The 71,322-nt window shown below is 40.7% G+C and overlaps 5 protein-coding genes across 9 annotated transcripts; 1 reads left to right on the top strand and 4 right to left on the bottom strand.

The window, feature by feature from the left end:
* Positions 1-14,925: 14,925 nt before the first annotated feature.
* On the top strand, positions 14,926-15,918 carry LOC111239166 (P2Y purinoceptor 3-like). Its single transcript, XM_022768983.1, has one exon. The coding sequence runs from the start codon at positions 14,926-14,928 to the stop codon at positions 15,916-15,918; it is 993 nt and encodes a 330-aa protein (XP_022624704.1).
* Positions 15,919-16,633: 715 nt separating this feature from the next.
* Positions 16,634-27,139, bottom strand: mfsd1 (major facilitator superfamily domain containing 1). 2 transcript variants are annotated; one of them, XM_022768963.1, is made up of 17 exons: positions 26,289-27,139; positions 26,045-26,097; positions 25,593-25,705; positions 25,418-25,460; positions 25,170-25,237; positions 24,816-24,924; positions 24,557-24,656; positions 23,903-24,001; positions 23,412-23,523; positions 21,895-21,951; positions 21,246-21,402; positions 20,380-20,477; positions 20,141-20,253; positions 19,970-20,017; positions 19,681-19,747; positions 16,987-17,092; positions 16,634-16,743 (listed from the first exon to the last, which is right to left on the bottom strand). In XM_022768963.1, the coding sequence occupies exons 1-17, from the start codon at positions 26,455-26,457 to the stop codon at positions 16,684-16,686; spliced, it is 1,572 nt and encodes a 523-aa protein (XP_022624684.1). In that variant the 5' UTR covers positions 26,458-27,139; the 3' UTR covers positions 16,634-16,683. The 2 variants fall into 2 exon arrangements, with proteins under 2 accessions (XP_022624684.1, XP_022624683.1); XM_022768962.1 differs by lacking the exons at positions 16,634-16,743; positions 16,987-17,092 and adding an exon at positions 17,374-18,784 and having other exon boundaries at positions 26,289-27,135.
* A 2,896-nt stretch (positions 27,140-30,035) lies between these two features.
* p2ry13 (purinergic receptor P2Y13) lies at positions 30,036-33,694 on the bottom strand. Of its 4 annotated transcripts, XM_022768960.1 has the most exons (5): positions 33,505-33,694; positions 33,197-33,221; positions 32,222-32,415; positions 31,750-32,139; positions 30,036-31,091 (listed from the first exon to the last, which is right to left on the bottom strand). In XM_022768960.1, exons 3-5 carry the CDS (start codon positions 32,402-32,404, stop codon positions 30,672-30,674), a joined length of 993 nt encoding a protein of 330 aa, XP_022624681.1. In that variant the 5' UTR covers positions 32,405-32,415; positions 33,197-33,221; positions 33,505-33,694; the 3' UTR covers positions 30,036-30,671. The 4 variants fall into 4 exon arrangements, with proteins under 4 accessions (XP_022624681.1, XP_022624682.1, XP_022624680.1 ...); XM_022768961.1 differs by lacking the exon at positions 33,197-33,221; XM_022768959.1 differs by lacking the exon at positions 33,505-33,694 and having other exon boundaries at positions 33,197-33,412.
* Positions 33,695-41,972: 8,278 nt separating this feature from the next.
* Positions 41,973-46,914, bottom strand: LOC111239159 (P2Y purinoceptor 12-like). Its single transcript, XM_022768973.1, has 3 exons — positions 46,797-46,914; positions 43,581-43,841; positions 41,973-43,406 (listed from the first exon to the last, which is right to left on the bottom strand). Exons 2-3 carry the CDS (start codon positions 43,836-43,838, stop codon positions 42,564-42,566), a joined length of 1,101 nt encoding a protein of 366 aa, XP_022624694.1. The 5' UTR covers positions 43,839-43,841; positions 46,797-46,914; the 3' UTR covers positions 41,973-42,563.
* Positions 46,915-57,540: 10,626 nt separating this feature from the next.
* igsf10 (immunoglobulin superfamily member 10) lies at positions 57,541-70,758 on the bottom strand. The gene is made up of 9 exons (XM_022768982.1): positions 70,556-70,758; positions 68,755-68,884; positions 67,889-68,279; positions 66,480-67,247; positions 64,498-66,315; positions 62,728-64,362; positions 61,512-62,415; positions 59,906-60,272; positions 57,541-59,824 (listed from the first exon to the last, which is right to left on the bottom strand). Exons 1-9 carry the CDS (start codon positions 70,756-70,758, stop codon positions 58,274-58,276), a joined length of 7,767 nt encoding a protein of 2,588 aa, XP_022624703.1. The 3' UTR covers positions 57,541-58,273.
* Between the last annotated feature and the right edge of the window lie 564 nt (positions 70,759-71,322).

Below are 71,322 nucleotides of genomic sequence, written 5' to 3'. Positions count from 1 at the left end.
GTATATAGTAAATGCATCTTTATATATGAGTGTTAACTTTTGTATGTGTGAGTCTATGTGTGTATATTCCTCTGGGGTTCATATTTTACACCAGCAATCACATTTTCTTTTCTAACGGATACAAATGTGAGAGTTACTGTCTCTCAGGAAGCCAGCTGAGCCTGGGCCTATTTTGAAAGTAAATAAGCTAATAGGCAAATGTCATGGCTATTAAATGAGTTAAGCCCAATCGATGTCAACTCTGGGGCAGAGGTATATGAATTCATTTCAAATGAGACACCAACTGACACCAATAAAACAAGTAATCTGTTAGCATCTGTCTGCAGAAACGAGGGACTGGTGAGTGTTTGTAAAAGCGGATGTGGGTATGTGCCTGTGTGCATCAAGAGGCAGTGGGAGGGAAAGCAAGGGATGACATAGAGTAAGGGTGGGAAAAAGGATTTAAGGGGGGGTAGAGGTGGAGGCATGGATGAAGCCGTCACTTCGCTTTGTGAGATTCTTGGCGGTGAGAGATGAGAGAATGATCTCCCACGCAGGCAGCAGAAATGCTTACGCTAACACTTTCCCCCTGCCTGGGCCCCAGAAAAGGAGGGGAGAAATGTGCAAACATGTCACAGAGATAGGAACAGATCAATGTCCACAAACACTGTTCGCAAAAAAAACACAGCCACAAACACACAAACTTGTATTAGCACAGCCCAAGCATAGATGATGTAATGTGTTTTCATCTAAATTTCACATCCAACTTTCTTTTTCCCTTTTTTTTTTTTTCCTCTTCTACTGACAGTCCTTCTCTTTACTATCCATCACTGAAATCATTTCATTTGTGATCAGGCAGCCCAGCAGCAGTATTAGTTTTGTTGTAATGACAGGCTCAGCACTGAAGCATTTCATCGTCATTCTCATCTCCTTTAGCTATGATCGCTGGTTTGTTGCGTCGCTGAATAACACTCATCAAACCATCACCACCATCCCAGAGGACCACACTCAGCTGTGCATCACGGGGATCCACTAAAGAGACAAAGTCAGCACATATGGCCACTCACATGCAGATTCACATTTATACACTTAAGCAAACATTCACGTCACACTATAAAACAGCAGTTTCAAAGCTATGTACAGAGCAAACTGTGCAAACAATGATCTACATTTATGCTAATAAAAAGCACCGTCAAAACCACCTTGTGTCTGTAACAGCTTGCAGGTCTTCATCTGTTAGACCTCACTGGTTTAGGTTCTCTACTGTGTCCAAGAGCTTATCTGTATTCAAAACTGCAGCCAGTCAATTATTGGGTATCTTCCTCAAATTCACCTGGATCAGTGGATATGCAGAAGGTTAAATTTACCCTGAAGGTAACTTAGATATATGGTTTGTACTACTATGAATGCTGCCTTAAGCTTCTTGCCTTAAACATGTTAAGCATTTTGGTGAATGTCAGTATATTAAGTTGTATGACGGGACGTAGATGGAGAGTTAGATTACAAGGCTGATACCATTCTCATATCAGCATGCTAAATACTCCTACAGCCAGGAGACGGTAAGAAATGTTTATACACTTTGGTTTTTGTACAGTTTAAACACAACATATAATTCACGAGCTTTAGAGGTGCTGGGAGTCAGATTTCGTTACCTCTGGACAGAGCCAGGCTAGCGGTTTCCTACTGTTCCAGTGTTTATGCAAAGCTAGGCTAACAGCCTCCTGGGTATCAGCCTCATGAACACACAGATGTGACATCAATGTCATATCAATCTTCTCATCTAACTCTCGGCAAGAAATCAAATAAGCATATATCCCAAAAGTTTAAACTATTACTTTGAGTAAGAAATTTCTCATATCACAAAACCACCTGAGGGTGGTTTTCTAACATTATTGATTATGACTTTTTCAGGTGCTGAAACACTGCAACTTATAAATGTTCACACACTGTCCGTGTTGCTACTCTACATTTTGAAACAGCCCTTCACCCAACCTCTTTCATAGTCATATACAGAGCAACCCCAGCAGATCAGCCAACACACCGCAGCAGTGTCAGAACAGTCAGACCTATTGATTTACTATCAACGGGCCAGGAATGACCAGTGCAGGACATGTAGGGCCTGGCCCCTTGTTGTATAAATAATACATTTAGGGCTAAGGTTACAGCAGGCTTGAGCCAACCCTTTCTGGGGATGCAACTGCAATATATGGAAGAGACACACAAGCAGACACGAGACACAGCCTGACACTGATACGAACAGAGTTGAATTCTAAGAGGTGTTGTGAGAGGGAGTGTGCGATTTGAGGATGTTTTTCTATGTAAGAGCAGATGAGGCTGAAAAAACCTTAGTGTGTGCTGCAGCATCTTACCTATGCATGTGTGTGTGTGTACTGTTCAATATCAGAGTTCCATGAAATATGCATGAAGTATGTTTGAACGCCCCCACCCACCAGTGCCAATTGCAAGGTCCTTCAATGAGCTCACATGAACGCACGCACGCACGCACACACACACACACACACACACACACACACACACACACACACACACACACACACACACACACACACACACACACACACACACAGACATAATGTGGCACTCTGGCCTTACCCTGATGAATGTCTGTCCTTCAGAGAGCACAACGGCCACAGAAGAGTGATACAGTGTGAATGAGGACAGACGACAAGAGCAAGACTGAGAAGGAAGAAAGGGAAAGAAAGAGAGAAAGAGGACGAGAGCCTGAGAGATGGAGAGGGAGAGAGAAAAGGCGATATACTATATGTTACAAAAAAACAAAAAACAAAAAGGTTTTGAGGGCAGAGGTGGAGGCAAAAGGAGTGATGCAAGGGAGTGGAGAGGGTAAAGGAGCTAGAGTGAGAAAAAGGCAGCGCCTGTCCAGCGTTCTTCTCAAACAAGACTAGGTATATGGCTGGATGGGTTACAGGGGTTAATATATAATGTATGAGGAAAATATAATATGTGAATATATAAAATTTCACTTTGCATCAATTAAAAATGTCAGACTGCATTCAGGCTATTGTGGAAATACCTGTTGCCATTATCATTTTACCAAAAATTGACAACTTTTAGTTTAAATAAATGTTTGTTTAGCCGACTTCAGTGCAATATATTACCACATCATCACGCGTAATATCCCACTGAGAAATAATGCTAATGTGTGATCAGGTGCAGGTCTTAAAATTGTGGAAAATAATTTGCTCGTGTGGGTGGCAGGTGGAATATTTATGCATACATGCAGATTCGGATGACATCAGAGCCGAGCTGCGCATCACTTATGTGCACATCTTGCAGAACAAACAGCAGCCAATTATGTTAGAGTCTAACATGTAATCCGTGGTGTTTACTGCACACAAGAGACTTTTATTCGCTGACTTTATCTTTTAAGTCAGTGCCGGAAAACAACCCCAACCACGGAGACAAGTGCTGCAATAAGGACAAACTCAGAGAGATATGAAATGGCAAAGAAGGAGATGATGGGACAAACAAATTGTTAACAACATTACACTGGTGGCTACGGCACTGCAGGTACTGTATGTGTGTTGATACATGGAGGAATACGTATTTGGAGCTTTTATGTAAAAGTTGCAATACTGCAGTATAAAAATACTTCATGTAAAAGTCATGCATTCAAAATGTAGAAAAGTACTTAAGTATCATTAGGAACATTTACTGAAAGTATCAAAAGTCAAAGTACTTGATGCAATAAAATTCATTAATGTGTAAGTAGCATATGATTGTTGTAGCTGGTTGAGATGGAAATCATTTTAACTATGATATATGCTGTTGAGAAGTTTCATCTATAAGAGTGTGTCATATGTTTTGCTTGTAAAATCTTATTCCGCAAAGTAAGCTGTCAGTGAAATGTAGTGTAGATAAAAGTTTTTCCCTTTGGAAATGAATGTAGGAGTAGGAATATGAAGTAGCACGAAATGAAAATACAGTAAATTAGTACAGTAAATTTACATTCCGCCACAGGGGTTGCATGGGAGGGAGATATAAATACATTTTTGAATTCTTCTCATTGTCTCAATATTGCAAATTTATGTTTTAAATAAAAGCGATGTTGAAAAAAGAAAATAAGAGGGAAGAGATGGGGGGGAGGGCTCTTTGTCATCTTGGTTTTTAAGTCACACTAACTTTCTAATTAGGAAGACATTTGCTGCTGTGCTAATGAACAACAAACTCTTTCAAGCAGAACAAACAACCTAAAAACAAAGCACACACACATATACACTCACAGAGTCTCACCAGGACACCAGCCCATCTGTTTGCTAAGGGAATGTTGCTTTCCTGTAGCACTTCTTAAAAAGAGAAGGGGAAAAAAATGCATCCCACACACACACACACACACACACACACACACGCACGCACGTACACACACACACACTAGTCAGTATGCAGACATGACATCATATCTTTCTGTGCTGGGTTTCTGCAAAAAGCGTGGGCAGGCTTGTGCAGATAGCTGGTGTGTCTCAGTGTGATTACTACACTGTGAGAGCCAAAACAGACTCTATCCATCCATGAGAAAGCAGCAGAGCAGACTGTCCATGTGTGCATGTTTGTGCCTTGTCTGTCACTTAAGAACTTGAGGCAGTCTAAAGGCATTTTTTTCACATCTCTGCATTCATCTCCTTGTCACTGCCTCCTCCTCTCCCCCCCAACTTTTTGATTCTTTCTCCCTCCTTCTCCTCTCACTGTTTATCTGCTGCTCATACAGTTTTTTTTTTCTCTGGCTTTTGTTTGGCTGCCATGCCCTGTGAGCACTGTTTAATTCCCCCCTGCACTCCCTCGGGAGAGGGAATCGGTGAGGAGAGGGGTGGGGGGTGAGACGGGGGAGGACAAGGGCAGAGGCACTTCATTAATCAATCAACCAGCTTTGAAAATTTACCTAATTAATGGCTAATTACAGATCTGGGCACTGTGCCAGCTGGCATCCCATCCACCTCCACCAATAGACCCCCGTGGTCCCCCAGATGACACTAGAGGTAAACACCCCTCCCTCATCCCCTCCTTTGCTCTCTTCTTTATTACTCTATCCATCCATGCATCCACTCACATACTCCTTTTTGGTTCTCAGCAGAAACAACAGATCACAGCTGATCACTCACACAAGGCAACAGATAACGCAAAGATGTCTAGATCTTTCGCCACCTGCCTCATTCTCATATCGCACCATATGGTTGTCTGTTTGATTTTCTTTATGCAGTCTTACCGTTGAAATGTTGGTGGTCATCACAGGGTCCTTGTGGCTCTCTGAAGGCACCGACTCACCCTGATGATGGCTGGTATGGTTCTTGTCTTGCCCCTGCCAGCTCCCTCTGCGGGACATGCTTGCACGCCAGGCACGCTGGATCCTGGGAACATAAGGGGATGAGATGGGCATATCAGTGACAACAGCATCTCATAACAAAAGTTACCAACAAGGCCGAATTCAGCATGTTTGAAGCTTAATTGCACTAATTTGCACTGGACACTGTTTTTACACGTGTATTCCTAGTGTTGCGGTTTGCATGGTATTCAAGGAGCTAATCCAACTGTTTGGTTTGGGGCATGCAAAATAACTTTTGGCAGGCTCCATATCATGACACCCCTCTGGCCTAGCTCCATTAGCTCTCCTAGCACTAAGTCTGTCGATAGCTCTGTTATCATCACCGCTAGCTCTGTCAACACTGTCACCACATGCTGCTCTACCTGTGAGCCTGTCAGTCGGCAGCGGCTTGCTCTTCTTGCCCCCGGCCCTTCTCTCGTTCGACCAACATCCAGATGCTTTCCTGCCAGTGGACGGTTAATTTTACTGCAGCTAACATTAGCGCTGACACTGGCATGTTAAAGTTATTTTTGAATAAATTGCTTAAAACATTTTGCCACATTAGCCTTTCAGTTTTATCCCTTTTTCTCTGATCTTTTCTGCTCCACCTTTTCTTTTTTGGGACTTTTATCTATTTAATTTGCATTTTTTATTTTTTATTTTAGCTTTCTTCTTTCCATTTTCTTTTGATTAGTTCCCTCCTGACCCCTGACATTACATGGATGGACACATCAACTTGAAGGGTTAGGGGAGGTGACATATTATTGGGGAATGACTGTCCTGCAGTTGCCTTGCAGTATACAGTAGGTGGCCTATTTGGGACCATGAAACCGCCTTTCAGATGGGCTGTTCCAACATCAAGCGGCTTAATTTCTTAGATACCTTAGTTAAAATAATTCAAAACGATGGCCATTACATAAACACTATACAACTGTTGAATTATCAACATGAGTATTCTATTCTGATAAAACAATGAAAATATCAATAGATGGGAGTTTACTTTCCTTTCCTACATGGCCATTCTCAAAAAAATTTTCCCAGTATTTTTAGTCAACTTTGACATTTTTTCTCTTTAAATCTTGCTCACACATTTTCTCGACCTCTCCCCACCTATCACACCCCTGTTCTAAACCTCCACGGATCGCTTTCTCTGTCTCTCTCATTCCACCCTCTTTCATCCCTGTAGTCACCCCAAAGCCAAGGTCCAGGGTGGAGTGTAGGATCAATTACCCGATGGAGAAACACATTCACCTCCAGCGGAGCAGAGAGACAGCTGAACCAAATGGAACAAATTGAATTAAGCCATAACTCCTAGCTCCAAAACCAATACCCCCCCCCCCCCCCCCCCCCCCCCCCCCCCCCCCCCCCCCCCTTCCTTCTGCCATCCCTATTTTCTCCACTTCTGTGCTCGCTTTGCTCCTTCTATCTCTCCAATCCCTCTCTCTCTAAGCTTCCTGTTCCTCCGTATTTTCTGTGGGTTCATCCTGGATTTTTTCTTTCCATCACACCTTTATACACCCCAATCATGTTACGTCCACACAGAAACATTGGCTTTCTCTTCTCTATCCTCTACTTTCAAGGAAGTGAAAGCCTGAGGCGAGAGCTGTCCTTCCCTCTTACACCTAGAAAACCGTGGGTCCATGTTTAAGTAAAATGTTGTTAGATGGCAGTCTCAGAGGGTTCATGCACTCAAAAGTGCACTTTGACCCTGACTCTGAAACCTGATCAGAGGTAAGATTGAATTAAAGCCACATGTGTATTGATCTTTCCTACACAACAAATATAATGCACTTTTAAGGTCATAGGTAACATGGGTGACACTCAGTTTAATACTCAAAGCTCAAAAATGAACTGTTTTTTTTTTTGAAAAAGAAAGAAAAACAAAACAATCATAGATACACAAATAAGCCGCAGGTGATGCTCACACAATAGCCTTGATCTCCAGATGCTGTTGTCGCTCACGGCGATGAGGGCTATTGTCATCCTCCTCCTCACTCCTACAAGGATGGCTTCTACAACAATAACAAGAAAGGACAGATAAACAGAAATATGCAACAGCAAAAACAGCGCACACTGTCTGCAACTCATCCCGTATGTTACACATTCACAAATGTAAAACTTCAGATAATATTGGAAGTTACAGCAAAATAAGCACTTTGAGTTTCTGTGCAACAGTCAGGACTTCCCACTATAAAATAAAGCATTGATATGGCAAAGGAAAGGTCTAGAATAGGGGCTTTACATTACAGTAAAGCAGCTTCCCATTGCAGATTGAGTGCTGTGCACAAAATACAAGTTTTTTTTATGGAACAGCAGGGACACTGTGTAGTGGCTTACCTCTCCACCTTGGGAACTGCTTGCCCTCCACTGTGGTTGCAGTAACGATGATACCTCTTCACTTCCTCCTGTGTAGTAAATAGCACCGATACGTCAGCAAGGTTTTTAACTCCGCACAAAGGATATGATACAGGAGGATCTGTGCTCCGATAAGATACAATAATAAATCTGCAGCATTTTGTGTATGTGTATCTGCTTCTCCACCCACGCATACTGTCTGTCTGGCATAGCTGCATAACAGAGGAAAACTGCTCATTTTATCATTTGTTTCTGTTATCTGTTTATTAACCTCAAGAGTGGCAGCATGTCTGGGTCTGTTAACATAGGCATAAATAATCATAAACACAGAGAGGCAGGGAAAAAAACAACTGGTATGCAATTGCTGATGCATAACAGCATGTGTGTGCTCTGCAGGTGCCAAACAGCCAGACACCGGCTGCATGCCAGGGGGTGAGGCCCATCTCATGCAGCTCAGGGGCCACTGCCATGAAGCTCAATGGGACTAGGCAGATGGATGTGCTCCCAGAGCAGCAAAGCAGCTCCATCTCTAGTGTTCACCCATCTCTCTGTTAGCCAGCAGGGTACGAGCTGTAAGTATTTGTCCATGTTTGTGTCTATGTGCTTGGGACTGCATCAAGGGGTGTAAGGATGCATTCAGCTCACAGATCAGTGTCATGCAGAAGTTAATGACTATATGCAACGAGAGAGGCAACCCTCGTACTGATGAACCGACAACCTGACCCTGTAATTCCTATTTTTAATGTTTTTCAAGTGGTTTTATGGCACACAACTTCACTGTTGTTTCTCTGGTCTCACCACTCTCGTCATCCTCACTTCCAGCTGCAGCAAACAGCTGTTTTAAAAGGAAAAAGCTATGATGAAACCACTGTACACTAGGTTCAGAAAGATTTAGCAAACAGCTGGTGAACATAGCAGAACATTTGGCAGCTAAAGAGTCACACATTTCCTTCAAGAGTTGGACAAGACCAAATCAGAGCTAAATAAAGAGTGAATATTTTATTTATATTCATCAGGTGGACAGACACACCAATGCAAATATATGCTAAAGATGCTTCATGCATGCTGAATGTGTAAATAAGCCATGGTTTAAGCATTAAATGTACAAAAAAAAAAAAAAAAAAACAGTTCACAATATAAGGAATGCCATATAATTGTCACCATGCATTGTGTCTCATCTGGTGTATGTGTGTGTTTGTGTGAAACAAGACATACATGAGCTTATGTAATGTATGTTTGGTCACAACTTCTGAAACTGTATTAGTCGAACAGTTCCCAATGTTCTTGCTGTTCCTCTCAGCGAAGCCAGTAGGGATTAAGTGCTCAGGATGCCAGGCAAAAGGCCAATAAGGGTTTAAAATATAACTGTATCAACAAGTGTTGTGCTGTAATAATTCCAGACTCCATCCTGACACTTGAGCTAAAATAAGAATCCATGAAAAATTATGAAATATATGTGTTATTAAAAATACATTTTTCAAGACAAAAGTTTTATATGCTGAAATATACATTCAGAGGGAGTGTAAAATGGCAGAAATGTCTAATTTAAAGCCGGAGCAATACATCTTCATGACATTATCATGATCAGTTGTCTAGTTACACTACATGATTGAGCATTTGGAGCATTAATACTGTGATTAAAACATTAATCATAAAAGTTTCATCATGGAAATGGAATTGCTTGGAGTTTTCAAAGACTGCAGCACTTGCTTGACACTCACCTTGTGTTGGTCATTTTTTACAGCTACTATCTTTTGCGTGTTTACAACCAACTGTAATGTCTTGGGCCTCTGGACTGGATACAATGTTCTAAAGTTATATGAGAGCAATAGAAATACCAAGGCAGCAATACAACTGCAGCTGATGACAGGAGAAACACATTACTTGTAAGCTATAGGTTATAGGACAATCTCTTAAATCAATAGCTGAATATATGATTGCATAAGACCAGGGATATTGACAAAACCCCCTTCTACTGGACATGTAAACAGATTAACCGCATTATTTTCAATATCAAAATGAGGGCAATCAATAAACTGAAAAGCCAGGGAAGGTGAGGGTAGACAGTAATAAGAATTATGTCACTGAAAAATGAGAGAAGCGAGGAAAAGAGCAAGGACGGGGCGAGAAAACAGCAGCACATAGCAGAAAGTCTGCTTCCCTTTAATTGATGAGTTATTAAAATCATAATTTCTCAGAGTCCTAGTTCTATCACAGAGATCGATGGCAGGCGAAGCTGAATGTCCACACTAAAACACGTGCGCGCGCACACACACACACACACAGACAAAAGCTTATCCCCTCCGGTGTGTGAAAGATGGTCAGCTTTTTGTGGCCTTCAGATTAGTGTGGTCTCTCTCAGTGAGATAAACTCCCACACACACATATAAGAACACAGACACACACCTGAATGCACTGAGAGAGCAAATACACCTGCATGCACACATACTGACATACAAAATCACATGTACGCGCACACACACACACACACACACAGTGTGATTGCATTGTGGTGATGTACTGAAACATCTGCATCAGACTATTGGCTGTTTATGTGCAGCTCAACTTACCGATCAGCCCGGGGAAATGTCCAATCAGGAGAAGGGCTGTACCAGTGGAGATGCTCGTTAATCGCTACATCGGAAATCAATTTACATGCGCAGTGCGTGCAAGGAGTAATATGGAAGTTAACATTTACTCTTTCGCCTGAGTCCCTGAGTGTAAAAAGAGCCCACTGAGAGATGTAGGTGTTACTGATGTGTTCATGTGATTACATGATTTGAAATGCTATTTCCTCTTATGGCCATGGGGGGAAAACAAGTACTTTCTACTGAGGAAAATGGATTGAGGATGGCGTTTATGTTACTTTGCACGAACCTTTAAATCCTATTTGAGGAGAGATGGAGGTAACAAAAGCAAGAGAGAGAAAGGTAAAAGACGCTCCAGGTTGGAGGCATAAATTGACAAAGAATCAGAATGATAAACTTGCATTGACTGAAACTGCAGTGAGAGCGAGAGAGCAGTTTCATACTGATCAGATAAGAGTGTGTAGAGACCCATACATTCACACGGTCCACAGGACTCTGCAGTAACACAGCAATGAATCCTGGGCTGGAGCAGGCGCTGTAAACTGACCTATAAGGCACAGAAGAAGGAACAGCGACACCAAGGAGGCTTTCATCACACACACATACAAATGTGAGGTTAATTTCTTATCTATAATTAAGTAGTTCATCAAAAACAGACAGATCCATTTCTTTTAGAGCCTTACACAGGTTTTATAGGTATAACCAGAACAAACAGAAGACTCATTTAAAAGCAAACACAGCGGGCTGCTCTATTAATTGTTTACATGATCAATGAATATTTCAATTTATTCTAGAAAATCTAAAAGAATAGTCCTATAATACTTGTTTTGTCTGACCAACAGCCCAAAAGTATTCATATAACAATGTATAGAAACAGAAAAAAGGAAGCAAATCTTGACATATAAGAAGCTGGAACAAGCACATGCTTGGCATTTCTGCTTTATAAATAATGACTGATTCATTATTGATTCATTTTCTGCTGATTTTGACTATCTGATTAATCACTTCAGCACTAATGCTTACAGAATACAAACATGAGTCTGCAAACCTTCATGTGTGGAGCCCCCGGTACTGTAGAGAAGGATGTTGAACATTTAAAGAGATTGGAAAAAGCAGATCCGTGATGTATGATGAGGAGGGCGCAAGGTTATTCTAAAATGGAAAAGAAGAAGAAGAAGACATCCCGGGAGGTGTGGAGGTGGATGAGGTTTCACAACTAGAGATGAAGGAGGTGTAAGAGTGAGAAAATGATCACAAAGTCTATCAAAATGCAAAATGGAGCGGTTGGGACTGGTCCCTCTGCTACTATTAACCAGCAGAGAGCTGCTCTGGTTAACATATGGTGAGGAAAGGAGTGAGAGCATGTTCACACACTCACACACATATATCAGTGAGGGGGCTTCTTTCAGTGATCAAAGACTGGGCTCACTCATTTAGACCAAACCAGCCTTCTAAGACATGGTAATGGGTATGGATGGAAAGGACTACAACACTGTCAGGGGAGTGTGCGCATGTGGGGCCTCTCATGAGTGCATCCATGCATGCATCATTGTGTACGTTTTGTAGGAGTTATGGTGCATTTTATTAAAAGAAAAAAAAGAAAGAAAGAAAAAATGAAAAAACAAGGATTTTTATGTGGCACTGAACCAGAGCGCACACAAACACAGAGTATACAGCTAGGCTATATTTCTTCGTCATATGGCCGTGGCGGGCCGAGAGACAGCTCTCTGTCAGTGTGCAGGCTCATCTCGCTCCTGCGCAGGTTATTACGACTCAATCGCGAAGCGTTTGAGTGAGCTGGCGCAAACGGCACTCAGCACAGCTCTGTCCCACTGCGGGGGAGAGACGATAATGCACTTCTGAAATATGACACCCTTCCCTGGCACCACACTCCCACTATGTACATCCTTCTACATGAGAACGCTGTATCCAGGCTGTGTCTGACTCCCACAGTTTGTATTGGTGAACTGATTCTGCCCTTGTCCTATGATACAGAATTTCTGAATGACACACGTGTATGTTGGACGTCTGCTCCTGCTGAGCACAAACACAAGTTCATTCAGAAGGTTGCATCCTGGGACATTTTTCCCCCTGCATGTTCATTTGATTAGGAGCAAAAAGGGGCGCCATAAATGATAGCCTACTGATGACTGATTTCAAGATTCCAGCTGCAAGTGCTGTGTCAACAATGTCACCTGTCCTGTATATTTCATGCTTAACCCTATTGAATGTGACTCCCCCCTCCCCCTCCCCCCACTTCCCATCCCTTTGGCATGCGGTTCAAATAAGCTCTGTGTGAAATGGTTAACAACATGGACCCGTGGCCGTAAAATTCCGCTGTCCCATTGATTACAGGGTAATAGCTGGATAGATTAATGTGTTTCTCGGGGGGTTCATGCCTCGGCAATGAATCGGAATCACTCACACAGACACAGCAAGTGGAGCAGCCTCCATATCCAATAACCTGCATTTCTATTCTCACTCATATTTCACACACCAATTACTGGTTGGTCCTTAAACAAGCTCCTTCGTGTCTTCTTCGCCGGTCTTGGCCTTATGAACCTCCTCTGATGAGACACGGCGTCTCACAGAGTTAAGCTTGATCAATTTGGAAATGTCATTTTTTGGAAATTGATAATACAATTCAACTTGGTGCAGTGGAAACGGATTGGAACAAATCTGGAGGCAAAATGAGAAAGTTTAGGGGAACATGCAGTGAACAAGAGTGTGTCTGATTGTGTGATTATGTGTAAGGGGGGGGGGGCGCTGCAGCATTATAATATATTGCAGAGTAAGTCAAAAGCTGTGATGGAACAGTGCTTTCAGAGCTCACGCGCGCAATATCCCCTGCCGACAATAATGCGCAACGCTACATCACTGGCATTAAATATTCAGCAGCTCAATACAACCAGGTGAACCTGTGCACCTACACTCACCGAGGAGAATGTAAGGAAAAAACACTGCATACTTCTGTTAAAGACAAGCAAATCTGATTTACATAATCAAATCAATTACAACAACCAACTGTCAGAGTTCATTTATTTTGCTCTCAACTTGAGGAGGAGGGCACACCTCCTCGGTTCAGCCATGCCTTCACTATTCCCTGTTGAAAATGAAGTCATTTGTACGGGGAGGTATTTTATGTAGCTAATATTAATGAGACCTTTTCAGCTGCTGCCATGACAAAAATCCTGAAGTGGCCTCAAGCCATCATGGAAAAGCAATTTCCCAAACCAAACTGACTTCAGCAAATTGTGCCATTTGAATGGGTGATTAAAGGAAGCAGCATTCAGTTTAAGTTTAATACATGGAGGGAGGGGAACAGATTTACTGTAGATTAGCAAATGGTAGCCTAATAGTAGCTTTCACTGTCCACGGTGCTGATACTTCTCTGCTATAAACCACTGAGGAAGTTTCCTAAACATTGTCATTTCGCCTTTCCAACAGATGCTTGTCTGGTCTTATTTCTTCTCTTAGAAGAGTATTTGCTACTGAGCAGCATAAGCGTCAACTTCCTGCTCCAAAAAAAAAAAAAAAAAAAAAAAAGATCAGAAAGTGAATTACATCATTGCTGAACTGTTCGGCTGCCTTACCAAAAGACAAGATACCATCATTCACCAACAATAATTTCCCAAGGAATATATGCAATCCAGTTTACACTTATGACATATACTCTATAGACTCTGTGTTGCCCTCTCCTCTCCTCTTACCTGGTTATTAATGCACAGAGCAAGGTGTTTCCTCTCCCGAGCCACAGCCAGACTCCCGCTGCGCAGCCTCGCCTCCTCTCCCTGGTACATGCTTCTGGAAGGACACCGCTCAAGTTAAGACACAAATAAACTCTCCAAATATCTGAAATCTGCTTGAAGCTGCGAGTATGTGAACAGCCTGTCCTCTCCTCTGTCCTGCTGCAGACAGTGCCGTTATGCAGGATTTTTTTTATCACTCATCAGTGCCTGTCGAAGCAGCCTGTATGCCGGGAGCTTACCATGTATCCTCAGTACAACAGCGTTTCCTCACATGTATGACTGATGAAGATGAGTCGGTGGATGTGACACTAACCTGTACGAGCCGTTCCTCAGCATGACGAGCTCTCTCTCTCTCTTTCTCTCTCTCTCTCTCTCCGCGGTCAGACAGAGATGAAGTGAACAGTTAGAGTCGGGAGCAGCCGGAGAGAGAGCAGACTTGGAAAATTCTCGCAGCCAATGGGATGCTGAGCGTGTGCGCGTGTTTTTTTTTTTAATATATACAGCGCCCTCCGCGCGCGTGTTGACGATGTGGTTTAACTTGGCGATCGGCTTTAATCACAGCATTAATTATCTGCACGCCTTCTCTCTGGGGAAGGACAATCGCATACTACAGTGGGCTATCTCAGCCCATTATGCCAGGCTTTTGAAATGCTTCACTGTGTGCCAATCTATTTGCTCATAGCCTAGATATGGCGTTATAAAGGTGTACATTACACAGTAGGTGTGGGCCGGGGGCAGGAGGGACACACATGTTGAACAAAGACCTGCATTTTTTTTTTCAAGCACACGTCATCCTTACACAGCAGTGAGGTGAGCTCCAGACAGGTGAGGTGTTAGGAGAACTCCATCTATCTGGTAATCGAGATTTAGTTCAGTGATTATAGGTTTCCAAATTATCAAACCATCCCAGTTGTTTTGAATGGAGGACTTCCACATCTGTCCAGTAACTAACTACTACAAAAGGATCCTTCTACCAGTGTCCTACGGCCTTGTGTTTGTGCTGGGCCTGACTTTAAACGGTGCCCTGGTGTGGTGTGTGTGGGCTCGGACGCGCCGCTGGAGCAGCACGGTGATCTACATGGCCAACCTCGCAGTGGCGGATCTTCTCTACGTGCTGGCCTTGCCCCCTCTCATCATCAGCAACGCCATGGGAGACCTGTGGCCCTTCGGCAACATCATCTGCAAAACCGTCAGATTTTTCTTTTTTGTCAACCTCCACTGCAGCATGATGTTTCTCACCTGCGTCAGCGTGCACCGTTTCATCGGGGTGTGCTTCCCCATCGCTGCTGTGCGCCTCAGGACCAAAAAACTCGCCCTCTTTGCGTCAGGCTCGGTTTGGGTCCTGGCCACTGCAGAGATTTTACCGACGCTGGTCTTTGCGCACACAGGTGTGATCAACAACATGACAGTGTGCTTTGAAATGACTAACCCGAAGCAGTTTAACGTTTACTTCCCCTACGGACTGTTTTTGGCCATAGTGGGGTTTCTGATCCCATTCCTCGTCGTGGTCACCTGTTACTGCTCCATGATGAGGGTGCTATATTGCGGGGTCGCCGACAGCATCTCCAACGCCAGGACAGCTCGTGTGCGTAACAAGTCCCTGTACACCCTCTTAGTTGTGTGTCTCATGTTTGTGGTGTGCTTTGTGCCTTATCACATTACTCGCACCGTCTACTTGTTTGTGAGGGTCTACATACCCGGAGAATGTCACCTGCTGAACGTGGTCATGATCTCATATAAAGTGTGGAAACCTGTTGTCAGTTTCAACTGCTGCGCAAATCCTCTCCTCTACTTTTTGGGCTCTCATCGGCACCGTCAGGAGCTCCGAGCCTGGCTGTGTAGGAGGAAGAAGAGAGTGCAGCCCAGTGTGTGTCTGGTGGATGCAGGCAACACAAACAGGTCCGGAGGGTAGACAACATCCATCATTGGACTCATCAGTCTATCCAGTGATTTTTTTTTTTTTTTTACCATGAGCCAATGGTCAGTAATAACAGTAAGGACTGTGCCAACACTGTCTACAAGCTGTGTTTAATAACTCCTTTTATTGTTTTAAATATAAAAAATACGTATTTGGCAACATTCAACAGGTCACAGAAGTTCCTGACTAGTGAGGGAGTTTTTTTTATACACTATAAGTTATTCTAGTAACTTAATATAAAACCTGGAAGATCAGCAAAAGTATGAAACTAACTGATACTGCAAATACTGAGGTTGCTAGAGGCGGGTATTAAAAGGCAGTGATACTGTGGCCAAAAGTGATTTTTAACATTTGTGGGAATTACTGCCCTCTGTCGTTTGCAGATGGTCGAGTCTCTAAAACAGACACTAAAACAGTATCCAGGCACCATAAAGCATCAGCCCAATTTTATAATACAATTTCCTAGGCAAAAAGAAAAGTTTTTCTCCCAACAGTGGGGCAAATAGAAAATAACTTAGGTAGGTAGGTTCAAAAATAATCTCTATGGTGATAATAACTGAAGTAAAAAAACAGACACCCATCTAAATACCCAGAACAACAGTCATGTGAAGGATAAAAATACCTTGAAGGTAAAAAGTGCTACAACATCTTGTTCAGGAAGAGGACATTTTGTAAGCATCCTTTTTTTTTTTTTAGTGCATACTTGTCTGGAGCCACAGAGCAACAGTGTTGGAGGAGCAGACAGCCGAATGAAGGGCATCATTTCAGTACACTCCTGTGGGCAAGTGATGACAGATGGGTAGAGCAATGGTCTGGGAGCTGAGAGCAGAGAGGACAGATTGAGTAAAGAGGAAAAAGGAGACCAAAGTTTTAGTAGAAGCGTTACTTGTGTTTAATTGGTGGTGTTGCAGGAAAACCAACCCTCCCGGCCTTCCATTAAAAAAACAAACAAATGTATTGCCAGCGTCAAGGTTAGAGGCTGAACTCATTAATAAATGGATTTCTGTTTGAATTGTGTTTAATCATTAAGTGGGGTGTGTGTGTGTGTGTGTGCGTGCATACCTGTGCGCCCAGCCTGGAGAGGTACCGGTTGCGTAGGCCAAAAGCAGACATGGGTGCTAGTCTCGCAAACTCACCCTCTGTCAGCCTACTGGGCCGCCTTTTAATCCTGCAGGAATAATAATGGGGCCATCTTTATCACCTCTACACACAACACTAGCATGAGCACAATTATGTAAATATTACCAACAGGATTAATCTCACACAGCCTGTTGATGCAGGATGAAAATATGAGTGGACCATAAGTGTTGGGAATAAAACCTACTTGAGAAACAACAAAGTGGTACAACATTCAAATGCCTTCAAAGGTTTGGGTTTAATTAAATGTAATTGTTCCATGAACAATCTGGAATCAAACATGATTTGGTTCCACAAAAAGACTTCAGGTGATTTTTTTTTTTTTTTTTTTTTAAAGTGGCTTTCCTACAATGAATCTTCCGTAATGTCTCAGTCATATAACTTCTTGTACAACAATCAATAACACTTAACATTTGGTAATTTAACACAAATATTCTCCATTAAACAAAGACTGCACGGCTGAGCCTTTCACAACATCACAGTGCAAATGGGTGACCAGTGAAGAGAGCAGCTTGTTTCTGGCTATGACACACTGATCACTTCAATGTGCAATTCACACATTTTGACATTATGCTACTGACCGTTATCTCACATGTGTTGACTGTGTTGTTCAGAATTTGATTGGGACTCATTTGCCCAACTGAGGTAGTGAATGTTAATCATCCACAGTGTGCATCCCTGACAAGAACATAGCGAGACAAATCTCTTTCCACATTATGGTGAGATTTAAGCAGAGTGCATGAGCATTTTGTCGCACTGCTCAGATGAAGCAAGCAATAATTTGGGTCAGTGCTTACGAGTTAAATACCTGAGCTTGATAAAGGGGCAAAACATAATCGACAAAACATTATTTATACGTGGAACTGATTCTTTAAAAAGGTCACATTAATTAAACAGTTTGTAAAAAGTTGAAACTGTGCATATCATTACACAGATAAATGCACTCAAAAGTGTGCCTCTCTCTTTTCTTATCTTTCTGATTATTATAGTATTGTACCATTTGATGATGTAACACAAAATACATTTTTATGAATTTCTGAAACCAGAGAAGAGCAGATAAAGGAATTGAAAAAATAAAAGAATTGAGCAATAAAAGTTTAAACACTAAAGAGCTATGCTCTTTTTTTTCCCCTCTCTTTTTTTTTTTTTTAAAGATTATCTACCATAAAAGGTCAATGTTGCATATGATTAGAACTGAATATATCTGCCTATGGACAGTCCAGTGAAGAAGGTTTTGGCTGGCAGTTACTGTGAATGCTGACAAATGATATGTACATAAATGAACTGCTGAGGTGTCTGTAATAAGGCAAGTAACAGAGTCCTGCTGAAGACAATTCATAAAAAGAAACATATAAAAAAAAAACATTAAAAAATATTCACATATATCAGATATATACATATAAAAACAATTGAATTAATATAGGAACCCTATATTGTGAGTTACATTGGCTTGTAAAAGTCAGTATGAGAAGTCACTATGTCCAAACTAGGATTTCTATTTTGTCAGTGTCCTGATGACATCAGCTATTATTACAGGATTATGTAATAGCCAGGGCCAGACAGTCAGTTCTGGTGGGAAGAGTCACAGATGACAGCACTGGGCGGAGTCAGTAGCGCAGTCCCGCCCCATGGCAGTTGATTGACAGCTTTGGGGTGGACAGTGCAGCCTGCTGGCTCTGAAGCCCAGGACCATGTGTGTTCCCATCATCATCATCATCATCATCTGGAAAATATCAATTACAGCACGGACCGGAAAATATTAGTCAGTCAGCATAAGCCATATATAGATTAAGCCACAGATAGATTACCAGAGAAATTGAGACATAGAGAGAAACAGATGTGTAGTTTGTATTTACATTGTAGAGACTACATAAACCAACCACAGGTGGTGTGCAAGCCAGTATATATGTAATGAAAGCTGTGACCTAAATAAACATGCCCACTTGGTGAGCTGACACAGAAACCATTTCCTCCATTCTGTGGTAAAGGAAGTTTTGTTTTTTTCAGTAAATTTCTGTTCTGTCACAAATTGTTGTGCATAAGCAGTTCACCGCCATCCAAGAAGACAAGTCATTTTTATAATTTGTGTTTTCCTAAATTCAGGAGAATAAAAAATGGACCAGAACTCATTCAGAACCAATAAATTCTAAACGTGAGTACTTGCAAAGACGTGAACATTGACAGTGGTATTTGACACACTGTACCTTAGTACTTGAAGGGCCATGAGCAGTTTTGCTATAACAACCACTCGAAAATAAATGAAAACTCAATCATCCAACACATAGATGGTAACATGACTCATCACCTCTTTACACTTCTGACCCTTGTAAATTATAAAACTAGGAGATGTCGATTTACAGTAACATGAAGAATGTGAGTCATGTGGTTAGAGTGTAGAAAAATGGGACCAAAGAACAAATCCATAAAAACATGAATTGAGAGTCACTAAGCAGCACACATCCAGTAAATTAGCACAGGAGCTCCTGCAAGTGTTGCTATCCAAAATATGCCTGTGCCTGTTGACTATATGAGTGGGATGTTCATTATGTTTCTGATATGCTTGTCTAATTGTTGGGTAAGTGGGTGGAAAAGAAGTGATGGAGGGTCAAAGCTACTCACTCTGCATCTGAAGTGGCTTCCTTCTGGAGTTTGGCTCTGGCTGCAGCTGACTGGTTCAAATCTCCTCCTGGAGCCAGAGAGAGGGAGATGGAGAGATTATGAAGTGAGTGAGTCTGGAGGTAAGGAGAGGGGTGTGCTTAACAGTGGCAAAGTAAAGAATGCCACATGAGAAAATGAAGAAGTGGGGCAGGCCGGGGAAAGAAAATCTGAAACAATATGACGAGGGAAAGAAGAGGAGTGAGAGAGAAGTGAAGCAGTGGAAGAGTCTAATTCTCCAGTCTTCCCTTACCTCTGAGATAATCCACAAAGTACAGCATCACCACTGCCATCAGTGCAACTGCAAGAAAGACAGGGGAAAAACAAGGTGGGCAATCCATGACAATGTCACTCAACAGTGTCTAACATGAGTTGCAAGACTATAATCTCATAAACACACACAAAACAGACAGAAAACACTGACTGCAAATGCAGGCACAGAAAAACACTTCCAAAACCAGGTATCCTCTGGTGTCTAGGATGGCTCCGGCTGCCATGGCAATGAGAGCAAGTCCCAGGTTCTGGATAGACTGCATGCTGTTGGCCAGAGGCAAAAGATAAACATCGGTTTTAATGTAAAAAAACAAAACAAAACAAAAGTCAGATAATTATCTGTTGGTAGATGGGCCACCAAAGCAGAATAACGTCATTAAAAGTTCATACAAGCCATAGGCTGTCCCCAGCTGATGCTCAGGCACAACAAACGCCACCATGGGCCACAGTGCACAGGCCAGTAAGGAGTAAGAGACTCCCAGCAGGGACTGGAAAACAAGCAAGAAAACACATCGTATTACTTTATATGTTTCCAGGCTCTCCACAGAATTCCTTGGTTAGAAATTACATAGCTTGTGCATTGTCTAAGAAAATTACATGAGAACATGCATTTAACATCCTACTGTGGAACTTCTGATCTTCTTACTATTTTGAGGTGGGCAGGGTTTAGTTAAAAAAAAAAAAAAAAAGGTACTTTCATGCATCAATCAGGATTTAGCTAAATTTGGATAACAATCTGATGACATTTGTTTGGTCATTGTCAATCACATCTGATTAAACCATATCGCACAAAGTTCCAATGAAGCAGATTAGCTGAGCTCTGAAGTATTATTCACTTCTTAATAAGTAATGCCTAAAAACTTGATTGTTGCTTATTTGAAGCTATATTTTAAAGGAACTTGCAGCAAATAAGAATCTGCATATTAATTTCTTTACAAGCAAACGTCTATTATACCGACTAAATAAGGCTGGAGGTACATTTCATGTTAAAACAAAGGTTTCAGCACAGAAGAATGTATGTGTTTACAACTATAAGTAGGAAAAAATTCAACTATAACTTTTAAATTCAAATTTCAAAGAACATGTTTGCACAACCACTGTGACTCACCGTTCCTTCATCTACCTTGAACACCATTAACCTTACAGACATAAGAATCCCAGATAGTGTACTCCCTTGCTAACGTCACAATTCATTCACTCAGCTAATTTTAAGACCGTTTATCAATGTACAATGCAAACATTTTCAGGGGCATTACCATGGCGATCCATGGGTTCCAGAAGGTGAAGGCCAGCATCATGTGAGCGGCGAGTGTGGTCACCACAGCAATTATTACCCAAACTACATTCCTTCCTGTCTTATCAACCATAAAGCCCAGAACTGGGGATGCGGGGGCTGAGATGATGTACACAATACTGAGGAAGAAAGAGAATGGCATGAAGGGTGTATGACAAAGAGATATGTACTGAACATAAACCCTTTATAGAAAAACTCCACAGTACAGTAATGATAAAGTATATACACTGGTACCTGAGAGACTGAGCCTCATACCGACTACTGTATACTAAATATTTCTGATCTTTATAATTAGAACCTGTAAAAAGAATGTGGTTCTGTAGTTTGAGTTTAATGACAGTAAACTGAATGGAGACAACCTCTCTACAAAAAGGTGTGACGCCAAGTTATTTGTTTTGTTTTGTTCCCAGCTTCAGGTGCTTGAACATTTCTCAGCCATTAAATTCCACTGTGGTTGCACAGGAAATGTAATTTGGCCAATGATCCATTGGAATAAGAAAAATGTAGCCCACAAAGGAAATGCAAGATACATCAGCAACAGTAAACTGTAATAGTGTTAGTGCCTTAAGGTACATTGGTCTCAATGGCCTATTAGACCTGAGCTGATTTACCTGTTGACAGCTCTGGCTTCAGCAGCGGAGAAGTTGAATTTTTCAATGAAGAACACCCTGTAAATAAAAAGACACGATGATGGGCTCACAGTGTAGGGGGGTGCTTAGTCTTTATGCTGATGTGACCTCAAGGGGAAGCAGAAATTGAGTCTACTCCTGCAGCAGGTAGCTCTCAGTCTTACATTGTTTTCTGCCACATCTGCATAACAACTATTTGCTCTGTAAGCACTGACCCTCAGTGGAAATAACATGTCAGTTGCTAAGTGATTCGAGAGTGCCTTTCAGTGAAAGAAATACAGGTTGTGATAGCTTCAATTGGTTTCTTTCACTGCAAACCCATTTGTCAAACCTCTTTCCATTTCTGACTCCCTCTCCCTCCCCTTTGTGGTTTGATGATAGCGCAGCATTGTGAGGCTGCACTTCTGAATCCTTTCCTTAGACATGCATTGTACTAATCTAATGGAGGTGCTCTATTTGATTCATACCACACAATCTAACTATAATACGATCTTGTTTAGGTGGTGGTGATCATATTTTTTTTTTTTATCAGGTACAAAACCAAAATGTGTGGTTCCTGTATTTCAACAAATTAAGTATGAAAAAATCTGTTTATGATCAAAGCATTTTCCAATTTCCTATGATGGAATATGGTTGCGTTTGTACAGAATGAGATAATCCTGATGGTAATTGGTGTCACTGGGTGTTGCCAAATATAGAAATTACTCAATATTGTTTTATTGTCAACAAATCAGCAACGCACTGATCCTATTAACAAGCCCTGTCTGTGCATCCAAGGAGATTATCATTGTTGTCCATGAACTATTAATATCAAATCAATTAGCCACACCTTTACACTGGGTGACATGTTCCTTCTTTACATGAGCATGGGCACTGTAATTCATTTTGAGTCAATCACACCAATCAATCACATCCTGCTGCCACATGCAGTCTATTCATCATACTACAGGTTTATTAATCTGCAGCTGAAAATACAATTTACTCCTGTTTGAGTAAAGTTTGCTATAAACTACAGTGTCCAGTTATTATAATTACTGAGCCTTCTTAAAAATTAAACTGTATATAAGTGATCAATTTTTAAAGCAGGAACAAATCGGCTTGTGGCTGAGTGCCGCAGACAGTGTAAGGAAATCAAAAAGCATTGGTAGTTATGGTCTTATCATGGAATTTGTCAGTTTTATCTTTTAGTAATAAAAATGTACCAGCACATAACCCAACAAAGTATAGACTATATATTTAAAATAAATAAAGTGTACATATTAATCTGCATTCATGCATTAGGGTGGTCTAAAGATATATGCTGAAAATGTATTGACAAAGACAGGAAGCACTGACTGTTAACTTATGCAGACAAGACAATGTTCTAACTGTATAGTGATATAAAGACGTGAAAGACCACTGGAGGACAGCTTTTGTGTGTATGTGCGAAAGAGAGAGAGGGAGCACGAGAGGGAGAGGGGGAGAGAGAGAGAGAGAGAGAGAGCTGATGCAGTACTCACTGTCCCAGTCCAATAAAGGGGAAAATGGCGACATAGTAGCCCACACAAATGATGAAGATGAGCCACAGGGTGAAGGGGAAATCTTTCACGTCTGTCAGCTTGATCACCTCACCTAATATGCAAGATTAACACACAGGCAGATCAGCTTGAGAAGATTATTTGCTTTCAACAACTGTAAAAGAAAAACAACGGCTTGTCTGACAAAAGCAGCTGTGAGTTGTGAAGGGAAAATTCCCTGATGTACCTCATATTGAACTGAACTTTTCCCCATATTCAGAAAGAAACCTCACCACAGCAGAGAAAGTGCTGAAGCCAATGAACTGTCTAGACAGGATGTCAATTTTAGGTAGATAAGAACAAACACAAACGTGGCCCTGCACTCTGTAGCACTCCATGCTGACGGAGGGAGGCATTCTAATGGATATTGACGGGTGTTGGGTGAAAGAGGAAAAACAAAAGATAAAAAAAGGCACAATCTTAAAATACGTTACCTGTTTTGCCTTGTTCCTTGTGGAGGATCCTCTCTGCTCTTTTGTCGAGGAATCCCAACACCAAGGCACAGATTAGTGAAAACACGCAGGTTACAGCAGCTAAAGAAAGACAAAAAAAGACATTAAGATACATGATAAATAAGAAAATGAATAAATATGAACAAGACGAAAACAATGAATGAAAGGAAGGAAGGAAAGTGTTAGTCATGTATTGGTGATAAGATTATACAGAAGTTCAAATTAGGAACCTGATGACTGCTGATTGATTTTAGTTCATGTGAATTTATTTTATTTTATTTAATTGATGGTGGAAGTGGAGGCAGATTGTAAAATAAAACCCACAACTACACAAAGTGTGCAAAAGTGGAAGCACGTTTAACTCAAACTCTGAAGTAGCTGTAGAAAAATACAAGAACTGACACTTCTCCCAACGCTTATGATTCATCTGTAGCAGCAGCGAGCAGCACTTTTAGTTCTCTATATTACTTCTCTCTGTCTCTGCTGGCTGTGTTATCTGAGATCATTAGTTACAGAGAGAGGATCCAGTATCTCTAGCACAGACAGGGATAAAACACATGTAACCAAAGTCTTAGTGTTTAACACTTGCCAGTTTGAAGTATTCTCCCAGCTAAAACACAGGTGTGTTATATTTACCTATCATGAGTGATACGCCTAGTGCGGTGTGTCCAGTGCCAACAGCGAGTGCGACTTCGCTGTACACCCAGCCCATAATGTTCATGTTCACTGTGCTGCCCTTGAGACGAGCAGAGAGGAATGTAAATGGACTTAAATTCACTGTATCAATTATGTGTATTTTGTATAGTAGGCTCATTCAACATGGTTACAGTCAAGAAACATTAACAGGTTATTTGAAAGAATGTATAAATTCATGTTCCATTGGCAGTGTCCTCACCAGTCGAGCCATGCTCAGCTGAAGGCCAAACACTAGATTTAGCTCCTTTCCCTTGAACCAGTTGACTGCATATGTGTTCTGGGCCACAGCCAACGACTCTCCTCCAATACTACCCAGGAAAAGAGAACAGGGAGGTGGAAATTGTAAGCCATGTGATAATACAAGACCAACATGAGCCTCATATTTTAATGTCCTTTTATGGTTGAAAGTCTGTGACTAAACAGAAACACACTGGGCTCAGATTTATACATTCGATGCAGATTCAAGTTTACTAGGGTGAGGTTTGGGGATTGTGAAACAGAAAAGTACAGTATGTGTGGCAAGAGAACAAAAATTATTATAATTTTTTTTTACCCAAATACAAAACGTCCAACTTCCATCAGCCAGAAATGGTTTACCAGAGCTCCAGTAGCAAATATTACCTGTGTAGAAGTGGGAAAATAAGACACACCAAAGACAACAATCTAATTGCCATCCATTTTCTGTATGCACTTATTTCCTATTTAAATAGATAATCAAAAAAAATATGATATCAATTTTGGTAATCATATTCTTTTTTATCATAGAGTATCATTCACAACTAGCTTTCAGAGTAAACCCACCTGTCCAACACAGACAAATAGGGAAAAGATGATGGTTCCCAGCCTATGAAAAACAATGAAAGATGACACTGATCAGGATCAGCACAACTCACTCTCTTTCACTTTCACTTATGGTGGATATACATAATACACATTTAGTGAACTCAAAATAGATGTGACTTATTGGTCTTTGTACCTGATGCCAAAGACCCTGTCAAGCAGGAAGCCCCCGAAGAAGCAGAGAACCACATTGGGCCAGGAGTACCAGGCATACAGCTGCATGAACTTAGCAGTGTTCAGGTTCAAATCCTGGTAAAGTCAGGGAGGAAACACATCAGACTCTTGTTGATCACTTCATCACTTTTCGGTTTTAAGTTTTACAATTAAAACCCAGATTTGAAACAAAGGGTATAGTCTATGGAGTTGAAATGAAATCCTCTCATAGCAGTATTTGGGAAGAGGGTAATGTGATTATGCAGATTTTACTCTAAGCACCAATGCTTTATTGAATACAGAAGTCTAAAGTGTCTTTTGTGTGAATTATTTCACTAAGTGGGGACTTTGTCTCAGCCTGGCATTACTGTGAATTGCTGCATTAATAGTATGATGCTCTGGTGTAAAACTTTGCATTTGCAGAGCATGAATTACCTGGAGGACTTGAGTTTGAAGGGCAGCCGGGTTGTCATAACAGAAGTAGCTTCCTGCAGCAAAATAACTACATTAACAGAGTACAGACATAATGATACTGCATTTCTTTAACATTACACAAGCCGCAAGGGGCAAGACCACTACACGCTTTCTTTAAGGTAAATGCTACTTGTCAAATTTAAGTTAAACCTCTACAATAACCCGCCAGGATGTTTAGTTAAGTAAGGGCTTTTCTACTGCTCACCGAATCCCAGAAAGCACATGAATAGCAGGACAACCACACGGTGCAAGAGGTGGCTGGGGTCGCAAATGGCCGGCATCGGTCTGCCGGGTCCTCTGGCTGCCTGTCTGCTGGTGAACGACCCCTCATCGTCATCTCCCAACAGGCTCCGCCGCTCCTCATAGTCCGCCATGTTCGTTTGTTTGGGAGAAGGTGGAAAAAGTTCACGGCAACAAGGAAGACGAAGGCGCTAGATCATATGACCCGCCAGGCATGTCATGTGGCGTTATGCTGCATTCAGGCCAGGTCAGCAGAATGGGAAGTTTGTACGACAGACGTTATTCCAGTTTGGGGGGTGTTCAGTCATTTATTCCAAGGTGCCTGGTGCTAACTGTGTAGTCACACCAGATAAATAGCCTAAATTAACTCATATTGTTATGTTGTGTATTTGTAGTAGTTCGTTTGTTAAGAGAAACCAGATTAGTTAAGCGTTCACATTAGTATTTATATTGCTAACAGTTTACTGACATGTCTGTGGCTGTTTTCAGCAAATGGGAGAAATCGTTGGTGTCAGATATTCCCGACATCTCTGACTGGAAATGCGAGTTAGATGTTGATGAGCGGGTTTTCCCATTCGAATGATCGTAATTACGCTTTAAACGATGTAACATGAACGCAGCATTAGGCTCTTAGCTTGTAGCCGGTGTTTATGTCGACGTGTGCACGCCAAGAAGTCCAAGCACCTCGCGGGAGCGCGGACAACGAAATACACAATTATCCGATGCTTTATTGATTTCTGAGTAGACTGACGCATCAAGCTTCACTTGATCAGAATGATGACAGTTTAGCTGCCTATATCACAAAAATAAAATGGTTCAAATGTGTTATATAACACATTTAAAAAAGAAAATTCCGGGTAAATGTAGTCTGATATCAGACTACATTTTCTTTTTAAAAATGACTCATTAGTATATTTTAGGAGATTATATCTATAAGAAAATACGAGATAGGAATGCCTTGATTAACTTATTCTGATAAAAGGGAATTTACTGGTGAAAACAAATTGGATGCTGACATGAACTTTTTTCCACTAGCTGCTCGTAATTACAATTTAAAGAAAAACACGCACATCAAAGTGGAGTCTCAAAGAAGTGAGTTTACAGAGGGTTAGGGTTAGGGTTAGCCTGCTCCTCATATCTGCTGGAGGCTATTAAGGCTCAAGGCTACATTAACAGCTATTAGCATAACACAAATAACAAGGAAGGAGAACGGAAATTATGGTTAAAAATTCGGATCCTTTTTTTGGTTTGACTCTTATTTGTTTTATTAATTCGTTTTCTGTCATTGTTGTTCTTTTTCATTTTCTATAAACTGTCAACTGTGTTTACTGAATATATGAATGTGAGTATAGTTAATTGGGGATGTAGGCTACTCTTTTAAGTGACAGAGATTAATGCAAAAACCTCTTTGTCCCCGTTTACTGTTTGTAAAATTTGCAGTTTGTATGACAGGCTGACACACAATATATCCACGATACTCTGTAGCCATGCATTTTTTCTAAAAATGCATAAAGAAATATGTGTTTCTGTCTCTAGTTTCAGTTACAATGTGGATCCATCTGAACGCTTTTTAGGTATATTATGGAGTATGAACCTCTAGAGAATTATCATCCAAATAAGAAGTTTTACTGAGCGTTTTACTCTCGTTCAGCCTTTTAGTTTACTACTTAATTTTAAAGTTAAAACCTTAAGTTTTGTATGGCAGCCATTACTTTATTGTAAGGTTCGGTGTCACTGCTGTCACTACTTTCTTTTCAGCAGCAATAAGCAGACATTTTCAGTAATCTCTGAGCCCACTCTATACTTCATGCCAGGCAACAAACGACAACAAGTAGCGCATGGATTAAGTTTGGATTTGTCATGTGGACTGAAAGATGATTTCCATGGGATGATGATGTTGCTCTGCGTTTCCAAGGTGTATAGTCATATAACAGCTATAACAACTCTGTAAGTCTATGAACGTGTCGATCAGTTTTTTTGGTGGGGTTTTTAGTTTGCCCCCTAGTGGCCAGTGTTGGTTTTTGCAGATTGTAAGGACGTTATCAGACTGGCTTTTCTCTCTACTTTTCTCACATGAATGTCAAAGTTAAGGCTACCTTTGTTGTATGTTGTTAAGCTCCTGCTCTGTTCTTGGGTTGAGTTTACACTACAGTTCTGTATCTGTGAATATGTGTAATTTACCCCTCTTTTCAGCCAAGAGTGAGGTAAACCTGTTCAGTCTCATCCTTTTTCATTCAGTGAAAGTTTGAACGATTGAAAAATGTGTCAAAATGACTTTTCTGACCTACAGCTTAAGTCTAAAGCTTTAATAAGCTGCATAAAAGCCATTTCTCTGGGACATCTTGACCTGACACAGTTTATAGACCACTGCTGATTGGCGTCACTGTCGTGCAGACCTGACAGATTTCTCTGACATGTAAACTGTACCACCGCGTTTCATCAGGTCCTTCACACGCTTCCAGTTATATGGAACTGTCAGCCCCTACCTCCGCCTGCCCCCTATTTATCTGGCCCTTTTCTGTCCCCAGCTTGTGTCTGTGCATACTGCTAGGCAACACTATCTCCAGGGTTTATTTAATTTCCATGAATGTCATTTAGAATTTCTCATAATTCACTACTGCGGGGTCATCTGCCAGAGGATTTAATCTGAGGGTGACGAACGGTCCTTCCCCTGGCTGCAGTCACCGCTCCAACCGCTCTGTAGCTCATTAATTTCCTGCCAAAATATCAGCCTCTGTCGTAGCCGACAGAATGTGGGATGGAGGAAGATCATATTTCATTATTACATTAATCAGACCCACATGCAGACACGATTGTAAATCAGGTGGGAGGTGACATTAATCCTGCAGAACCAGTTTGTGAATACCCTGAAACCCGTCTTCGGGTGTTGCAGTCAATTTATTCCAGTTTTATATACAGTGGGGTCCAAAAGTCTGAGACCATTTTCCCATTCAAGTTTATGGTAAAGTGGTCTCAGATTTTTGGGCCCCAATGCATTTGTTCTCCTCTTGTTCAATTCAAAAATGAATCAGACACTACTGTTATACTGTGAAATGCTATATGCACTACTTGCAAATGCTTGCAACCTTTTCTGGATGTTATGTAGATTTAGGTTGGTGGCTGGTGGCTGGTTGCTGGTTGCTGGTTAAAAGCCTGGTGTAAACGAAGTGTTATCAAAAACCTGATTTCTGGCAGAGCGATACGAGTCTGCAGTTTCCTTCCTGGTCAGTTCATTAGAAATGATCAAAAGTGCCTCAGATACTGATCACCACTAGTGGTAAATAAATAAAAGTAAGCATATCTCTTGTCAGTGATTAAAGGAAGCAACCACAAATAGTTCTAAATTTCAAACAAAAATTAATTCACTTTTATTTCATGTCCTCTATGATGATATACTTTGTTGTGAACAGTAACCTTTATCAAGAGCTGTACTGTACTCAGCACTACTGTGGAAGAGCAACTGATTTTAGGTGGTTTTGTCCTCCATTCTTATTGGCTGCCTTTCTTGCACAGACACTTTAACTCGGCTCTGCTTGCATGCAATAATTTGCTTTCACGTTTTTGTCTAACAGTTGATTCGAAATGCCATTTCACCACATTTGAAATTCATGTCCTTCTCAATTCAATCTTGAACCATTTGTAAATACTGTAATATGGGACTGTTTGTGGTGACCTATACTATTACTAATGGAAAAAAAAGATTTGGTCCAGATGTATGGCTACTACTATTGTAGTATGAAAAATAATGATTTTATTATTATAATTATTATTATTATCATAATTATTTATATTTCATAGAAGTTACAGTTGTAAGAAGTGGCTATTTGCAGTCTTTTGTTCCCTGCTCATTTTGTTATCATTTACTCCCTGGTCACATTTTGCTTACTGTGTAATCAAATGTGAATATGTGCTGTCAAGATGTTTTTTTGTGAAGGGAAAGTGCAGTGTGAGCAAGATTAGAGAGAAGGAAGTAGCAAGTGACAGAAAGCATAATTAAGGAAATGTGTTGGATGACTTATCAAAAAAGGCACAGAAGTGCTTGGTTAGTACTGTACCAAAAACAATAGTCATTGCTGGCTTGAAACTTCATGATCCAGTGCCAGACATGTTTGACTTTTTTCTGTTACACAGAATAGTCCATTTAACAGATTTTCATCACTTTGCATTACTTTGAGAATTTTTACAACCTTTGTGATCAAGATAAAATTCTATTTACACGTAAAATAACACTTTCAGGCAGTGTCTCGTCTTGCCTGGACTATTACAGTTATTAATTGTGTCCCATTGTGCACTGTCCATTGTGTTACTGTGGCATCCCATTATTCAACAGTTTGTTACTGTGGGCTATTTATGACATCTCCAGCTGAGTAGATGTTGCTGTGGGAGATTCCATGGTACCTTTGTGGAGTGGCTTGCGGCAGAGTGCAGCTGTCAGTCTTTTCCGAAACACCTTACACAAGAACACGTAGATAAGTGGATCCAGACATATATTAGTGGCCGATAGCCACAAGGTGGTCTCCTTAGCAATGTACAGTGCTTGGCAGTGACTTGCTGTGCTACGGGTCTGAGTCAGGGTGTAGGGAACACGAGCAAAGTGAAAGGGGGCAAAGCAGATGAAAAACACCCCCACCACCACAAAGACCTTTGCCTTTGTTTTCCGACTGGCTGCCTGAGATCTGCTCTTTGAGGCTTTGTATGACTCATAAACCTTCTTGCTGATGAACGTGTAGCAAACCACCATCAAGGCCAGAGTGCCCCAAAAAACCACCTGCAGATGTACATCAACAAAACATTAAGCAAGGCACTTGGAAAGACTTTCTCATAACTTTTCTCACAAATAATTTCGGTATCTTCCGTAAATGTGCAGATGTCACAGTGCAAATATATTAAAAGAAAAGTTCAACATACACTTATTCCCTTTCTGGCTGAGAGTTAGATGAGAAGATTTAGACTACTCTCATGTCTGTACAGTAAAAAAAATGAAGCTATGGCTATCTTACGTTACCCTATAGGCACAGCTAGCCTGTCTCTGTCCAAACAAATCCAGATACCTGCACCTCTAAAGCTAACTAATTAACATGTTAAACTATATCATGAAATCAAAGTGCAAAAATGATTAGTTGTGGTTTTTGTCAATGCTCCCCACCAAAAAATAGTCCACCACATAACTCCAAGTAAAACCACACTTCTTTTGTTTTTACACTTCAGTCTATGGATTAAACCAACCTGATATAACATGTTAATTTGTGAGCTGCAAAGGTGCTGGCAGGCCTTTCAATAGTGCCAGGCTGACTCCAGTCTTTATGCTAATCTTATCTGACCAGCTTTTGGCTCCAACTTTATATTAAATGTACAGGTGTGAGAATGGTATCGATTTTCTCATCTCACTCTAGCAAGAGTAATAGCTGCTAGTAATTAATAGCTACCTGACAGAAGTAGTTGAATCCCTCATGCCACATCAGGCCGGCTTTGCTCTTCATGGAGGAGCACTTCAGTTTGCCTCCAGTGACCCGTGGTGGCTGGTCGCTTAGAATAACGTTGGGTAATGCTAAAGATAACATTACCACCCAGACAGATGCACTCAGCACCTGGCCAACACGGACCCGCTGCAGGACACACTTCCCAAAAGGCCTGACTATTTTCAGGTAGCGGTCCAGGCTGATGAGGCCCAGCAAGAGGATGCTGATGTACATGGTGATGTAGAAGAGAACCGCAGAGTATCGGCAGTGGAAGGCGCGTAAATGCCAGGAGCCCACACCTGCATCACTTAAGACTCTCAGAGGGATGGTCAAGGTCATCAGCAAGTCAGCCACCACCTGTTGTTGAAGGATCATGTTTGTTTTTTCATTTTCTTGCTTCACAATGAAAGTATAATTCTATAAAGCCTTCATTCCTTACCACATTTTTTAGAAAGACCACAAATGTTGAGGTGCTGGGGATGCTGAAGAAGATCCATGCAGCCAGGGAATTGAGTATCATGGCAGCTATAAACAGGATGCTGTACAGACTTGGGAAAACCACAGCTGTTATGCTGGTATCCCGAACACACTTGATGGATGAGTTAGACAGGGTGGTGTTCATCTTCGGTGGACCTTAGGAAGGATGGGGAGAGAGGAGAGATGAGAGACGTTATTTAAATATATACAGTAACTATATTATTCAAAGAAGAAACACGGTAATACACTGTTTTCAGAACATACACATCTAAAGATTATAACATTGTTTCTGTTGTAATCATTTTCTGGATCCCCCAGAAATTCTGTAACAGGACTGTAGTTGAGCAGCTTGGGTTATTAGATTAATCTTTCAAATATCTAGTGTCAAGAATTAAGTCTGAAGGATCACGTATCTTTCCGTCTTTCAATTCAACAAGTAAAGGACATTTTATGCCACTTTCAGGGGCATACAAATATTTTTTTCTTATACAACCAGTAAATACAGTGTAACCGGTGCATTTCACAGCATTTAGACACAGGGTCATTCAGTAGAATTGACCTTTCCCACAGTCACTTCATACTGCTACGACCACCAGTTTAGTTTAACAATAACAATGCAAAGACAGATTTAACATACAGCACTGACGACATCCAACAACTCACTGCTGCGTTTGTTCATTCTGAATTCACCTCTCGTCTGAGAGTACATCTGTCTGCTGTCTTTACATTGAAAACCTTAACAGCTTAGAATAACACTGAGGCCAGGAGCAGGTGCTATGGGAACCAGCATATGTAATACTCTCAAAGCGTCTGTCTGTTTCAGTGTGCATAATGATGTTAATTAGGTCTGTTAAAACTATTGTTACACAAATTCTATATCTCTGTGCCCAGTTGAGATTAGTGATGTATCTAGAAGAAGCCAATAATTGAGTCTTACCTTTTTGTGTCCTTATCGTCTGTGACTGTGCAACATGTGAGGAACAAAGAGTAAAGGAAAGAAAAACTACACTATTACAAAAAAAAGGAAGAAGTGAAATGTCCAGTTCCCCTTTCTGCTTTTTATCAACAGGAAGTAGATGAAACAAAAAAAATCCCAAAATTGAAAGGCTCTTGGTGTTAGTTTAGGTCTTTAATCAATTAAGAAATACTACTTCTGACCTAAGGAGGTTTCAGTCTCTCTCTCTCTCTCTCTCTCTCTCTCTCCCCCCCTCTTTAAGTGTGTGTGTGTGCGTTTGATGCTCTTACAATGGGTGGTCTCTGGAGCTACTGTGTGGCTGTCTTGTCACAATCCCAATGAATTTGCCAGTCTTCCTCCGGGTGAAAGACCCGTTCCTTCCTTGCTTCCTGTTCCAATTGTCTGCAGAGAGGCTTGTTCTGCTCCGTGCCAGTCCTCCTGCCTCCGCTAACTTGCGTCAGTCGCAGTAGCTGTTGACAGGCGAACACTAAAGCCCTGGACTCATTTCTCGACCCACATCTAGAGACCTCCTGCACCCCACTGCTCCTCCCTCCACCCTGCAGCTTATTTATCACCTCTATCTGTCTGTCTTTTCTCATCAAGACTTGGTCCTCTTACCACCAACAACCAGAGGTACATATAGTAGTACATAGTACATAGTACATATATTTTTGTCATGTTTAATATAACTACCATCAAATACAACATACAAGTACATTCCCTTCTACTCCTATCTTTTTTTTTCAGTTTTATTCCCTTTTGTGCTTTCTTGCTAAAAATAGTGTGTTCTGAGAACACAACATGATTTCCTGTGTCATATTGCTTGGAGCTGGGCCAGGAATTATGACATGAGAGAAAAAGTAGCTGGAGAAGTGACACTTAAGTGAACTTAGAAATTGCTGTTTAATCACAATATGTTTCATTGTAAATTATACTTGTGTTTTCCAAGAACTGTGGGCTGTAAATTCTAAGTAATAATCATAAAAAACTATTTCGACAAAAGAAAACAACTTCATTCTTAGTTTCAGTTACATCGCATTGTGCCACAATATAAACCCCACATAATCACATTCGTCAGTAGTCATGTGGATAACAAACTTATCAAATCCTTTAGAAACTGTTGACTGGTGAAAAAAATTTGCTTTCTCAGCTGGAATAAAGGGACAAGTTGATTCTAGATGTGGTTTGTTTTTGAAACTTAAACAAGGCCGAGCAGAATAATGCCTCAATTTTGTGTTTATTTTTGTTTACTACCGGCAGAAGATTTACAGCTTGTTTTACAGCTTTCCACATTTTTATAGAGGAAATACAGGAAAATCAATGCAGTAAAAATATATCAGTACAGTAAATCTGACTTGGTCCTTTTTTTTCTCTTTTTTACGACCATCCATGTTGACCACTGATAAGCATGCCACAAATTGTTGACACAAGCTGATAGACACATTGCACATCTGCAGAACTCCATTAAAGACATGAGCCATTTTACTGTTACCACAAACATTATAAGACTTCAGTGTGAGATGCAAATGTTAACTATACATACTTAACTTGTTTTGCATGGCAGCTTGATTTACATCTCTTTCTCTTTCCTTCCTCTTTTCTCTATTTGCCTGCTGATTTTGAACCTCCACAGCTACTGTAGAAGCGTGTTTTGTTCACATATAAACAGCATAATAATATCCTCCCCTTGTCTCATACTGCTTATCACACCCGTTCCTATTCTACTTCCTGTTTGTAGTTTTCAAGCTATCTAGAACCACACATGACACATACAGCACAGCAAACTTCAACAAGGATTATAGAATGTAAAAGCAGTAAATAGCAAAATGTTAATAAATACGTGAAACAATAAACCAAGTCTAGAAATTCTGCAGGAACATCTGAGCTCACTCTTTATCATAAAAAACTTCATGACCTCAGTCACTCACTTAGCCTCTGCTTTGGCTGCTGAAGACACTTTAAATGAGACGGAGATATTTTTCATCATAGATAGCAGTTTCTCCTTGAATTCTTGACACAAAAAGACATAGAGAAGTGGGTCCATACAGATATTTGTGCTGACAAGCCAGAGGCTCAACTCCTTGCCAAACTTACTCTCTGAGTAAGGGCATGAACTTTTGGAATTTTTGACTTGTTGAAAAGTGTATGGGATCCTGACAATGTGGTACGGTGTGAACGATACAAAAAACACAATGACAATCATAAAGACACGTAGTTTTATCTTCTGCTTTCCCTTCTTGTTATTGCTGCCAGATTTTCGAAAAGACTGTATAACCTTGTTGGCGATGCAAATGTAACAAACTACAATGACCACACTGATGAGCCAGAAGAGAACGTTCAGGTAAATCACAACCATTTGATGAACTTCAAGTCCAGCTGGTCCTTTAAACTTCATACAAGTGCTGGGCTTTGTCATATTGGCTACTGATTGGTTACTTAAAATATTTGGTAAAGCTGTGCCTCCAAAGAGTACTAGCCAGACTGAGCCACATATCAGTTTGCTAAAGGTCAGATTCTGACCAAACAGCTTGCTCCGGGGTATCATGATCTTGAAGAAACGGTCCAGACTGATAAGGCCCAACAAAGTAATACATGTGTACTGTGCACTGTAGAAAATGGCTTTGAAATAATTGCATGAAAATTCAAATAATGCATCAGAAGCACCTGACAAGTCACTTGCAGCTTTGATTGGGATAATCAAGGTCATAATAACGTCAGCAGCTACTAGATTTTTCAAGTACACCACCAAGGTGGAGGTGGACTTGAGGTGCAGGGACACCCAGGCTGCCACACTATTCAGCGACAACGCTATGGGAAACATCAAAAAGTAGAGAATTGGGACAACGTTTTTCATGTACATGTAACTGTCACACTCGGAATTATCAGGAGACATCTGAGTCGATTGCATCACTGCACCTGAGGAGAACACACAGAACCCACCGTTGTCAAGAACAGTAGGTTATATAGTAACTGACTATATTTTAAACGGATAGTCCTGCTGAATATGCACAATATTATTTGAACAGTTCATTATTTGAACAGTGTCCCATAGTGACAGAACAGAAAAATTATTTGTCTGGCCTAACTTAGTGTTTTTTCCTTCATGTAAAATCAGGGGTGTGGCTTTTGTGCGACTCACTCTGCTGGTTTCTGTCAAAGCGAGGACCCATCCATCCATCCAACATCTGTCACCTGTCAGAGTCAGAGTTGAAGGCTGAGTGAAGTAAAGGGAGTGTGTTGTTTATTGTGTTCCTTCTGACATAGAAATGTAAATGAATATGTTTGTTAGGCAGACTTTTTATTATAAATGTTTCCATCATACATTTATACATTTATGCTTATTCTCCAACTCTTATATTTAGTGTTATATATAGGCAATACTGCCATGTCCCTGATTTTCTAACTGTTAAAAAAGTAAATAAATGATTAAGTGTAAATATATTTGAATAAAAATTCAGAATGAGTAGGTATATTATAGGCTTACCTGTCGTGGCACGGCTACTTGTTTTTTCAATTGACTTTACAAGGTAGAGCGGATAAAGAGGTCACTAATTCAACTCATTAAACACATAGAAATCTTAGAGACACATAGAGATCAGAAATTAGTGTGACTAACTTTCAAAGTAAAACAATATCTCTCATGCGTTACTCTCTGTGCAGAACACAGAGCTGACATTTTTTTCCTAAACTTAAATGAAAACCATAGCTTTACAGTATGTCTTAGCTGTGTAAACAGTTGGTTTTAGAAATAAAAAAAATGCAATATTGATAGATATTTATTGATTTAGACTTTTCATAATGATGCTGTTACTTTTGGAAACATACTATCCTTGTCTTGTAGTGAATTCTATGAAGTTTTGTAAAATGACTAAAAGATTTTAAAAGATTCAACTGAATTCAACTTAACCTACCATAGATCAAACACTATAGATTGTGAACTAATGATGAGATTAAGATACATTTTGATAATAACTTACAGTTGATGACTTGACCCACTCTTCTCAACCTTAAAGTTGCAAAATGAACCTGTGTGACAATAGTACTGACATGGTAGGTGTTAAAGAAACACTGTTGATTTTCCTAACAAACAAATCAACATTTCAGCTGTGATGAGAATGGCAATTCATCAGAACATATGCAAAAATAGGAAAAACCTACTGGTCTTTAGACAAAAGCAAAACAGGACGTCATACATTCGAGTTTGGATGGGGTGAAGGCTTACTGGATTGAGGTTGCATCGTGCCTCCTCTGGCCTACACGTGTATCTGAGAAATCAATACCCCTGTCTCACCTTTGACCCTAAGCTGAGCAAAGGAGACATTTTTGGTTGTTTACAGACAAGAGCCCTCAACCTGAACACTGCATGTTTGTGCCATTTGCATAGAAAAAGTTCATATTGTTGACATGCTGCTAGATGAAACTGTTGTCCTAGATCTGAGCATCACGTGGAAAGCTAAATATGCATCATTTTTTCCCCCCACTTACCATCACTGTCTCGCACAAACAAAAAAAACGTTCCCTTGAGACACATCGTAGCAGCGAGTGATAATTCTTTAAAAAGCAAAGCAGATCCTGTTTCTCTCTTTTTGTGCCCTTCATTTGTTTGTGGTTGTCTTTTTGTTACTTGGGTGACTTTGCCTATTGATTCGCTGATTGATGGATTGCACCAGTTATTGCAGGAGTTCTGCAGGAACTGATACAGTGGCATTGGTCTCAGTTAAAACCGACCAAAAAATCCTACAGCTCCTACTGGAGCTTACTGTCCACTTAAAAAGAAGAAGGTCAATAGCTGTCAAGAACATGTATCCTCTGCGGGGCTTCACTTTCATTTCTGGCAAACCAATTAAACATATTTGGTAAATTGTAATAGTAGTTTAAATGATTGTTGCGGTGTAGTCTGCAATATTGTGGGGCATTGGTATTTAATTCAAATTTTTAATGCTGCTGTTTGGCAGCTCTGAGGAGGATACTGTTGAAAATACTAATAGTTTATTACTTAGAAAGCAATTAAAGTTAATGAAATCATTTAACGAGGCCATGAAAAACAGAATATAAGAAATTCATTCAAATAAAAGAAATGAACTTTTGGCAAATGCTCTGTGGCAGGGAAGTTACTGAATATGGATACAGGATTTACAAGAATTGTTGTGGAAAGATTTATGTTACCATTTAATTAAGCCCTTGAAATAATAGACCAAAGCTATGTCGGGTGCAATTACTGTTTATTGTTCTTTTGTGCAGAAAAATATATTTTGAGTGCACATTTTAGTAATGTTTCACAGACAGTGGCAGTAATAATGATGAAAGGGGGTAACATGCACATAAACATTGTCCCTCTTATATTATTTATCATTTATTTTTTTATTATACTGTTCATTTATAACCTCCCCTAAAAACCAACAGGAGACAAGGCTGTTACATTATAACTGAGACACTCGGGTAATGGTGGGACTATATCTGCAGTGACCCCATCACAGAAAAACAAAACAAAAGATGACTTCAAACTCAAATGTATTAATAGAGGGCTCACAGTAACACCTCAGTATGGGATTCAAACAGTGTTGCATTATGAATACTTGAAAGAAAGTAAGAAAGTGTATTTCATATTTATCATGTTTTTTTTTATTTACCTTGTTTCTACCTTGTTTCTCTGAGTACACATTTAGCTTCAGTAGATGCTAATCTATGCATTAGGGCACTAGAGGGCAACATAGGGCAACAGTACAACATGGCATCTAAAGATCAAGAGTCTCTCTTGCTTCCTGAGTTACTCATTTGTGATATTTATGACTACAAACATCTTATCATATCTCCAACTTCTTAAAGGTGCTAATTTTGATGACTCACGTCATCCAGGAAGCTCCATATTTCAATCATCCTCATTTTCACCTGAATGTAACCCAACACAGATCCCTCTAGCTTTCACCATGTCAGCCAGTTTGACTCTGTACTCCCTACACAGATAGATGTAGAGAAAAGGGTCCAGACAGGCATTGGTGGTAGAGACCCACAGGGCCAAGTGATGAACTATCACCAACCACCTTTCAGTGCACACCTTAACGTTAAAGATTTCATACAGTGTAAAAGGAATGCGCATTATGTGGAGAGGCACAAAACACACAAAAAACACAAGGAGAATCAAGAAGACTCGGAGTTTGGTTTTCTTCTTCCCTTGGCTGTTGTTGCTCCCAGAGTTTCTGAAGGACTGCAGGACTTTCATGGTGATGCAGATGTAGCAAAACACAATCAATATGCTGATAAGCCAGAAAAGAATCTCCATAAATACAACCACACACTTGTGAAGTGTCAGACCCACTGGGCTTTTCAGGGACATACAAAAATTCCCTGTCATATTAATAGGATCCTGGTTAGTTAGAATGATGGTTGGGATCGCTGTGCTGCCAAATATCACCACCCAAACCAAGGCGGACATCACAAGACTGAACGATACATTCTGTCCTAGCAACTTTCCACATGGTCTAACAATTTTGAAGAACCGGTCCAGGCTGATGACACCCATTAAAGCAATGCTTGTGTACATGCAGCAGTAGAAAATGACATCAGAGTAACGGCAGGCAAACGCCCTCAGCTCAACTGTTGCTCCAGGAAGCATGCTGGCCGCCTTCAGCGGGAGTGTCAGAGTCATGAGCAGGTCAGCAGCCACCATGTTTTTAAGATACACGATGAAGGTAGAGGTGGAGCGGAGGTGCAAAGACACCCACGCTGCTACCCCGTTGAGCAGTAACGCAATGGGGAACAGGAAGAAGAAGAGGTACGAGAAAGCCACATTTACAGTCACAAGGCTGAAAGTGGCACAGTCAGAGGAGAGGTGTGAGATGTTGTTGGTCTCCATCTTAAAATCTGGAATTAAAAAAACATGCAGACATCAACCCTTTAAGCTTTCTAACCCTGATCTGGTTTATGTCGGTGATCAGATCAAATAACATTACAGTTTCAGGCTGGATTCCTCAAAAGCTGAGGGCTTTTAGAATAAATGATTGGGTGAAAGTCTGAGGTCAAGGGGGCAGAGTTTTGCCAGACTTGGCCCCTGCTTGGTCGTCATTTGAGACTGAAACTACTGCTGCTCTGAATTTTTCCAGTTTGCCCAGTTGGATCTGATTTGCGTTTATCATTTGGTTAAAAAACATTTGTTACTATGATTTGTCAAAGCTCAACCAAAGCATTTGAATGCACCCTGTATGCTGAAATTGACACTTCCACTTTTGACACTGAATCAGGGAAGTTATGCAGTTTTTGGATTTGTTTTCACCACTGTGAATACAACAACAAAAGAGTGGATTTGTATTGTTCTTTTTCACATATTATCAGGCTGAATACACTACACAGAATCTACCAGATTTTAGGGACATCTTTCTGATATTGAGGTGCAGTCCCCTCTGCACAACAGATCTCAGTTGCTTCACTGCTTATTTTACTTCTTTGCTTCTATTTGACAACTTTTAATTTGGATAGGATAAATGTAATCACCGAGGGTTTGACCTGGATTCATCTAATCAGTATATGCAATAAATAACTTTATACATTCAGTGTCATTTAAAGACTACAATTATCAGTGAATGTAAGGAGACTGGGTTGTAACAGTAATGACCTGGTATCAAAGAAACAGCAAATGCCTGTTTGAACTATATGAATCTGAGCTGGAAAGCTATTTTAACACTTCTGGGAAATAAACTTGATAGAATTAAGACACACACACATTTATGACCATTACATTGTGAGAAAGTTTACTGACTGGGCCTAAATCTTCTTCTCAGTAACACACATGCACAGAAACAGTTCAATAAACCAAATCTAAGCCATGCTGAGGTGGTCTTGAGATTTTGCAGGTTCAGTCTACTGTGTGCTCTACATGCCTTCCTCTAATGAAATGATAACAGCCACATATCAAATTGTTTGATTCATTCCATGACTTGTCATTGTAATCTTTTTTTAGAAAGTTGTGTTTAAGCCACTCACCAAGAATGGTTATCTCCTTAACTCCGCACTGCACAGCCTGGGAGATGATGACCTTCACAATAGAAATTACAAATGTGTCAGCCTCATCAGCCGGACAGATGCAAATCTGTGAGCAGTGAGCTGTTGTGGGGGAAAAAGGGTTTCAAATAACATCCATTGTGGTACGCCATTTGTTTTCAGGCTACACTAAAGCAATTTCTGACTATGCAGGTTTCTTTGTTTCTACTGGATGAGATGTTTTAAACTTAAATGGTCCTCTTTTCCCAACCTGTTAGAGATAGGATTCTTTTTCTTTTCACCAGCGTGATGCTGCAGCATTGATAATGTAGTGATGATGTAGGATGTAGGCACTGTCTCTTACTGTTGGCTCACACTTTTACTACCACAACTAAAAACAGCACTATTATCTTTATGTTTATTATTATCATTAACTGTCTAGACACGATATATTTTGCACTTACCTAATGAAAGACTGTAAGAGACATATCACTCATGGTTAGATTTGGAGATGTGAAAAATGACACCTCTGACTAGAACTCATAAAGTGTATTTTGTGTATGTTGCCTCCTTTATCGTTGTCTTATTATGAAACTGATAGGCATGCATCTTTTGGTTAATGCGGTTGTAACAGAAGCCAGTAGGAAAATCCCTGTTATGTAAAGTCTGTCCTTGACTACTTTCTAATTCCTTCTGTGCTTTATCTGCTGTGTTGTATCCATGGACTTGATAAGTGAGGGCAACTGAACAAGAAAAACAAAATGACACCGTCATATGACGTCAGATGATTTATTTGGACACATTAACCTGCTGTGTGGTTTGATTATCAGTTCTAACACAAACATCAACCTCAACAATAAGACATGTCAGTGTACTGACAGGTGTTTATCTGTAGCCTAAGACTTGAGGTTTAGTATACAGGTCAATTATTTTAGATGAATACTGTGGTTGTCCTTAAAAGGAGATTCATTTTCAGCCTGTAAATGAATATCTATATCTATATATAAGAGTAATGGGCATGAAAAAACAGAAGAGAAACTTAATGGTGTTATAGAGAACAGAAAGGAAAACAATCAAAACAGCTGATTACTGTTAGTTACAATGCTTTGATTATTAAAGGCATGGCATTGTGATGATGATCATATCATGAACAGAAATATGTGCTATGGCCTTCACGTTTCATTTCTGCCTGTGGGGCAGACTGTGGGACAGACTGTGGGACTGCAAATGACAGAAAACACATGACCATGACTGTCACCTACTGTATGTCCTCTAAAGTTTAATCACAAAGCACAAATTGGATTTGAACCAATTTTCAACATTATTATCAAATACCACTACCACACTACAAAAGTCTTCATCATGTCCAGTGGTTTTATATACTGGCAGAGGAGTCTCTCAGAGGGGTGTTGCCTGTATCCACTTCTGACCCTCTCCCTGTCAGCCAGCTGCAGGTGCCAGGAGGCAGCTGCAGGGTCTTGAACAGAGTGGTCCTGAAGGACTTACAGAGGAAGAAGTAGATGAGCGGGTCTAGAACAGAGTTTAGGGATGAGAGGAAAAGAGTGCTCTCCTTCAGCTGAAAGAAGAAGAGCTTGAGTTTACAGTCAAAGACCTTTCGGGTCTGGCTTATAGTGTACGGCACACGGGCAAAGTGAAACGGCACAAAGCACACAAAGAACACTGCCAGAACCAGGAACACATTTGCATTAATTTTTCTTTTGGCCTGCTGGGGTGAGCGAGTCGTTTTCCTGCTTGGTGCCTGACATATTGTCCCTCCAGCGTTGTGGGACTTGGTGCGGGAGTAGGATTTGTACAGCTCTTTGGTGATTAGAGTGTAGCATACTACCACAGTCACCAGGTTGCCCCAGAAAATAACTTGACAGACATGATTTACTACCTCATGCCAAAGCAGCCCAGCCTTTGTCTTCAGGTCGCTGCACTTGAAGTGTTTAGAAGGCGGCGTTTTAGATGTCAGGATGACGTTGGGCAGACAGAGAACGAGCAGAAAGGTCCAGATGGCCCCTGAAAGGAGCTTCCGACGGGCCAGCCGGGATGCATTAGTCCCCTTAAAGGGCTTGAGGGTCTTCCTACAGCGATCAATGCTGATGAGGCCAAAGAAGAGGATGCTGATATACATGGTGAGGTAGAAGAGCACCGAGGAAACTCGACACACAAATATACGCAGGCCAATGGATGCCATGTTGGAGTCTGACAACACCTGGAGAAACAGAATTTTACTGTTAAACACCTGGCAACCAAAATGTTTGTTATGAATGACCTATAACAAATCTATTAGAAATGGTTTGATAACAATTAAAAAGCAATTAGTTATAACTTATGACCCCCCCTTTAAAGTGTGCCTTATTAGGAAGTGGTACCAGTTTAACCAAACCTTGAAAGGGAAGGAAAAGGTCATGATGACATCTGCAACCACAATATTCTTCAGGTATATGATGAAGTGAGACCGCGAGGGGATCCGGAAAAACACCCACATTGCCACGCCATTGAGTAACAGCCCCACCAAGAGGAGGACGGAGTAGAGAACAGGAAAAAACACTGTCTTCAAAATGTTGTCACGGGAACAAGTGATATTGGTGTGGCTGTGATTGCCAGGGAACTGGGGGAAAGGTGCGTTTGTCTCCATGAGCATTGTCTAAAAAATACAAAAGAAAGTTGTTTGCAAAAACAAACGAACAAACCAAAAACATTTCATCTTAAAGTTAGCTCTGATACTCTCCTAGAATTATTTTTTCATAAAATGTGAGTTACTTGTTTTAGTTTTTTAGTTTACTCTTTTTTAACTACATACAGTCCAGACCAGAAATAGAAAGATCTCAGGCTCTGAACTTCAGCACATTCAATTTAAAATAAAACATCAGGTAGCCAAGTATCAGTTTTAATTTGAGTGGGTTTATGTCAGTATCGAAAGAACTGTTGTATATAGATATAGCCTTTTTAAAGTTTAGGGGTTCAAAAGCAACTGGACAGATGAAGTCAAACAAGACCATCAAATTTAATATTTTGTGGTAAGTCCTCTGATTGATATCACTAGATGCTTTGTATCTTCCCTCACTGCAGCCATCCTCAGCTCTTGCTTGTTGTAGGGTCTCTCTGCCATCAGTCCGGTCTTCAGCGAGTACAATGCAGCTCAGTCAGGTTAAGATCAGGTTATTGATGAAATGTTGTCCAAGGGGTTTTGATGTATTTGGCTGAATCTGAGCTCACAGAAACCTCCTGTATACCTCTGCATTGATCCTCTTGCTCCCATCAGCAGGGAAAGCATCAATAAATGCCAGAGCGTCACTTCCATTGGCAGCCGTAACAGAACCACCACCATGTTTGACAGGTGAGGTGCTGTGCTCTGGACTATGAATATATCCTTATCTTTTTAAGTCCACACTTTCCTATTTTCATCATTTCCAGAGAGGCTTGATTTTTGGTTTCTTTTCGTAAGCGAGTAGCATGAATCAAGATGGCCGCAGCATGAGTGAGCTCAAGTGCCTGTCTGCACCTTCACCTGTAGCTCAGCAAAACATACCGATTCGTGGCACGACGGCTGTATACTGATCGGCACAATAATGGCACCGGATTAACAGTACCAGCGCTCCCTTACAAACTTTATGGGATGGTATACAACAGATCGAGACTGATATGGTCACTCATCTGTATTCAAAGGTGGATCTGATCCAACCAAAACGAGCAGCGTTTACATGTCCCTTGATACTCTCAGAGAACACGTCTCCTTATTAGAACAATGAATCGGGGCAAATGAGGACTAATTACTGGTTCGGACCGATGAACTGACTAAGGATAACGCCTACCTGATGGACCAGTTTCGGGATCTGGAGAGGCGAAAGCAGAGCGTCCCGTCTTAGCTTTCTTAAGATTCCTCAATCCGCTGAGGGCCACGACATTCTTGGCTTCATGTCCTAACACAGGTCCTCTGGCGAGAAAAGTTCCCCACTCCTCCGGCCATGGAGAGGCCGCACCGCACGCCAACTTTCCTTTTACAACAACAGGGCTGACCCAAAGCCTGACCTGCTCTACCGGCTCAAACTTCTCCATTTCCAGGACAAGGTGAAAGCTCGGCGTCTTGCCAAGGAGAAGAAGGAGCTGCTGTCTAGAGGAAGGCTACTCGCATCTACTATAAGAAGTTTTGTTGTTTTGATATTGTAAAAAGAGAGACTCAGGGAGCTGAACTAAAATACTCTCTCAGGTGTCATTGTTGATGACTAACCTCAACGGTCCACATGTCACAAAGCCGCTGAAGCTGCCTTCATGTCCACTACAAACTCTCCATCATAAAATCTGTAAAGCAGAATTTAAGACATTTGAATATCTCCATCTTTTTGCATGTGGTCGTCTAAGCTTAAGCCGTTAATTAACTGAACGGCTTGATTTCCTGGCTGCTCCTTTCTTCTTCTACTTTTTCTTTATCTTGACTCTTTGGGTAACCAGTTAATCCAGGAATGTATTTTTCTAATTTGATGAATTACCTGCTGGAATATTTTCAAGTTATCTGTTGTTGAAAACTAATTTGTTTGTTTACTTCCTGTGTCGTAAAACCGCAGCGCTGCTCTATTTACAGCTGTTTTCAGTTGTTTGCGGCCGCTGCCACCCTGCCCAAATGCTGATTGGGAAACATACAGGCAATTTATGCAATTTATTTATATTTATAAATATATTCAAGACATTGACCTACAATGCTAAATCTAAGTATTATAAAGAATGTCTTTCTAATGATTAAAAAAAAATCCCAAACAGTTTTGGAACACCATAAAATCCATAATAAACACCTCCAATAAATGTCATCCATCTACATCCAGGAGAGCATTCTTGACTTGCTGTGCAGTCATAAAGGGGTTTCTCTTCACCATACAAATGATTTTCCACTCATCCTGATCTGCCAGTTCTTTTTACCATTTTCTAGTTTTACTGAGTTGTTTTTTTTTTTAAACTGTTGATTTTGGCAAATCAGTTACCTTTGATATGTTTTCGATTGAATTTTTTGGAACCTCATTATTATCTTCTTCACATACACGGTCGCCTCGTTACTTGGCATGTTGACAGACATCTCCACCTTAAATTCTTCATCAAGTCTGAGCCACATGTCAGTTTTAATGTTGAAACAACACACAGTTGCACAAGAAACACAAGCAAAGTGTCCACTTACTTTTGAACATTTGCAATTTGGGCTCTATATGTTAAAAGGTCTATATCTCCCACATAGTCCTTTCAAAATAGTTGCAAACCTACTAAAATTAAAGCTGAGACATGGCACTTTAACGCAACATCCATTATTTTATTTCAAACTGAATGTGCTGAAGCTCAGACATATTGTTCACACAGTTTATGTTGAGATGTGTCAATAAAAACCACTGAACAACATAATATTCCTGAAAGCAGCTGGTTGATTACACTGACAGTACATCTGATTTCCATTCCTTTATGTAAACTGTGTTCAGCAAAATCTGCATAAAGTGTTAAGCAAAATCTAGGCATAAAATCAAAGTGAAGTTTGCACAATCATTTGCACAATTTTTAAATAAATTCTGCACATTCAGCCTGATTTACAGTGATAGATACAAGTTGAAGTTTTGTAACTGACCTGTTAATTTTGCTGATATGTGTCAGTGAAATCCCAGTGCAGCTCTTATTGCAGCTCCTGCGTCTGTATTCTGCAAAACTGTGATCTGATACTGTCCGTTTGACTGTGTAAGTGTGTATAGTTTTGTGATACACAACTACCAGGAAGACTTTCTCTTTGCCTTCTCCTTTCAGTTTCCTGTCACATGGAAGGGCAGTGGGCTGCATTTGTAAATACATTTGAACAGACAGAGCTTTCACTTCAGTTTATTAATTGACTGCTGAGGGTGATTAATTTGGAGCAGATAAACAGCAAGTTAAACACAAGCAAAAGAAATCTTATAAACAGCAAATAGGCAAAGCCAAAACAGCCAAAGCATCGATCAAACATTTAAAATGGTCACCATCATCTCCTGAGCTATTGTTACACATGTATATTTAATAATGGATTTGGAAGGATAAGAAACTATATGTAACTCATTATTCAATAATGTGAGGAGCTAATGAGCTTCCTCTTATTCACTTCCTCCAATTTTTGCAACCATTGTGTAATTTCCACTAAATTTCATGAAATACACATTACCAACAGGACATTATTCAGGGTAAAAATGACTCATTAAAACATCCTTTTCTTTATTTTCTATGAACAGTTTGTTCTTGAACTGCAGCCTGTCCCTGTGTGCACTGGGCAAAAAGCAAGAAAGCACTCAGACAGTCTCAAATGAGAATCACTTCAACACACATTTCATGGAGACAGGTATAACTATTCATAATATATCCCCAAATAGTTTAAATAAGGTAGCATGATTAGACTTTTGATGCAATATAATGGAGATCCTTTAAAAACAAACAGCTTGGAAGCATAGAGCAGTAATACCTTCTGCTCCACGGTGGAAAAAATATGAAACCATTTTTGGCAGACGCTTCACTAATATAAAACTTCCTAAGCGCTCTCAGTTTCAGATTTTGAACTCACTGCCTTCCCAGGTTTTGCCAGTGGCATCTCACCCTAGAGCCACTAAGCCACAGTCAAGTCAAGCCAAGTTGTGAAATGAGCAACTTAAATGTGTCCTTGCCCTCCAACCTCCCTCTCTTGGAGACAGAACATGAAGAAACTTCCCTTTCTTTTCCTTGTAACTTGTCTGTCATAGTGTATAGCAGACAGAGTCCACTCCAAAGTAAAACTTATTTATAAAATAGAGGATTTATCACATTGAAATAAACCTCTAGGAGTCTAGTATAAAGTCTAGAGTTGGTCTGTCAGATAGAATATGACAGGAAGACACACAAAGGAAGATTTAAAAGCCTTTTCAAAGGCATTTTGAAAATCCATTTGAAATTGAATGTATTTGAAAGTAGAATAATGACATGAGAATTATTTATTTGCACATTTATTGATGGTTGTATAAGGTTTTTACCCAAAATATATTTTTAATAGTATCACTTAGATGTAAATAAAACATTTTTTTTTTATACACTTTATTTATTTATTTTTTGATAAAAAAAAAACAACCAAACAAACAAACTAAACTAATGAAAAATAAGGCGCTGAAAAAGTGCAGAATGATTGACCAGCATTACTGGTGTTTAGAGAACAAACTCTAATCTTTGGCATATAGTCCATCTAATGACTGACTGTTACCCTGACTCTTGTATATATATTGTGACTGTACCATGTTGATTACCAAAGCTTATACAATATTAAACTTCTGCACTGGTAATAGTAGTTAGTGTTCTGTTGTTCTGTGTTTTCAGAATATCGTACTGTATGCGTTTATGTCCCTGGCTATGTTTTAGTTCATATTTCCCAGTGGAAGTGTGACAGTAGCTTCTTCCTATTTTTTTTAATTAAGACTTTAGAAATTGAAAAACAAAAAGTATCTACTTCTCTCATTATCACATGACCCTGATGGACCTCTGCCCTCCAGTCTCTCGAGTTAGCATGGCAATGCTGCAACTTCCTATGTCTGGGGCAAGGTTGGCCCAGTCAGCAGCTATCATTTCCTAAATCAATGCTCCTCTAGATGTCTGTGTCTTTGTGCATGAGTGAGTGTACATTTGCATGCTTTTGTGGTTGTTGTCACATTGATAGCGTAGTCTATATTCAGTCATATATTGTACGTGAGGCCAGTTTCTCAACCTTCCATATTAAACGCAGTCATGTTTCCCACAGCTGTGATCTCTGCACATCTGGGTCTGATCACTGCATCAAACATGCATTCTCCTGGAGAGGACTTCACAGCTACACTGCTTTTTAGTTTAACTCACTCACTCTATCTGTGTCTCTTAATGGTTACGCTTCTATTTTTCTGCTTTGCTTTCTTTCCTTCCCTTCGATTCTTTGTTAATTATCTGGTCTGATATGATTTGGTCAAATGGTCGATCAGTTTTTGAAATGATGTACCGTGCTGTTATTTTGATAATCAAGCTCTAAAATCAGCGCCAGTACAAGAGTCATAGTGTAATTCTACCTCTTGTGTTGATGTTTTAAATTTACATGAATCATTCACATGGAGGCAGAATCGAATAGTTTGTGAACACGCAGTTGCAGACACACAGGCAAAGTCGCATTACATACACACTTCACACACACACTAATCCTCGTCAGCCCCCTCTCAGACAGACAGGAAGAAGGGAATGAGGCGAGGAGGAAAAAAGAGTGTAACACAAGACTTGACTGAATTTCCATTTAAAGCCCTCTGAGCCTCCCCAGTCCAAAACACACACACACACACACACACACACACACATTTTCCCACTCTGTAGGTGCACTGCTTTCCTCACACGTCACCCCTTGACCTTTAAGTCACCACTCACTTTCTTCCAGTCCCCAGACCACAAGCGTACGGTTTCGCAGCTACTGTCATGCCAACAGAGTCCAGATAAACACTGTTGTTTCACCCTGTGCTGATAATGAGGCTGGAGAGTGGAGGGAGAAAAACTTCCATTTCCTCTCTGCACATGGGGTAATGCCTTTGAGCAAAAATAGCCTGTCTTTACTTAGCCTGTGAAGGGGCTTTTATCACAAGCATGAGTATGAGCTTAGAGAAAAGGTGATAGAAAGAAACCCTGGTGTCTGAGGGCAAACATCAAGCTAATAACAGACACAGAGCTGCCACAGCTGTGGTCTGAGGAGCCTGGTTGATCCGAGGGCAGGATGAGGCTGAACTGCGACCTTTGACCTTTACAAACAGTCATCGGTCGATCATTTTGTCACCCTGACAGGTAGAAAGACGTAAGGAAGGCACATTTTACCACATAGAGAGAGAGAGAGAGAGAAAGAGAGACATTCAGGGTGGTCCTTGTTGCTTGTGGTTTGTTTGTGCCTGTCTTTGTCTTTATGTGTGCATGTTTATGTGTATATACATTTCCTTTGGCAGGCTTTCACATTGGTTTCTCTTCACATAGTTGAAATGTGTGGGCCGCACTTTGTTTTGATAGTGTAAGGTTTCTTTAGCTACTGCTGCTGCTGGTGTGCTGTTCAGTGGAGGTTCCAGTGGGTCTGCCTCCCATATGGTTATCCACATTGACAAATCTAAGGCAGCACATGAGGAGGTGAAGAGGGCAACTAAAAAATAGCATGATCTGTAGTGTTTCAAGCTTTTATTGAGGGTGAAACCATTTTTATTGTCATGCACCATTGGAGTATAGAGCATCATTACACATTTATGATAAAAAAAAAAAAAAAAAAAAATTCTACTTGTCCTACTATAGCTGCTAGTTTTATTTCTGTTGGAGCATTGTGAGGGCTCTACACGGGTAATGGCTGATCTATGTGCATTCCTTAATTTCATATGAGCCCCATGTGTCCAGTATGGGTGTGTTGACTGTCAGCATCAAAACTGCGCACAAATACACGCACACACACACTCACACACACACACACACACACACACACACACACACACACACACACACACACACACACACACACAAACATCAGTGGGTCCAACTGGCTCCTGGGCTTCAGTTACTACCGGTGAATGATGTAGTTGATTCCATCCTCAGCTCCAGTTTGTTGCTCACACAGACATTTTCCTAGCAACTGCTTTTGTTTGGGTATTTCTACAAATCATTGCTCGCCTCTTGGGTCTGGCATACGCATCAGTGAACGACCTACTAAACTCTACCTGGCTTACACAACTGATCCTTTCATAAATGCATCCATTTGGACTCACGCAAGAGAGTTTCACCATTCACTGGGGGCTTTGTTCACCTTGGGACTGATAAAAAAAAAGAAGAAGAAAATAATGAGAATTTCACATAACATATGCATCCATCAAAATGTCAAAAAATTGAATATGTTTGGTTGCTATAGCAGTCTGTTTTACAGTGGCATTGCCTATAGTATGATGACTACTGTTTAAATGATAAATAGCATTAACTTGTAAAGACAGATCATTACATGTTCACCCATCCCTAGCTGTACCTAACACGATGATGACAATGTGAATTTTGGCTGTGTGGGAACTTGCCTAAGAGTTAATGTACCAGGTATATTAAGAAAAATCATTCCTTTTGTCATCATTTTTAAAATGTATCAAATCTCTACATCTCAGCCTGATGGCTTTTAATTTTAATTTTTGTGGGTCATCTAGAATGGGTGACATTGATTTGATTTAATCCCCGCCCCCCTTTTCTTTATTTTTTTTGCATGAAATGTGAAATTGATCTCATACTAATTTGCTCAAAATTGGAAATTTGTGCCATTTAGGATGTAGTAAGTAGTAGTCAGTATGTATGTTTGTAGTAAGTAGTGCATCATTGTAACAAGTGGCCAAAAAAATAAGTTACAACTATCAAGACAGCCAGTAGTAGGCATTCCCGCTTCAAATTCTGAGCCAGAGTGCATGTCTGATAATCCCTCGACCCACGACTGAGAAAGCAGGATGCAGAGCTGTGGCTTGAGAATTGGAAAAAAAGAGGGACAACAGCTTCCTTTGAGAGGCTGACCACTCTGAGATACCAGGCATATTTGACAGAGTGTCTCTGTGTGCTCAGCAGAGACCTGTGTGCACACAGAGCACAGCAGACAGGCCGAGGTACAGGTTAACCACAATGGTGGGGAAAACATGTGCGAAAAGGTCAATGTCATGTACGAACTTGGGAAGGAGAAATTAGATGCAAATGGTTTAAACCTGGAACACATTCTTTATGTGAAAAGTCGACAAAGCCCAACCTAAGAAATGTGAAGGCCTATGGAGAATTAAATGCAAAGCCGGACAGATGTTTTCTATGTGTTCCATCACGTTATCTGAAACAAAACCATCCCAACACATGTGTTGTGATTTCAACACTGAATATAAAACAATATGTGGGAAAAAAGGGTTTAGGGAATGTCTAGAGCAACTTTTATGATCCAAGTAGCAAACACGACTTCAGCAGTAACCAGTGACCTCAGAGCTATAATGAGAGTCTGTTTTCCCTGTGATGTCATCGTGGTATCTAAGGGTGCCGTAAGGTAGACAAGCCACAGCAGGTGGTCTGAATGATGTCATGTAAAGTGACTTCACTGCAGCATTTGGTGTAAAATTAAATGTGTCAGACTGTTTATAAGTTTAACACCATTTATGCCTGTCTACTGGAGTTTCTTGGACACTGGAGGATACTGAATATATATTGTATATTTTATCAGACCCCTTTTTTTTTAGAATTATAGAATAAATGTACAGCAGTTTGATGATTAGATGTGTTGATGTCATGTCTTGGTTGTCAGGACAACACAATCCGGGTGCATGGCTGCCTGATGTGAGTCTGAAATCTTAATGATGATGTCTCGAAGTGAAGATGAAGTTGACCACTAAAAATCTGAGCAGTCTCTGATCTTTTCTGCATTTCCAATAAATAAAAGCTTTGGCTGGGCACTAGTTTTATGTTACCTGTAATACTCTGGTTTCCTAAAAAGCACAAAGGTAATGTGGAAAGGCTTTCATATAGAGCTTTCCAAGGCCAAGTCTTCTGCTCCTGTTGTCCTCCTCTTTTTATTTATAAGTGTTTAGTGTTTCAGCTGTGTTACACCTCGTCCAGATTGCATCTAAATTGCACATTGGCTTTACTGCCGAGTGGTAAATTATACTTTGTTTCCAGACGCACAGAGGAAATGCTGACTGTGGACGTGTCTGAGCAGAAGAATGTAATTTGCAAACACACGGCACTGTTTCACAACAACTCTGCAACTTGGGATTTGTTTTCTGACACTGGAAACAATGAGGTTTCAAAAGAATATGGGAAACCAGTCAAACCAGTGATTCTTACAACCAGAGGCGCAGAATGTGTCAAACATCATCTTTGTAACGACATGCAGGCCTAAATCAAATTAAAACCATGCCCAAAGCTATTGACAGTTATACCAAAACTAAACTAATACTGAATGTATCAAGGATGAGTAAAGGGAGGTTACACACTTACATATTTCTATGTCTTTAATGCCAAATACCAAAGCCCTGGTGAAGCTCTGGCCACTAGAAGTTTCTTTGCCCTTTTCCTGACACCCCCACTCCACTCACCTTTACCACTTCATCACTGAAATTAAAAAGTTTCCAGGAACAGCTAAACCTGTCAGGCAGAAACATCAACCTCTGCTGTAAAGTAGCAGTGCCACTTTGTTGATGCAGCCTAATTGGGTGAGCTGGCTTATTTAAAAGCCCCCCCACCCACTCTGGGACTCAATAATTTAGAAGTACTTTGATGTTTTTTGCTTGATTTTTTGTGACTGAAGTGAGGAAGGTTAGGTATACTGCAGTGGCTGGGCTCCACCAGCCCAACTGGTTTCTCTATGGGGACAAGTATCACATCTGCACCCAATCAGACTGGAGAACCCCCTACTGAAGTACTTCCACTGCCCTCAGGACAGAGACTGAGCGATATGGCCCCATTAAAATGTGTATACTGTTCCTTACAATATGTACAAGCTCTGTGCACCATATCGGATTGTTTTTCTTATTTTATTCGTACCCATTTGTATTTAATGGTTTCAGTACTTACAGACTGAAAGCTTTGGCAAATTTATGGATAAAGTTAGCTGATTTATGATTGCACCTTCGCCCCTTATAGTGCTTAAAGGCTCACTCTGAACACTTGCAGATGATTAATGAGAAAGCAAAAGAGCTTCAGAATTAAGCCCACTGCAAATAAACCATTGTTTTAAATGCAACAGCGGGAGCAAGACGACAACCGATACCTGCATACTTTCCTCTCCCTTACTGTAACAGCCTACATATAATCTCCCGGTAGAAGAGAAAGATCATCAAAAATAGTCCTGAGAAGAAACGGCTTGAGAGAAGTGGAACCATCATCGCAGCATGGTAGATCCTACCTGGAAGAGGGGTGCAAAGATGCATCTGTCTTACTTGTGGCTGGAAGGCGGAGGTGTGGATTCTGTAGAGCTGGTGTGAAATTCCAGCATCACCACAGGTACTGAGAGAGTGGCCGATTTTCCGTATGAGCAAACCTGTGTGTGCGCATCCACAAACCTGTGCGCCGAAGGGGTTTTCTCACCTATAGGCTTGAATTGCGGCAAAAAGGAAGCAAGTGATCCATTTCATTCTGACAGGGACTTTACTTGTTGCCAGGTTTGCAGCTTCAAAGAGGTAAGACAGACTCTCTGAGCTAACAGAGAAGTACTGTCTGGGACGACTGCTGGTCAGCTCCCAGCAGTCCTCTCCTGAGATCTCACTTTCCATGTTCAGGCTGCTTGCAATCTGGTTTAAGTATGGAATTCATACCACAGACCAAAAATATGTCTCACCCATCCCTGGTTTCCCTCGTCAATCCACTCTGTAGACTTATCCTTCCCTTCCACTTTTTCTCACTCAGCTCTAAGTTTCCTAGTCATTACTCGGCTCAAACATTCCCCACACAGAGATACATAATATACTGTATATTGTACATTCTTACACAAGTCTTATATAAATAGAAGGCTACCGACTTTTAATTTAACTATTGTATGGAAATGTTTGATTTGATTGATGTCCCATTTAGTTTTTTCCTTGTATTGTGCATATTATATTTGCAAACAATTGCTGATTACCAGCCGATACAGAGCAACATTAGCATACGTTTCAAGACACATAGGAGAATTTAAGTCAAATATTCATTCTCCCTTTACATCTGTTTTTTCCCGGACAACATAAAGGCCAGTGTTAGCTTATTGCAGTGAGTATCAGTATTGGTTTAGATGGTGGTTGATAAATAACAAGAACTGAAATGCCAAACTAGGTTTGAGGTAATTTAGAAATATTGTGCTCAGTTTGACTTCAAGAAAGCACTGACAAACTGATTTTCCAACTGAAAAAATCTGAAAAACAAATCTCTAGATCTCTATCAGGATTGTTTGTAAAATGTTATGTGTACTTATTGTAAAATTATAAATATATAATATGAAATTACTATCAGCAATATACTGTTATTAGATTTTTCTAACTCTTAAATGTCAATATCAGTATCAGCCTCAAAAATCCAGGAGACACGGAGAATACTGAGGCAGGAATTGTTGGTTGAACAAAGCTTCTATTGTTATACGTTCCCTGCAGCTTGGGCAGAGTTTAGAGACTATGTTACGGTAAAGACTGTGTTAGTGGTCTAATATTAAGTAGTCAAATGTGAGCAAGCTGGCAGCTGAATCCTGATTAAAAAAAATAGAGGTAAGTAATTGTGAAAAATTTACTTGCTTCCAGGAAATATTACTTGTGTGCTCTTCAGTCCAGTGGAGAAGGTGGACTGTGGGGTAATGAGGACAATCTCCCAGCAAGAAGTCATTTGATTCTGTGCAGATTTGCCTCTGTTTTTCCACCGTCTTCAAGGTGGCCAAGGAGCGGCCATATTTTTTACCTTCCTCAGACTTTGTTTATTCGTCTTGTGAAATGGTAGAGGTAGTGCAACTCTTCATGTTGACACGTCTCACTTCAACAGCTGTGACCAGAAACTGGTTTCAGGGGTCCATTATATCTGATCTGGGAAAGGTGAAACACACACCGCTCCTTTCAGTAGCTTCTTATAAAACCATATTTTCAATGGTACGTGTTAGACGTTGATGCTTTCCCTTTAAACACCCAAGAGGAAAGGAGCAGATGGGAAAATCACATGTTTAAAATCCTCATAAATATCCAAGTCTTTGGAAGGTAAACTCCACCATTCCCCAAACATGAACCACAAAACCAGAACTGAACAAATAAACTCTTCACCATCCACAGAGAGCACATAGTGTGAATGAAGTGTCTTTCACGCCGAAGAGCCAGACAAAGAAGATGTTAATTTTTGTTTGATTGTCGCCTAGCTCACATATGAAAGCACTTTTCTCTCAAATCATGGAGCAAGTTGCCTGCATTCCAAAGTTTATGGAAGACAATTCCCTCTTTCCCCATGTCTGTCTGGGTCATATCACACTGGTGTAGACTGGCTCTAAACTTTGGAAAAAAATGTTTTTTCTAAAATCACAAAAACTCATTTTATTGGAATATACACACTTGAGGACTACCCACTGACCTCTTTTTTTGCAGCTGTTAGATATTGGAAGCCACTATAAATTAATCATGTCCTGTTAAACGTTCATATTCCAGCATCAGGAAGAGACAAATATCTAATTTTATGATATGGCCAATATCTATATATATATATATATATATATATATAAAAGCAGTACTGGGCAAATTCATTTACAAATATAAGTCCTTTCCCCGCTCACATGCACTGTATTGGATTTAAACATAAACATGTTACTCTGACATTAACCTACAATTTCTTCTCATTGGACACAGAATCAATTCCTTTATTTAATGAATTTTTTTTTCTCTCGTTTTGATGAGTGTAAAAAACACACCTAAGTCACAACATTATTTATGAGACTTTGCAAATGAGACCTTTTTTTTTTTTTAAAGAAAACAAACAAAAGTGTATCATTATAGGTGATTCACAACTGATGCCATTAACTGAGAAATTGTTTCCAGTTGTGCCCTCAAGGTAAAGATACATGTTCTTATAAATACTGCAGTTGTCAAAGAAGTGTGATTAGAGTGCAAACATCACTATATGTAGACCATATCACTCTCACATCTCTCTAGGACATTAATTCAAGTTAATTTGTTGTGTTATATCTTTTCTTCAATTATAACTTTGGAAAGAGGAATATTACATCAAATCAATTAAATACAGTTTCATATTTTAAGAATACATTTCAGCATTTCAGTATTCCTCTTTTCTGTCTCAAACTCCCTCCCTCATCTCTCAGTTTAATTTCCAGGAGGGCAGTAAAATCAGCACACAGTCACAAACAATAATCAAAGGCTCCCCTGTGGGAGAGCACGCTGGAGAGCTGGGTGAAGACCTATTTTCACAGCTGGAGATTTAAAACTGCGTGTGTCTGGAAGATTTCTTTTGCTGCCACAGGCCGTACCTCCTCCTGTAGACTGAGGCATAACTGGATAATTCTAGTGACCTTCATTTCAACAGCAGCATTATAATAGCCTACTAGTACCAACAGCCAAAATGTTGATCTATTTCATATATATAATACATGTCTGATTGAAAAGATTTTCGTGTATCAAATAGTGCAATAAAACATTAAAAAGCCATGAACCATGTTTACTTTTTAATTTCATTTTTTTTCTCCTATACTTTGAAAAGTAGATACTACAAACAGATATACATATACTGTATTATTACAGATTAACATAATGTATAACATTACTACAAATTCTTGTGTACAACACAATAGACTGATAATGAGTTTTTGCATTTATGTTGACCAACAAACTGTGCTGTGAATAGACATAAAACAATCCGCTTTAAACTGTCATCAAAATATAAAATGTATAATAAAAAAATCTCATTCTGGTATGAAAGCTCTGTACTGTCCATGCAGATATGTATCCAGTGTAAAACAAGCCAAGTATATTTTTGGAATAAACCTATTTTCTTCCACTGTGAAATTCAATGAATTGCCATTGAAAGCTGAATTGCTATACTTTTGCTGTTAAAGCACAAAGCATGTTGTGACAGCAACAATCTCTGGCCACTGACTAAAGGGTATTACAATCCTCTTGGGAATCTTTTTTTCTTTCTTTCAGTCCGCTACACAAATTTTCTCCCCTTCTGTATACGCTGTAATGGTATCCCTGTGTGCGGCCAGCAATGTCTGGTCAAAGAAATCACATTAGGTTAGACTCTATGCACTGGCCCTTTTGCTCCCATGAGAACCACCCCAAATGAGAACCACCTACAAATTTCCAGGCCCCCAGTTCCAAAGTTACAATAACAACTTTCTAGCCCCAGGTTGGGTTTTCCAGTTTAAAAAAAAACTGTAAAATGTCTGTTTCCTTTCTCTTCTTGCGCTCTGTTTATTTTTCTAATCCACATCTGTCAGTTCTTCAAATAATATTCCACACGCTGTGATCCTCAGAAATCCATGTGAGGAAGCATGTACTGTAAATGATGCAAGTGACTGTGTCTGTTAAAGTTTACATTCAGATGTACCACTGTCCTCCCTCAATCATGTCTTTTTTCTCACAGAACATGTACATATGTGACCTTTGAGTCTGTACCTAGGTGGTTCTTGGCCAGGCACTTGTATGTGCCTGAGTCTGAGACTGTGGGCCTCTGGATGATAAGTGTGCCCTGTGGGTGGAGCATCTCACTACCCGTAGGCCGGCCCTGCTCTGCTGTTGACAGAACTGAATGATCGGGCAGCTCCCATATTATTTCTGGCTTGGGGACTCCAATGGCAGCACAGTTGAGCTGGATAGGTGTCCCGGTCACTGCCTTTACACTGGGAGGCGGCCCTGTTGTGATCCGTGGAGGATAAGCAACGATAACAACAGGGATAGTGAGCACAGCCTCCCCAGCATCGTTCCGAGCTCTGCAGATGTAGTTCCCTCGATCATGGAGAGTGCTCTCTTGAACAACCAAAGTACCATTCTCAAACAACTGGTAGCGACCAAGGACTTGAGGCCGAGTAAAAGTGTGGCCACCAGGAATGGTCCAGTAGATCCTGGGTCTGGGACTCCCATCAGATAGACAGTGAAGGAAGAGAGGTTCTCCAGACACACTGCGAATGATGCCCCTAGGCCTTGTGAGGATGTAGGGCTTCTGCCCAATGTCCAAAATTATTAGCTTCTCTATGTAGCCCAAGAAATTCTTGGCACCACAGCGGTACTTTCCAGAATCCTCTTTGTGAGGGTTGTAGATGATCAAAGTCCCATCATTGCCTAGGTGGTGGCGAGAGCCATGGTCGGGTCCACCAGTAAACCGTGTTCCATTAGGTAAAGTCCAGATGATCTCTGGAATTGGGTGTCCATCAGCAGAGCAGTTCAGAACTGTGGTTTTCCCGACTCGAGACACAATACGTTCGTTGTAGGGGTTCTTGAAAATCGGTCTTCGGAGCATACTGGTCACTTCCAGCTGCACCACCATTACTGCCTCTCCTCCATCATTTCTCGCCATGCATATGAACTGTGCTGTGTCAGTTGGTCGCACATTACGGATCTCTAATGTCCCATTATGGTGGACATTAATCCTGCTGCCAAAGTATGGTGCTGTCAGGAAGATGTTATCAGGCATAATCCAAGTGATACTAGGAGTGGGATCACCCTCAGCCTTACAGTCTATTAATTTCCTTGAGTGTTTAGCAGCTGCATCTTTGATTACAGTCCTGTTCTGGCGGTAGCCATTGATCACTGGTGGATTCCCGTCTATATCAAGCATGTAGACTTTTCTATTCTCTCCAGCGAGGTTGCGAGCCATACACACATACTCCCCAGCATCGACAAGCTTCACATCCCTGATATCCAGAGAACCATTGACATGCATTAGGTAGCGTTCATTCGATGCTGCAATTACATCGTTGGTGGGCAGCATCCACAAGATTTTGGGTTTGGGTTCCCCAAGTGCTTCGCAGTCAAAGCGGATGTTCCCTCCAGGCTTCACCCTTGCATAGGTCTGACTGGGTGGACGTATCCTGGGGGCAGCGGTCACCACAGTGATGTGCACATGCATCTCATCCTTGCCCACCTGGTTCTCAGCGTAACATGTGTAGTCCCCTTCCTCTGACATACCAACCTGGAAAACCATGACATTGATATAAATTTTTTAATGTTTTTATAATTTTTGTGGGTGTTTGTGGTTGATGCAATAGCATACCTGGTTTAGGTAAAGAGTTCCATTGTCAAACAGAGTGTAGCGCCGTGCTCGTCCTCCTCCACTGCTGCCGTCAGACTGCAGAGCGCTGTTGACCACTGTACCATCCGGTAGACCCCAGGAGATCTCTGGCTTTGGTGCTCCTGAGGCTTTACAGTCGACCTTGAAGTCATTACCAAATGGTACCTGCTTCTTGCCATAGAGTTTAGGCTCTATCTTGGCTGGCTTCATTGACACACTGACCCTCATGAGTTGGAGATCATCGCCAATCTTGCTTCGTGCCACACACAGATAGTCTCCAGTATCTTTATCACTCACAATGTTAATGATAAGAGTACCATTATCCAGGACCTGGATTCTGCTGCCCATCCTGGGGAAATATATGATTGAAAATTAGAGTGATTTAGCATGAGTGGCAGACAGAATAAAGCCTGACCAAATAAAAATGGGCACCATTTACTATTGTGTGGGACAAATGACATATAATACTGTCATTGCACAAGTTACTGTAGTGTACGAGTTATCACTGTTGATAACTCATGCAGCTTGTTTAGAACAGTGCTTAAAAAATAATACAAAACCAGTATTTCGACAATTTGGCAAATGCTAAAATTCTTGGGCCATGAAAAAAACAACAAAGAAAACACAAGTGAGAACATTGTGGTTGCTGAGTACTGAGTTAACTACTTACAACAAACATGTACATTCATTTTCTTGAAAAGAGGCTTAGTATTTTACGATCTTACCAGTAAACTGAACCTCAGCCTAAGCAAAGAATTGAACACCAGCATTGCATTGCCACGTGTTTCTTGAAAATAACACTTTCTGCTTCAGTCATTTTTCTCATCATATCTCAATGCAATGAGATATAATGACCTTCTAAACTTAGTTCTGTATGTATTTTGAGTTTTAAAAAAACTTTTTGCTTTAACATACATCATACTTGCATATTTCTCACACTGAACAGGCTAATGTTTACGAAAACAATAATAACTTATTAGTCTGTGTTATCATGATTATAGTCTCATGGTGTTGCATTTTCATGAGACCACAATCCAAAATACAGATGAAATGCCCTCAGATCTTCTTTAATGTAGTAAGTGTGTAGTGTAGTATCACCAGTGTTTTCATTTAATTTTTTTTTTATTTTAACTGCACTGAAGTTATTCCTTGAATAAATATGGTAAAACTCAGTATCTCATTCTCTGTTTTCAAACACATATGCAGCAAATAATCACCATATCAAAACAGTGACTCCATTCCTCTGTACTTTTGAGAGATAACCCAAAGGTTCAATGCAGGGAACTAAAAATGAAAAGAAACATTCAAACCTGAGACCAACATTTTAAAATGAAGCATGACAGTACATCATTAATCTATCCTGAGATTTGCTGTTACTCTTTTCAAATGTTAACTCTTCAACATTTCTGTTGTTCAAGTGAGCTTGTTTCAAATTCCAGTTAGATTTGCAAATTTCTGGACACAAGATGCTTAGTTCATGAATGGAAACTTATTACTGATTATTTATTATACAATACCCTTGAAAAAACTCTCTTTTGCAAGATCAGCACAACTATGTTTTTCTCAGCACTGCTCAAGGCATTTTTACCTATGCCAACGGTCCACCACAGCTTTAGAAGGCAGCCTCCACATGATCCTTGGTTCTGGGTCTCCTGTCGCTGAACAGTTTAGTTTCAACTGATCCCCAAAGGACAACTCTGTGACACGCTGGGATGTGTCCACTATTTGAGGTGCAGATTCCCGCCTCTCAACAATCAGAGTCACCACCCTTCGCTCTGAGCCAGTAGAGCTGGTAGCAATACATTCATATTTCCCGCTGTCTGCTGGAGTCACGTCCTGAATGTGGAGTGTCCCATTCTCATACACTGATATCCTTGGGTCTCTGGCAGGCCTGTTGGATGGTACCATTGTCCCATCATGAAGGACCCAGTGAATAGCAGGCTGAGGGCTGCCTTGGCCAGTACAGGGTAGCCACAGGTTCTGGTTTACACCTGCTTTGAGCTGCTGCCGTTTCTCCTCCATGATGCCCGGTGGAGCTGCTACCACCTGCAGTCGGACTGTAGCAGTATCAGCTCCAGCTGGATTACTGGCAATGCATTTGTAATGACCTCTGTCATAAACAGACACATGCTCAATGACCAGAGTCCCCTCGGCAGATACTGATACCCTTCCCTTCTCTGTGTTTTGACCTCTGACTTGGGTCCGGTTGGCCAGGATCCAGGATATCATGGGCAAGGGTCTTCCCTCTGCTTTACATTTCATCTCCACAGTGTTTCCTGCATGAGATTTTATCTCACGCATTTTTGGCTCCAGTATGCGTGAGGGATAGGCCACGACAGAGAGGGTGACAAGAAGTTTATCTGATCCATGATCATTCTCAGCTAGACAGAGGTACTGGCCACGATCCTTAATGTTGGCATTCTGGATGAACAGTGTGCCATTGCTCAACACTTCAAACTTTCCCATCCTCCCCTTAATGGTAATGGTGCTTCCTGAAGGACACAGAAAGACAATTACTTCAAAGAAATGTTTAACTAAAACACATCCAAAAACAATATACTGTATAATACTCACACAAATACAGACCAAAATAACCAAGTGTTAGTTAGTTAGTTAACCTAAAGTGTTACTTTAGGTTATAGCTAAAAAAATCACATCTTTACCTAATGTTATTTTTATTTACTTTATTACCATTTGTATTTTTTTTTTGGTCATTTTACTGCCTTTACATTTACCCTGCATCTGAACTCTAGTTCAGGTTTTTCTTTTCTTAATAACAACAATTAATGAAACTGTTTTTCTACCTGTGCTTGAGGAAAAGCGTTTCCAGGTTATATCTGGCTGGGGGTTTCCGACAGCCTCACATGGCAAGAAAGCATCTGAGTTGGACAAAACCGTAAAGCTGGCCGCATTGCCTCCAACTATCTTAGGTCTGCTTGTCATGACCTGCGTTGTGGGTTCTAGGCCAGCAATATTGGCACTTGTAGCTTCATTGCCAGAGACATGATAATACACACTAGAGATGGCCTTGTGTGTGCCTATGTTGTTGTAAGGCTCAGGGGTGTTGATGTGTCCTTTCTCAGGTGTAAGGATGATCACTGTGTCAAAGTTAAGGCCTTTATCTGTACTGCCTCTGGCAGAACTGCTTTGCACAGTAGGTCTCACTGTACTCATTGGTGGCCTGCGAGTGATGTGACCATTGTTCCTATGTGTTGGTGGTCTGATATTGCTGTGGACTCTAGTGTGAACTGTTGTGTAAGACCCTCTTGTGGTAGCTGGCATCACTGTGGTGGTAGGGTTATATTTTGAGGTGATTAAAGGTGTCTTGGTTGTAGTATAGGCTGGTAAACTGCTAGATGTGCTCCAGGCAAATTCCTCATACAAGTCAGTCTCCTCCTTTGACATTTGGTCAGTGGAAACAGCTACTGTGGTTCTGTCCTCTCTCCAAGATGGTGTGTACAGGGGCTTGTTAAGTGAAACAGTCTGTTGAGGTAGTCGGGTTGTCTCTATTGTAGATTCCATAGTTGATGCCTCTGAAGTTGAAACCTCAGTTGTTGTAGTAGTATGTACTTTAGGGATTCTAGGGTTTTTGAAGGGTCTCCTGCCTCCGAAGGGCCTCCTTCTCCGACCTTGCCGCACTCTTGTCCCACCTGGTCTCTGTCTAATTACAAACCAATTATCAGGGAGTCCACCAGACCCTGAAGATAAGGCTTCATCAGGATTTTTAATTGAAGGGGGTTTGGCAGTAGGTGGAGAGGGTAGAGTCTGTGATTCTGGTGGTGTTTCAGGAGTGGTGGAGTACCTGGAGTAATAGGAAGAACTGGTAGTAGTTATATGTTGCAAGCTGGGTGCCAGTGTTGTAAACTCAAAATCTGCAGAGGATAAATCTCCATAGTCATCATCTAATGTGTGTCTGGATGGGGACAGAGTCTCGGGCTCAGCCAGTGAGTTTGCAGTAGTGCTGGGCATAGCGGCAGGGGTTGTGGTCAAAGTTACTGTTGTGGTTTGAGCTGTAGTTGACGTTTTTGGAATGATTAATGGCCTCCTTAGCCTGGCAAGTATCTTTTCTCTCTCTCTGCCTCCAAACAGCCTGTCCCATGGAATTCTTCCACGAATAACCTTAGAGGCAGTTGTAGTAGTGGTCGTGGTTGAGAATGAAACAGATGGTTCTTTATTTGTGGTCAAAAATGGATTCATTGTAGGGTCAAACTCTGGGGCATCAGCAGAGGTTACATAACCACTGGAATCATCTGGCTTAGACTCTTTATGGGTTGAAGGGGCATTTACAGTCCCGTAATAGTTTGTGGCAGAAGCTACTGTTTTTTGTGTAGTGGCGGGTCTCTCTGTTCTATGTAAATATGAATTGGAGGAAGCTGATGGTGCTACCATCTGCACATCCGTGGCTGCTGTCCTCTTTTTGTCTTCATCACAATCACAGTCTGAGGGAAAAAAATAAAGAAAAAAGGGAAGCGGAAACACAGATTCATAAAACATGAGCTAAAGAGGAACAAATTGAGACATGAAGCAGAAAAGTAACAATCTATTAAACAATAATAAAAAATAATACTGCTTACCTGTAGTCAGTTCAATTTGATATGGCACCGAGGCATTCCCTTCTTTCTTCAATGAGGGCTGTTTAAGTTTATTGATGAAGGACTGTATGTCAGTGATCCTGTTGGGTTTTATGATCCTCCTGCGGCCTTGGAAGGTCCTCCTGCGGCCCCCTCCTCTGCCATTCTTGTGTGGGATGATATGGATCTGCTGCCGGGAGATGATGGTGGATCCTGCAGGCAGGCGTGGGGATTTGATTGTTTGGGTGGTGTGGAAGGTGATCTCATCTTGCTGTCTCTCTGTGGTGGTGACGGCTGTGAATGTGGTCCGGCTCTCTGGGTCTGTGTGGATGAATAGCTCCACTGGGCCTGGTCCATCCCTCATTGGAGTAATGTTAGGGTCTGTGGTAAATGAAAGTGCTGCTCCTGTGGATGTCTCTGGCTCTGCAGGTTCTTGTCCTGAGAACTGGAGCTGAGTTTCATGTGTATTGTCTGTCACACTAAGTTGGACAGTAACTGGGCGCATGTCTGAGGGGGGCTCGCTGGCTCTTTCAAGGCCATAAAACTCTGTCTTCTCAACAAAACGTGGATTGTCTGTGAATGTGGACTTGATCGGTGTAGAGTCTGACTGCATATATGACTCTGTTGTTGTTGTGTTTGTATTTTCTGTTATTCTACTAAAATCAATGTGATTGCTAACTGTGGTTTCCATAACAGCAGTTTGATGAGCCCCTGTTGTTGCTAAAATACGACCCTGACTTATCTGTGTCGGTGTTGTTGTTTCCGTCTCACTGTCTTGCCTAAATATTCCATTTTCTTCTGGATTATCTATAGTTGTTTTGACTACCCTTGGCACTACAATGAGGAGGTCTTCATTATGACCCTCACCGGAACCAATATCACCATCACCAGAAAGACCAGGGTGTGAGTCTTCATATTTTGCCCTCTCTTTCTCTGTGTCACTCCTTATTCTTGATCCATCTTGAGCCTTCTTCATCAATTCAGCAAATTTCTGTGGATCTACTTTCCTGGAAGTTTTATCAAAAACCCTACTACTCCAGATGCGTCTGTTGCTGACTGGCCCCCTCCTCCTCTGTCCCAGTCTACCTCCTGAGCCTCCTCTGCCCTGTGACCTGAGTCTGGGGTAAGGTCGATCTGAGGTGATGGTCCTGGATTCTTGACTAGTTCCTTCAGAGGGACTGGAAGAAGGGATCTCATTGAGGGTGACTGTGTTTTCTGTCACGCTAGGGTCTGTCTTGATCGCCATTTCCATCCCTGACCCCTCCCTGTCCAAATCTGTCACCTTTTCATATGTTTCTCCAGTTACCGTCACCTGAGACACGAGCAGGTCAACTCCCAGGTGATTAGCAACCAAACACCTATAAAACCCTCTGCCCCTCTCTGTGAGCCCCTGAATCAGCAGAGTCCCATTCTTATATACCTTTCTGTTCCCATGGGACTTATCCAGTACTGAGTGATCAGGGAGGATCCACTGTACTGAGGCCTCAGGAATCCCTGAGGAGCTACAGTCAAATACCAGATTTTCACCCAGTGGCCTTGAAAGTTGGACACCGTTGACCTCAGTTTCTTCCACGTCAGGGGACAGAACTGTCACTCGAAACAGGAGGATATCTGCATCCAGGTAGTTTGTGGCAATGCACCGGTACAGGCCTGTGTCTGAGGCATCTGCACCCCGTAGAGTGAGCTTCCCTTCAGCAGTGATTATGATCCTCCTGTCCTCACTGGAGTAAGGGGCTCTGACCTTACTTCCATCGGGTAAAATCCACTCCAACAAAGGCTTCGGCTCGCCCTGGATTTGACAGTTCAATTGTGTCACACCACCTATGTTAAAAATAAAACAAATATTTTATTACAGGAATTATTGCTTTCATATTTAAAAGCACAAGACATTTTTAGTCTTTTGAGTTCAATTAAGACTGAAGTGAAAGGTATAAAGTCATATCAGCCATCAGCTAGTTTATTAAGAATTAATCACTAACTCCCACCTGTAAGTACAGTGTGCTCAGTCTTGGTTTGATTATCTTTCTTGATCATGGTCCAGGAATAGCGATCCCTCTTGGGCGATGTTTTTTCCACACGTAGGTTGACCACAGACTGGTACTTAATGTGCAGAGTAGAGAAAGTGGTAGTAGTGCGGTCGAGCTGGAAGCTCACCTCTCCCTGCATCAACCATGCAGGGGAGGCTTTAATCTCGGCCTCAATGCTTGAGTAAATTCCTTCCTCTCCCTCTTTCGTTTTGATCTGACTGTACCTGTAAACCATTTCTGGGCTTCTGGCCAGCATTAACCCTCTCTCTAGCCTCATGGGAGAGTCACTGTAGGTGGCCAGGATCTGCCACAGCTGCTGGATGTGTTCATAGTCAACGTTACATACCAAATATGTAGTTATTCCAGAGGTAATCACAGTGACATTGTTTCCCTCCTCCTCCTCCAAGGTTTGTGTCAGGCTTTCAAAAGCTGAGGGCCTCTGGACTGTGCAGGACAGACTGCCCTCACTGTGAAAGTGGTCGGTCAGGTTCATTTGTATGGTGCCTAATGGGGCAATGAAATCCTTGGGGGAAACTGGAGTAAAGTCCCCCTCATCCAGGCTGATGTTTTTCTGCTTTAGATGGGGTTGGATCCAGGGTTTGGTACAAGTGAAGGCATCACTGGGTAGAAGGGATAGAGGCCTGTTGTGGTAAGGGGCAGGATTTTCACAAACAGGACACAGCTGTCCTCTTGGATATCTCCTGTCTCGCTTGCATTTCAGCACACCTGGAAACATTTAAATGAAGTGTTGTAGCGTTTAGCTGGTTGCATGTAAGAAAAGAATATTTACAGTTTCCACATAATGAGCCAGACAAACCAAAACGGTTCAGTAAAACTTATGAAACAGTAAAGATCATCATCACTATACAGAACTGTAATTTATGAGCTGACTTTTGCATTAGCCAGGCCATGACTAAAAGATATATCTTAGTTCCTTTGTGTCTTTTGTGTTTTGTGTGGCCTTGATGATGAGAAGAAGATATGATTTCTACCTCCAGTGGTGTTTCTGCAAAGATTTATATTTTTCCCTTGGATATGCCTTTCTTCCTTGGGATACTGTTCCAAGTTTGTAGTAGAGAAAACATACCAAAGTCTGAGTAGAATAACCTATTGAAGTACTAATACAGTTAGCAACTTTACCAGATGTGTCTTATTAACAGATGTGTCCTGTTAAAGCTGCATGTAAATGCAGGTTGACAAAGTTTTAGATCAGTGATTTATTTATTTTTTTTACATTTACGCAAGAGAAAGTGTCAAGACCAAGGAAGATTTCTTCATTAAGAAAGGAGGGCTTCTCTTCCTTTGTAAACATTACAACACTTCTCTAAATGCTTTCAAATGGTTCCAAAGCAAACAAAACTACTCACCTGTATTTCTCTGTGCCCACATGGGGAACCACTTCATTCGGCAATCACATGCCCAGGGGTTGCCATGGAGGAAGACATTTTCTAACTGGCTGCAGCCTAAAAAGATATCTGCAGGCAGAGTGGTGAGGAGGTTGTCCGACAGGTGGATGTTTCTAACTGACGACACCTTGAACACTTGGCTGTGTCTCAAGGTGATGAATGTGTCTGGGTGGAGCTGCTGGAGGTGGTTTCCCTCCAGATGGACCAACTGTAGGTTGGTTAGACCATAGAAAGCCTCTGGGCTGATGAACTCAATGTAGTTGTGGTCCACATGGAGTCTCAGCAGACTGTCCAGGCCTTTAAATGTCTCTTTATTGATTTTTTTAACTTTATTATAGGACATCTTCAGGACCTGTGAGAGCAGGAGAAGTTGGAGACTGCCTGTCAAAACAATGTTGACTTAAGACTATTATGTTAACACGACAGCACAGTATTGGCAGATACCATGAAACGTTGTAAAAACAGCAGTATAGTTTGAAAATAGTTTATTTATGCTGGAAAAGTGCAAGTAAGCAGTTACTGGAAAGCATCCTTTATATCAAATAAATATAAGTATAATAGAATAATGCTCTGTTTGTAAAGATACTAAGTAAACAGCTAATATTAACATCGAGAACCCTTCTGCTTATGCAGGGATGGTATTAACACTATACATTCTTAATATTTGTGTGTCATCATGCACAATTATTGAACTAAACTATAAAATGCTGACAGGCTTTTAACACTACTATATGCTTTTGATATTCTAGTTTGATGAAGTTGTACCTCAATATTACAAGACAGGTCTGTGATCTGTTCACAAGGGACTAACAAACACACAATTTTACCTGTAAGGACTTGAGGTCTTGGAAGGCTCTGTCTTCAATACTGTGTATAGTGTTGCTGTGCAGCATCAACAGCTCTAAGTTCTCAAGTCCTGAAAGATCATTTTCTCTCAAGACAGTTATACTGTTGTACCTAAAAGCAGAGAAATGAAAAGAAACTTCAGCTAATTAGCTCAAAAGTATTACATGTTATTTATGAAAGTTATGTTTTTACACGAAACATAAGTTATGCCACCCTAATAGAAAAAAATAAAATAATAATTATAACAATTTTGGAGATGTACGTTCAGCACAGTCTCTACATGTCCATCCAGTGATGAGAAAAGGTCTAATCAGACAACTAAGTGAAAACACCTGTGGAGGTGAATCATAGGTGTGTAGGGCTTTTAGTACTGACATATCGGATATCAGTGTTCGACTTAATACTTCCCACTCATTCCAGGTATTGTAAGAAGTTTTTACTCCAATACATTGCTCCTTCTGAGCAGTAAATATGAAAATTTTAATTGTTTTTGTAACTAAGGATGAGACAAAATTCAAGCTGCAACAATTAGAATTGAACAGTCAATCGACATTAAAAGGAATTTGCCACCGTTTTGATAGTTGATTTATTTGACAACCTGAATACATAATGCATTTGGCCATAGCTTTCATCAGCACATACACATAATATAAATGATTGAGGTGTAACAGTTACGACAAAACTGAAAAGAGATGGGAATCAGGCACAGCCTGTACACTACACATCCACAAAGTCCTGTTCATTTTCTCATGGCAGACATTTAGACTTATCACAGAGCAGGAGCAACACAGATGTTACTAATAACATTAATGAATGCTCGGTTCTGTTAAAGTCAGTCATGCCAGTCAGCCTTCATGCACAATAAAAATGGAATGCAGCCATTGTTTATGTTATTGACTACACCTGTGCTTTTCCTGCTATGACAATGCCTGTCAATCTATGTATTAAGTGTTGTATCATAAGAAGAGGTCTAATTAGGCAAAATCAGTGCAACATCCCAACACCTGTGGAAATGTAACATTGCTCTACATTGGTGTTTAAAAAGCTCGTTTTCCATCAGGCAAGCTAAAAGTAACTTTAACAAAATAAGCGAGTGTCAGAATAATTTTTTTGTGTTTCATATAGTGTCTGTATACACAGTCACACTTAGGAAGAGACACAAACTGGACACTTAACTCCAACACTGTTGAGGCTAACGAGCACAGAAGCGCAGAAGCTAGCAGATGTGGTTCGTGCGGTGGCTTAACTCTTCCTTGGAGAAGGAAAGGCGACGAGGGAGGCGATTTTGCTGAACCAGAAGATGGGAATACTGAAGTAAAGAGCTAGCTGGTAGTTGTAAAATTTGCACTAACGTTATAGCTAAACGTTGTACAGGTTAGCTAGTTAGATTAGCTATTAGCTAAAACTGAGCTCGGCTAACGTTCGCATATTACCCATTTTAAACTAACCTCAAGGTTAGTAATCTCCCACAGTCACAAATTTGAAGTATAAGTTATCCACTATGTGGGTCAATTAACGAAAATGACTTCCAATTGAATTTTTATTTCAGAGTTGACCGTTCACTTATTTTAATAGCAGTCATGGTATGTAGAAGTTTAAAGTTTTGCCAAAGCGGCAGATAATATGTGCTTCAATATAATGATATTCCATGTTAGACAATATGTGTTTCTATATAATGTCATTCCATCTTATACAGTCAGACGCTTAAATCAGTCAATAAAATCATCCCTCTCCAGAGTATCTGCAGTTCTCCAGTTTGGAAAGAAAGAGAAATGAACTCACCCGAGGTTAATTCTTTCCACAGCTGGCTGGATGTGGTCAGGTATGGCGGTCAGGTATCTGAAGGTGCAGTGCACTTCGGTGGGGACATAACAGGCGCATGATTTGGGGCAGTCACCGCTCGTCGGCAGCACAGCAGCCAAGACCAACAGAGCCTTCAGCAGCCACCTCCACAGGTATGACGCGCCGCAGGCACACACACTCATTGTGCACGGGGATGGAGCTTCAGCTGCACGGCCAAGGGAAGCTACAGTTTATCCTGAACCATTAATGAAACCCACCTGTAGAAAGAGGTAGAGGGTGTTAAAGCCTTACTTCACTTAAGAATATAGATAGATAGATAGATAGATAGATATAGATATAGATAGATAGATAGATAGATAGATAGATAGATAGATAGATCAAAAAAAGAAAAATCCAAAAAACGTGCCAATCCAACATCTACTCTATAGAACAAGTTGACATTTTCATCACCGTCATACAGATTTTTCCTTTACAAATTGTGCTCCTTTTTATTTTTATGTATATATATTTATTAATCGTCATTTATGAAGGAGAAAATAGTGATATGAGCACGCTTGCAATTATTAGGAAAATTCACTCAACCAGAGAAAATATTACATGCAGAATCTTATGCTTAATATAGACCTATATAAAACTGTAATAACTTGCACACAACTGCATTTCAAGTCTGAAAAATGCATTGAATACAGTTTCTCTCACCGCGCTCTAACAGCTGTTGAAAACGGAACTGCTGCACTTGTAGGAAT

The sequence above is a fragment of the Seriola dumerili genome, unplaced genomic scaffold (assembly GCF_002260705.1).
Source record: "Seriola dumerili isolate Sdu_G_001 unplaced genomic scaffold, Sdu_1.0 BDQW01001995.1, whole genome shotgun sequence".
NCBI lineage: Eukaryota > Metazoa > Chordata > Actinopteri > Carangiformes > Carangidae > Seriola > Seriola dumerili.
Note: the sequence above shows the minus strand (reverse complement) of the source record. Positions and strands in the feature narration are given on the sequence as shown.

Bases quoted from the DNA above. Each gene is read 5' to 3' on its own strand.
- LOC111239166 (XM_022768983.1), top strand. From the start codon at position 14,926: ATGGAGGACTTCCACATCTGTCCAGTAACTAACTACTACAAAAGGATC.
- mfsd1 (XM_022768963.1), bottom strand. From the start codon at position 26,457: ATGGCGGACTATGAGGAGCGGCGGAGCCTGTTGGGAGATGACGATGAG. The intron at 21,403-21,894 runs GTAAATCAGCTC...TTTCTTCCTCAG, and splicing joins GAAGCCAGAGCTGTCAACAG to TATTGTGTACATCATCTCAG. The intron at 17,093-19,680 runs GTGAGTAGCTTT...TTATTCCTGCAG, and splicing joins GAAGCCACTTCAGATGCAGA to GATTAAAAGGCGGCCCAGTA.
- p2ry13 (XM_022768958.1), bottom strand. From the start codon at position 32,968: ATGTACTCTCAGACGAGAGGTGAATTCAGAATGAACAAACGCAGCA. The intron at 32,416-32,922 runs GTGAGTTGTTGG...ATCCTTCCTAAG, and splicing joins CAGAATGAACAAACGCAGCA to GTCCACCGAAGATGAACACC. The intron at 31,092-31,749 runs GTAGCTATTAAT...GTACATCTGCAG, and splicing joins GATTCAACTACTTCTGTCAG to GTGGTTTTTTGGGGCACTCT.
- LOC111239159 (XM_022768973.1), bottom strand. From the start codon at position 43,838: ATGCTCATGGAGACAAACGCACCTTTCCCCCAGTTCCCTGGCAATCAC. The intron at 43,407-43,580 runs GTTTGGTTAAAC...CTGTTTCTCCAG, and splicing joins CCTTTTCCTTCCCTTTCAAG to GTGTTGTCAGACTCCAACAT.
- igsf10 (XM_022768982.1), bottom strand. From the start codon at position 70,758: ATGAGTGTGTGTGCCTGCGGCGCGTCATACCTGTGGAGGTGGCTGCTG. The intron at 67,248-67,888 runs GTGAGTAGTTTT...AAATGTTTCCAG, and splicing joins GTGGGCACAGAGAAATACAG to GTGTGCTGAAATGCAAGCGA. The intron at 59,825-59,905 runs GTATGCTATTGC...ATGGTTTTCCAG, and splicing joins GAACTCTTTACCTAAACCAG to GTTGGTATGTCAGAGGAAGG.